Below are 72,089 nucleotides of genomic sequence, written 5' to 3' on the forward strand. Positions count from 1 at the left end.
TTTGACCTCCTCGTGTGCCTGCTGCCCATTATTGAGCATTTACAAGACCTTATGGATGAAACCCTAGACCTAATGAGACCTAAAACCCTAAAAATGACTTTTGCAGATTTAAAGACAAAAAATGACTGCAAATGACCTAAATGTATGAAAATGGGCCAGCAGGTAAAGATCATGAGGGAAAATTTATAATATGCCACTACCATCAGATGATCCATGACCCTAATGGAATGCAACTGATCGGATGAGACACCTAACATGCAATGCAACAAGAGAATTTGATCACTGATGGAGGGATGAAGATACCGACACTAACACTTAGCATGAAAATCGAACCCTTACAAATGAGTTCCTCTTCACTTTTATAGGGAGAGTCATAAAAAAAAAATAGTTACAAAATATCTCCTAATGTGACAGTTGTCTAAAATAATCAACTGTGTGAGCGTGCCAAAGGCATAGCTGTTCTAATCATTACATAACAACTTGATTCTTTCTTGAAAAAAAATATTTACAAAATTCCAAAATGGAAGAGATATATCATGATTCTGAATTAGAAAATATCTTCAATGTTGGCTCGCTTGATCCTTCGAATTGAAACCATGATTCACTACTTGGACTCATGACGGGTTAACCAGTTGGTTACATCATTTCCATAGAACTGGTTTTGGTAAGAGAGTGTGAATAAGGCTACTAAAGGCCATCCTTAAATTTGTGAGCTCAGTGTAATTTCACCTTGCCACGAACAAGGTCTTCACAAACCACAATATCTGGAAGTATCTCTGCATATAGTTCACTATGGTGCCACCCTTGAGGGTGGAAGTCTTCTCCTATGATGAGTCCACCTTGATCTTGGCCTTAAATAACATTTGCTCATACTACTCCCATAGTAGTAGTTGTCCTTGCAAATCCCAAAAGCTAGGTAACCCTGCTTGCGTCCTCTATTCAAAATTGGAGTTGAATGTAGCAACTAACTTTTCCAGCTCATTTACACACATTTCATCCATATCCCTCACTTCCTTCTTGTTATATGGAATCTATGACTGTGCATAAAAGTATATTCCCTAGACCTAATGGCCCGATCTAGAACAACAGAAAGAAAATAATATAATGTCACCATTAGAGAAATTGGAGAATGGAAATATGCTTACTTGTGATCAGTCACAAGCCATTCTATCCTCCTTGCTTTTAAGCTCCAACCGTAGCTCTAATCGCTATAATTAGAACCTGCACAAATAATCACACAACCCAAGATCTATGACATCTATGTACCATTATCCAATAACTCTATTCAATGGATCAACATAGCATTGAAATATATGAATGTAAACATAACATAACACATATGGGAAAACAATATACTCTTTGTATTAATATGAAAGGGAGAGAGTTTACAACCAAAAGTGGAAACTGATCTTTAACAGATCTCCCTAAGATGTCTTGTCCTTCCTTATCACAAGGCACACCGCAATGTCACCCTAATGCATAGAAATGATAACTCTCTTATAATCAAAGCAACAACATAAGGGTATGATTAGTCTCCAAAAGCCAACCTCTATCTTGTGGGTGATATAAAATATATAGGAGAGGATGGTAATTTAGGAATTATTATCCATTTACCAATCTAGGCTTGAGATCCACTCGTGATGGGAAGATGAGCTCAAGGGATAAGAGGTGAAATATCCAAGGTAGGATCAGATAGGATTTGAAGTTCTTATCCAAGATAAATGGTTGTAACAACTCCTGTAATCTTATGGAAGAGGAAGATTCAAGATTCTTTTTATTTTTCTTGAATTTCTAGAATCAGCACATCCCCAACAAGGGATAACCTACTGTTGATTAGAGCTGGTGTAGAACTGAGCAACCTATTGTTGAATGCAAATCCCTAAAGGTTCAGGGTGCATTGGGCCTTAAAAACACTAAAATGAAGCAATCAAGGTAAAAAACTCAAGGATTTGAGAGAGTCATGCTTAGGGCTTTGTGTAAGGATGATGACAAGGTGTTCATGGATGTTTATTGATCCAGTTTGTAGGACTACTGACCAAATGCGACAAAATGGCCTATAACATATTACCCCCTAAATTGCAAATTCAGAAATGGTAATTGATGACTGAAGTGCTTTACCTTGTGACAAGTTTGGGTCAAGAACAACTGGATGGATCATCTTCTATTATAATACATTTTCATAATGATATCTTTGTTGAGGGAGGCATACCCATACTCAACACATAAGCTAACATTACCTGTACAATGATCAAGAAGTCGTGTCCACTAATGACAAAGTGTGCATCCATAATTGGATGATTGTCTGTGTGATCATAGCCATCATGCTTTGTAATCTTGCATTAATCCTGAAATCGCAACTCATATGGATGGAACTAGATCTGGGGTCTTCTATCTCATTCACTTGATCATCCAATGTACGAGTCTAACCATGCGAATAAAGGAGTTGAAGTCAAACATGATAGACATTGTTTGATTATTGGCCAATCATGTAAGTCGTTAACAAATGTGAGGGAAACCACGCGATGTTAGGCCCCTATACTACTAGTGTAGGGGCCTAACACGCGATGATGTTAATGGCTCTCAGGGTACAATAGTACAATATGTATGGTGTGAATGAATGAGTTGAAGTCAAACACCACACAAAATCTGTCGGTTGAAGGCCAATGATGAAAACTAATCACTGAGCGAGGAAACTTGCCATTGATGCATGCAAGTCCCAAGGTATTGAAGGAAGAGTTTCTAAGTCAAATTCCTAGATAATGAGCTAATGTCGACAGGGATTGACTCGTCGGAGGAGGGCCTTGATGTATCCCCCATCAACGACATGAAACATGTATCATGATTTGAGACAGAATGACATCAATGTGGAACTGGTTTGTGAACAACAGACATGGAATGAAGTCTTAAGAGTATCATAGCAGATATCAATTGAATCACTTCTCTTGAACACATTGACGACACTGAATGGAGTTGGAAGCATTGACCCAAAACAAAAAGTGGAGGCTCTAAAATGGTGTGATGAACCTGTTATGTTGCTATACCAATAGGTGTCATATATCATGATTGACTTGGTTTAACTCTGAAATATGTTCATACCTTTGCTTGTTGCAAATGTTTTCCATATTTGTGAAAAACAAAAAATTAAAAAATGTAAAGAGGGTATGTCCTAGGAAAAGAATAAAAGGGCAAAAAGAATAAAGAAAAGGTCAAAAAATGAAAGAAAATGAACCCCAACAAAAAGAAAAGACCATGAAAGTGTGCAAGTCCAAATGCCACTGCTTTACTTTTGTGTAATAAAGGTTGTGTGCAGCTTGTCACCTATGCCACAATCCATGGTAGCCAAATAGTTTAAACTTGGTTATTCCATGTTTTCAATTTCATGTTTATAGAGATAGAGAATAAAATCTGACCAAACTGTTTAATCTTGGCAGATAAGTAGATAGGTAGAGTGAATAAAAGGAGCTCAACAGTTTAATCTGAGCCCTTGGATGTAATAAGGCTAGACTTAGATAGATATCTATATGTAAAAGAAAAGAAAGTGTGATAAGGGTTTGCCAGTTTAAGTGCACCCTAATAAAGAAGTAAAAATGCTAGGTTAAGTAGGTAGGGTAAGTAGATGATTGGTTGCAGAACAAAGGTGTGATGAATGGTTAAGTTTAATGCTTTAATCTTTTTGCTTTCATCACTTAGACAAAGCATGGAGCACAGTAAAGACAACATATCAAGAATTCAAAGTCAAATTAATTAACTTCCTCACTCATTTTCCCCTAATTTTTACTAATTTCCCCTAAGTACTAAAGGCACCTACAACAAGTTAGAGGGGCTCAGAGCATTTCTCTGACTTTTGGAGGGACCAGACCCTTAGCCCAATAATTTGAAATGCCTAAAGTACTTAAGCCCCCTTCATCAATATTTCCCCTTCATAAATTCATTCATCCCCTTTATAATGTTTTTCCTAAGTAAAATCCCTATTTTACTTAGGAAAATTAAAACATTCTATATATAAAATAAAAAACCCTCATATTCATTTAGCCTAAGTCATAAATTTTATATGATGAAAATGCTTTCGGAAACATTTAACTTAGCGCATTTCATATCCTACAAGGTCATATTAACTTTGACTTGTATTATTATTTAACTCCCAATAAAAAAAATCACCCCTTTCCCATATTACTATTAAAAATCCCAAAAAATATGTATCCTGCCCCATTGGTTTGCCAAATAACCATAATAAAGTTTGATAAATGGGATTAATTAATCGATCTGCGATTAATTAGGAGCCAAACCCCCCACCATCCTAATAAAGGATTAATTAATCATTCGGATTAATTAATAACTTATCGTCCAATCACATCACCCCCGATATGATTAAGGCATTTAATTATGGTCGAACCCCTCCATTTAACTCCCCACCACTTTCCAACGCCAACTACCGTCCGATCAAATCTCCCAGATCCGACGGCTATCGCTCATATCGCACGGGCCCTTTGATCGAACGTTAAGCGCACGATATGGGCGGTTTTCCAAAACTCACCGATGCAACGTGTCAATCGATCAATGGAATCACGTGACCCTCCTCCAAAACCCCTCACCTCCCAGAAGCGGTCCGATGAAATCCGCTTACTACCTCCCATGCACGCACAGAGTACGTCCCAGTACAGAAACTGACTTTCAACCGTCAACAGTTGTTGAACTCCAAAACTGCTCTAGTCTACTGTGCACACCCGCAGAGCCGTCACCATAGCCAATTGTCCCTTCAACCATCTGGAAACAAGTACTTGCAAAGTCTTCCCAAAGGCCATCACCTAAACATAGTGCTCCCACAACAGAGCCTTCACAGAGACAAACTTAGGAAACAAGTGCCCCTACATCAGAACAACTAGAAACAACAAAACAGCTAGAGGAATCAGGGCAACCTGAGATCTTGGAAGAATTGGCTCCACCACATCCATTACCAGGTCAAACAAACATGGATAATCCTCCAGTGCTACAGTCTCCTCTAAATGAGGAAAGAAACTTGAAAAGAGAAAGGGAAGTAGCCACCCCTTTTAGTAGACCCACAGATCAACCCTTTGCTAAGAGGCAGAGGTTGAATCCTTATTCGGAGGAAGAATTCATTGGAGAGACTACAAAGAGCATAAGGAGGGAAGCAACAGACAACTTATAGACTTTCCCAACATGTGGGACACCCTCTAGTTCACATAGGTAGGTACTAGAAAGGCAACCCAACACAGAAGTATCATCTTTCAGGTCTTCTTCAGAAAAGATCATAGATGTAAAGGGGAAATACAAGGAGATCAAAACAAAGAATGAGAAATTGGAGGCCCAAGCCTATGCTCAATACTTAAAAATGCCCCCACAAACCAGACCAGACCGATGTCAGCCTTTGACATCAAAGAGGGTAAAATGCAGATGAGTTTCTTGAAGCCCACAGTGCAGCAGCCAAAATCCTTGGTTGATTATCTTAAAAATGATTTTGAAGTTTTAGATAAAGACATCCACCCAATTGACCAGATTGAGCTTCATAAGCAAACGGGCGAGATGGTCTACTCAACACTGACCAACAAAGCAATGATGGCTCATAGGTTGCAAAATTCATTGAGCAACACTACAGCTCAATTGCAGCTGGAAAAAGCCTCATCACAAGCTAAAGATAATAGAATAAAATCATTGGAAGAATTAGTAATTGAGTTGGGTCATGACCCAAAGGATGTTAAGGCAACAAAAAGCTTAATCAAGAAGAAAAATGAAGATATAGCTGCACTTAGAAAACAACTAAAATTGCCACCCCTCATACACCCTCAAACTGCTGAGGTTATTGAGAAAAAGAATGATGAGGAACTTATGGACTTGGTCCTTAAGTTGAATGAGCAATTAAAGGAAACTGAGCAAGAATTAGAGAAAGCGTTGCAGTCAGGGAAAAGTGAATCAACCTCCCAGCCTCAAACTGTAGTGCCAATAGTTTCCACAGCAGTCCCTTCCACTATGGCAACTATTTTAGCACCGAGCATTCCTTTGGCAACAACCACACCAGTGGAAGCAACAGGTACAACACAGGCAGGTACATCAACACAGAGCACAGAGGACTTAATTAAGTCAATGGAAGAAATGAAGCTCCAAGTAACAGAGCTACAGAAGGTAAAAGAGAAATTTACTACCTTGGAGCAAAAGTATGATCTTTCAAAGATCAATTATGCAGAGGAGAAAAGAAAAAACAAAGGCATGGCTGAACAAATCAAGACATTAGAGAAGGACCTGACATTTGACAGGCCTTTAGCAGAGATCAGGAAAATACTGTGGACCAATATCATTGATTCCATCAATGATATTTGGTCATCCATTCAAATTATTTTTGAACAAATTGATTTGGTTAAGCTTGCTCTTGAGACAATTCAGAAGACCAGAGAAGAACTGGGTGGAAAGCCTGAAGAGGCAGTCCAGTTAAGAAATTTTCTAATCAGTAAAAGCAGGCAATAGTTGGAGCAAATAGACATTGAGGATAACACTACTACTATCCTTGAACTGAAGAAAGTTTTGACAAAAAGGAACTTAATGCAAGGCCTGGAGCGAATATGTCAAAGTATGCAGGAAGAGATAGATGAGTTCATGAGAAAATTTGACATCTTAAGGAGTAAAGGACTCCCAAGCCCTTTAGTCATCAATGATAGGCTAATGGTTCAGATAGACTACATCAACAAACTACATCAGCAAGCTGAAAGTCAAGCTAGTTCATCCTCAGCAAAGGCACTACCCACAGGAAAAGTGCTTTACGATGGTTTAGAGAACCTCTTCTTCATTGAACATGAAGTAAAGCACTTATTCACAGTCCAGCCTAATTTTGTGAAATATACTGAGGCTGATGAAATTTACAGGAAGTTGATAAGGACGAAAATACCAAAGGAAGAATGGTGGACTAACATGACAGACATCCTTTAAATTACTATGGTAACAACAAGGTAAATAGAAATATTTACCACAGTAAAGTTTGGTAAAAAGGATGAAAGCTGGTGGACAAGTAAAGTGTATCAGAAACAGGTGAAAGAGTATCAGTAGAGAAAAAGTAAATCAAAGTCTAGCACAGAATTACTGAAGCAACAACAAGAAACAAATCCGTATAAAAGCCTCCAGCTCCTTCAACAAAAAGGGGGACAGCAACAATCAGTTTACTATCTGTTTCTATATTTGAGACCATCTGTCTCTATATTTTTGTAAAAGATATTTTGTACTCCTAGAATAAATCTCATATAGTTATTAGATATTTTTTATGTAATTTTTTGTATAAATACTTCTCCATTCGAAATATTAGGGGTGGATTCTATAACATTTCTGTAACTCTATACTATCAAGCGGAGAAAGATTTTGTACTCAAGTCTGGATTTTTGCTGGAAAAGGAATAAAATTTGAGGACATTACATTAGATTCATGTGCAGTATAATTGCAAATAAGTATTCTATCCTTGTGATTTATGTGTTTTCTACATGTTTCAATGTTTCATGCATCTTAAAACTAAATGGTAAAATAGTCAAAGTATATCAGAATTAGCTTTATTGCTCTCTTCTATCAACAATCTACCATTTATATGTTTTCTTCTAAGCTATTTCGGTAAAGGAATTCTTAATTTCTCCTCTATCCCTGTAGTTTTCTCTAATAAGTCCCTGGTATAGGATTCTTAATTGCCTTATGCTGGTTGACCTATCTTCCTTTCTTCTTTCTAATCCTAACTTGAGGATTCTTAATTACCCTCTTATTTCAAACAGAAATATCATCCATTCAATCCCTAAATTTGTTTTTACTCTGTTATCCTACCTGTTAGACTCATACCTCAACAATTTGACTTAATCCAGTGAATTATCCCTGATTGACTCCATAGCCCAATGGCTTGAAGCCTAGTTTTCCCATTTGTTTCAGAATTCCACCACACTCAAACAAAATAACCCTGAACATTTATAACTAGCCTAAAATCTTTTCAAATATCGCTAAATCATAAAGAGAGCCCTCTCTGAGTACAGATTGGCTAGATTCTGTACTTAAAATAGTGGTTTGTGGTTACCTCAGACCCCTTTCCTTCTTGCCATTACTTCTAAGGGAAATTTGAGTGATAACAGAACCAAAATACAAGAAGATTTCCCAATCCAAAAACCATGGAGATGAAGTGGAAGAGTGTCATGTTCAAGAGTGACTCACTACCATAATAGGTAGAGTATCCCATTTTCCAAATTTCCCCAACTATTGATTATCAGTACCTCTTTATTTTTAACAAGCTTGAGGAGGATAACATATGGTTGATCTGTAAGTTCAACCTTAGGATGAATCCCTCTAAGTATGTTTAACGAACCTTGAGAAGGAATGGTTCGGTCCCATCATGTTCAATGAGTCCATCATTGTTTGATGTTTTTACAAGTCCAGCGAAGGTCTAACCAAACTCCTTTTTCATGTTTAGAGAGTTCGAAAAATAGGCAAAAAAGAAAACTCTTCCTTTTTGTAGATATTCGCTTGAGTCCGAAAAGGTAGAAAACAATACTAAGGAGAACCTCTTAGCCATGTTCGACTAAGGTGTTCCTTTTTTGTATATAGTCTAGCTCAGTCCGGAAAAGGGTTAAACTTATACTGAGTAGACGTATTTTCATTTACTTTAACAAGTTCGAAAATACAAGTGCTCGACAATATTTTCATATTTAGGGAGTCTGAAAAGAGTTGAAAGAGGACTCCTCCTAGAGGAACGAGTGGTATAAAGGGTAGCAACTAGTTCTGGTCACAATGGAACTACTCAAAACTCATAGAGGTCAAGAGGTTGGCTAATAAGGCCACTCATCAAAACAGTTCCTAAGGAAATGGTAAGAAAACCAAGTGAAAGTGTATGATTGGCCAAGTAGATGGTGACGATGGAATGAGAAAACCAAGGCTCATCTGGCAGAAACAGGCTAATAAAAATGACAATCACGAGAGGTAGGATGAGAATGGTTTCATTTTTACACAAGATTGAAAAAAAGAAAAACTATGCTTGAAATAAGTTTGCATGCACCTAGTATAATGACTCAATTCTAGGCACATTCCCCCCAAGCTTCATTTCATTCACCTAAGTAGAGTACTGGTAACTAATAGGTGGATGGAATGAAGGTTCATTTATGAGATCAAGTGAAAGAACCGAATGGGAATTTACGAGGTCTAATCAAAGAATTGAATTGAAGGGGAATCTGTTTCATTTTTTAATGAGCTTGACATAGGAAAAGAACTATTCTCCAAGGACCTTGTTTCATTTTTTAACGAGCTTGACATAAGACAAGGAATTATGCTCCAGGAACCCTGTTTCATTTTTTAAGGAGCTTGACACAAGACAAGGAACTCTGTCCGGGATCTTGATCATGACTTATGGAAGGCCACGGCTTGTAAGAGGTTCTCATTAGATGGGAGAACAATTCTATATAAGGGATGCATATAAAGGGATCCAAATGAAAGATTAGGCTCTAATGCTCCCAATAAATGATGCGCTACATCACCTACTATATCATCAGTAGATGTGGGCATGGAACATGTTTCCACATAATTAATCTGTGTGGGGGAGATACCACTTGGATATAATTACCATTTAAGGAATCTAGTTGATTGGGAGTCAAATTAGGATCAACGAACAAAAGTTGGTCAATGGTCATGATTTTTCCTTCATGTGGAAAACACATCACTTGAAATAGTGAAGAGACAAGAGGTCCCATGTCGTAAACATAGTCATGCCCAAGGAGTAAATTAAAATCAAAAGGGCCTTGGAGTACCATCACATCTTTATAGATAAACTTTCCTCCCAAAGTAATAGGAAACTGAGGAAGGATCCCTAATGGTTGACTGGTTCCTTTGTTAAAAGCCAACAAATTTGGGTAACATCCTCAAGTTGTAGAGAACCTAAATCTTGCCAAACAGTTGAGGATGAAATACTATCCGACGTGCCTTCATTTATGACTGTGCCATGTACGAGCATATTATAAGCCTGTACTATGATTTGGAAGGGCACATAAGGAAGAAGACAATATCCTTCCAGTCAACTCCAATCAAAGGAAGTGACCATACTACTTGGAGGGGGTGTCGTGGGAATGAGAGAACTACCCCCTTATGCTATGGGAATGGGAGAATTTATTCCCTGTGCTGTGGTAACGGGAGAATTGTCCCCCTATTCCATTGGAACAGGAGGATTTCCCCCCAATCCAATGGAGTTTGAAGAAACAAGAAGAACTTGAGTGGTATGGAGTTTACTCTCTATAGAAAAGGTACGATCAAATGAAGGTGGAATCGAATCAACCATTTTCTGAACCGATTGTTGGTCAGGAACAGACTCATGGGATTCACATTTAGAGAGAGTAGGACTGATTGGAGATGTATTTTGATTAATCTCTTCATCAACTAGTGGGGAATTGGGAGAATTTTGTCGATAACCAGCCAAAAGACGAGGCTAAGAAGTTGTAAGGTTGTCCAACACTTTTGAGGCTTCATCCATATAAGGAAAAAGGTGAATCGAATGATTCCGTTCACATAACATATAGGGAAACTTAACTTTACCCTTATATCCATGAACTTTATGATCGCTAGTCGATGGTTTGTCACTGACATGATCTCTGGAAGCTAACCACAAAGGTTGATGTGAACCTATGGACCACACTTCTAATACCTTGGTAATACCTATACAATCTAGGTGTTCACCCTTACATAACTTTCAAAGGAATTTAACTTTGTTGGGATGATTTGATGGTTCCTTTATACTAGTTGCATCCATAATGGTTTCTTGGTTCCCCCCTATTGTGCTAGGAAACAACCCCCCCATTTAGTTATATATAAATCTCTTAGGAAATTATTATATAACTAAATGGGGACCCTTTAAAATTTAAAAAAGATAGGAATATAGTATAGTTTAGGGTTTTAAAGGACAAATTTGAATATTTGAATAAACAAATCCAAAATCATTAGGCCTAAAAACCTTGAATAAGCCTACCTTAAAGAAATCCTGAACATATCGCATTTCACAAGTCTTAATGAACAATTCCTTGTTTTATCCTTTTGAAACTTGTGATGCGATAAAGAATAGCCCCCAAAAACCGAACATTTTCAAAACTCTAAAGGATTAAGTATTGACGAAAACTACTTTACATCGAAACTTGTTCGAATCACAATTTTAGATGAAAACAATATAAGAAAAATCCCGAGAACCATTCTGATTGAGAAATGTAATAAAATATCCGGAACCGATAAAAGAATGAACACAGTCTATAAACATCTCACGTCTGGTTAAATCACAAACTAGCAAAAGGCTCACCGCTCCTTTCATCCTCGATCCTCCGATTGAGATAACGCTATTTATTAACAGACGCGCTTTAATAAAATCATAAGACTGAACAACTAAAAGGAAAATCCTCACTTGTTAATAATCAGTTGGGCCCTCTATAATTCCACGTCATTTCTCGCGATTTCGCAATCACACAAATCCTTTGGCCATATCCATTCTCCTCTACTCTCGACACCTCTAATTGTGATAATGCGATCATCGCATCGCACATCTCCCATGCTAAATGAACAAATATATCAATATCGCTATCACATATCAGCAAAGCACATGTAAATAGGTTTTATATGTCATTTGAAAGGTTTTTACGATGTGATATATTAATGGGATTATAAATAACCACGCGAAGCCATGATTTTAGTTATTTAAGGATTCTAATGGTATTGATGATTTAAAATCCCAAGGTGATTTGATGGCTTGTATAGATTGTTTCACATCTATACTGTGCTTCCCGTCATTTCAAAGCCTTGTATGTTCAAATTATTTCGCATTTCACACCTATTACTCTTCATTCCTCTCTTTTTCCAATTTACAGGTTTATCCTGAGAAAGAATAATGTAACAAGATGACTAAGTCGAAAAAAGGAAAGAAAACCATGGAGACTTCACAATCTTCTACTCCTGATGTAATAGAAATGCCTCCACTTTTCTCAGATACTGCCTGCACAATCAACAACAGAATCTCCTCTTGGGAATCCATGTACCAATTTCTAGAAAGTGAGGGTCCTAAGATAATCCAAAGAGTGGCAATAATAAACGCTCCTTCCTCTTCTGAAGCCTCCCACTATGAATCTGCAAGATCTTTTCTTCATAGAATTGTTTCTAGACCCAAGATTATGCCTTATACCGATATGGTAAAATGGATAATTGAGAATATTATCATTGCTTATTGGACATTCCAGACTTCAAGAAAAATAGTTATCGGATCCTTTACAGCTGAAGACTTGAAGAAAATGCATCATATACCTAACCGACAGAAGGTGTATGACAAAGCCTTCCTCGAGCAATTTTCAAGCGAGAATGATGTGCCATCAGACCCAATCAAACAATGGAGGTCCTACCTGAACAAACACAAGCTTGAGAAATCGGGTATGTATTCTATATCCTCTCTCGCCGCTCCCTATTCTTATATCGCAACTATGATGTGTAGGTTGTTTGGACATGCTAATACATCTAAGTTCTCAGTTGAATGGGTTCCCCTAATTTAAGCATTAGTTAATTATTTTATAATGGATTGTGGCACTATCCTGTCTAATAATATTGCCTTCCAAATCTGAGATTTTAGACAACACCGGTATGTCTCTACTAGAGTAGTTCCGCCATTTTCATGAGTGCATACATTACGGATGCAGTGTATTTCACTACCAGTTTCCCAACCATAGGGTGGAAATGGACCCTTCAATATCCCACTCCCATCCATATATACCATAAAATCCTGTGGGAATCCAATTTCCACACCCATTTCTATAAAATTTTCCAAGGAGTTATGCTACCCATCCACCATGCCATCTTTGACAAAGGGGCCCCAAGATTGTCTGATGAGGCCAAAATTGATTTCATACCAATAGGTAGGTGGTTTGGAGAAGAGCTTTTTACTTATGTTGGAGTATATGGAAGCCTATCACCTCCCCATGTTCTCCCATTGTATGTCTTGGATAAACTACTTGCTAGGGACATTACCTATCAAACTGTAGGGGATGGGCTAACCAAGACCCTAAAGGAGTCCAAAAAGTTTGTTGGGACTTCATTCCCCCTCCAATACGATGCTTATGCACTACACAATTTCAAGCATGCCATGCTTGAAATCAATCATATTTCATGCTTGAAACTTGCCACCATTCCTGGCATACATTTCGACCCTAACAAAGTTACACAAAACGTCACTGCCCAAATGAAAATTAGACAGTTCAGTCATGAGGATGATGATAATGACAACCAATTTGAGTCTGTTGAATTATTTTCACAAGTACAACAATTGGCCACATTAAGACTGGATCCATAAAGGCTATCCCAATTCCAATAATACAGAAGAAAAATACTGCAAAATGTCCCTTTGGATCTGTTGAGGATCCCTCAACCGATTATCCAAGAGGAGCAGGGCTCAGAGTAAGAGTTAGAAAAGGGTTCAGAATAAGGTTCCGAGAATAATTCAGAGTAGAATTCAGAATAGGGCTTCAGAATAGACTTCAGAGCGCAAATCAAAACAAGGTTCAGAGCATAATTCAGAATAGGGCTTGGAGCACAAATCAGAGCAAAACTCAGAGCACAATTCAGGGAAGAGTGCAGAAAAGAATTTTGAAAAGAAATTAGAAATTTTTTCCAAGGAGATTGAAGTGGAATATATATCCACATAAGCACAGACAGATGAATCTCCCTTCAAGAATCAGTTGGATGAATCATGGAAACAATTTGATCAGAAGCTTAGAGGACAACAGGGGGCAGAAGATGTTGAAATGGAGAAAACATTCATCACACCCCAGTACAATATACAAAGCTCGTTCATTGATAGGGCTATTGAAATAATGTTTGACAAGGAGATGACCACCGTAGTACTAAATGCACTACCATAGGAGTGGGGTAACTTTACTTCAAGAATTTATGGGAAGAAAGAAGCTACTCCTTTCTAGGATCCATGGTTACTATGCAAGATTGAAGAAACCAGGTTGAAGGCAAAAATTGATGTAGGATTAAGTGAGCAAAATCAAGCATATGCTACTATGGTAAAGAGAAAAAGAAACTTTGGGAAATTTGATCCTCAGATAAAGAAGAAGAACATGGCTAAGATTCAATGCTATGGATGTCAAGAATATAGTAATTACAAGAGCGATTGTCCTAAGCTCAAGAAGGACAATAACAAAATAGGTAGAGAAGAAGCCCATATCACCGAAAAAGTGGAGGAAGCTGAAAAGGAGTCCAAGAAAGAGGAAGTAAAAGATATCTACTATGATTGAGATAGTTTTCCTCACCTAGTTCTTTTCAAATTTCTATTTTTCAAGTTTTATGTTATAAGATATGGCCATCATGAGTCTCTAAGGAGAATGATAGGATGCATCATGGAAACATAGAAGCCTTGAAAGAAAGAACTCATGAAATCATCATGAAAGATAGAAGTCTGTGGAAATCGCCTTTGGAAGGATATAACTCTTGGTAACCTCATTAGAAGCATAAATATTACTTATGAGAAAAGGAAAAAAGTCATATAGTACAAAGGACATCATACATCAATCAAAATGAAAACATTTGCTAAATGAGGATACTCAAGAACCTCTTTGGAATCTTCATTGGGAGGTTCACCGACTAAAAAGAAACACATGTTTCATCAAGAATTCCATTTTATGGGAATTCATGGGATGGTGGAATGATGTCAAAAGAAGTGAAGAAGATCAAGGAATTGAAGGTCTTTCAACCAAGGAAGTTGTTGAAGGGAGTCTAGATGACTTAAAAGAAAAATGAGGTATGTATGCTTGTATTTGAAATAGAGACATGTTTATGGCTGTAGGTAAAATGAATGAATGCTCTACCTCGAGATCATGATAAAAAATGAAGGGTCTCTTCCTTTGAAAGGATGCAGGAAGGAACGAGTCACACATTGACTAGATGAAATCAACATAATATGTCCTCATATGTAATATGAGGTGGTTGATGAAAACTGGAGGAATAAGGGAATAATGTAATAAGCCCATTGTATTAGATATATGGTATTGAGAAACCCATGGTAATGACCCGGGGTATTGTATGTATGAAGCCTATATAGAGGCTATAGACTCCCCATTGAGAGATGTCAAGGATTATTGTATTAGCAAGCATATGGATTGTGGACCGTTCTCCTTCCTTGAGGAGTGATTGTATGGTGTTACCCTACCTCAAGGGTTTGATATTAATAACGATATGAAGTTTATCTATTTCTCTTTGGTTATTTCTGGGCATATTTCTATTTTCATATATTTGTAGGTAAGATCTATTACAAGTGGTATCAAAGTACTTTCTTGGGCAAAGTGGAGAGATTTTATTTTTATTTTCTGTAGGAATTTTTGAGGCGACGAGTTTTTAGATCAGATATGAAACTTATGGTGCAACATTTGCAGAAAAAAATTGTAGATCTAGATTTTTCTAGAAAATACTCAAATTCCAAAAATAAATCTTCTAAATCGGAGTCCGAATGAGGGAGATATTGCTGATTTAAAATTTAGCTGTGTTGTAGAATTTTTTTTGACAAAAATTCGTGGACGGTGGATCTCCATTCAATTTTTGCAGTTTTTGTGGGGAATTTTCGAAAACTAATTGCAAATTTGAGATCCTCTTGAAAAATTACCCAATTTGAAAAACAATCAGTCGAATCGGAGTCTGGATGAGGGAGATATCGCTGATTTAAAATTAGCTCTTTTTTAATTTTTTAATTTTTATTTATTTATTTATTTTTATTTTTTTACGGCAGGACAGCTGCATAGCGAATCTAAATTTCCAAAGCGTTTAGATAAAGATTTCTATCACATGGGAAAATGTGGAATGGTTGTTCCATCTCCAAAATGAGGTTATAATAAGGATTTTGAGTCATATTGTTTGAGTTGTGTCCATTTTAAATTTTCACCAAAGTAAGTGATTTTTTCAAAACCCTCTCCATGGCTTCTAGCAAGGACTTTTTACAAGGAAGGATATGGTCCTACTGTTGAAGAATTCATAAAAAGAAAAAATTCATTATGGCCAACATTTTGGAAATATTTAACATGGCTTCTTTTTAAAGATGAGGTTGCCATATGGTGGAGCTCACTTGACAGTAAGAAGTTGTTAAGCCTTCCTGATGAAGAATTTGAAAAATTCCTTTTAGACAAATGGTCTCATGCTAGAAAACAAGATAATGAGAAACATGTGGGGCTATTTTCTATTGGTATCTCCTTATTATAGGTTCATGGATTTATTCAGAAGGAGAATATCGTTATATCTATAAATCCTAGTTGCAAGCAAAATTTTATAAAGGTTAATTTGGCAAAAAAATTTCAAATTCCAGCAAAACACATTGAAAACGCACATATTGATAATGAGGATGTTCAATTTTATAAATATTTGAATATTGTTATGGACAAGTATGTATTGCATTCGGATTTTTATGCTTCAGATATGGCTAATGTGGATTTTGTTTTGGGATACCATTGGATGGAATTTGCTGGTACTATCAATATTAATGTGCAGAAGAAATTCCTGAAGCTCTAGTATAAAAAGATGAAAATTACATTACAGGACATTTCCATCAATAAACAGGTAGAGTCCAAGGAGGTTGAAGCAGAAAATGTTACAGGTACTGATACATCGGATGAGGAGTCTGTGGTTGAAGTAATATTGGAAGATAAGAAACAATTTCAGGCGCCACAACATGTACTCGATACCCATTAGGCTCCATTAGGTGGTGAAATAAAGAAAGATACATCATTGGTTAAAAATTAAACATATCACCACCCACATCACCCATCAAGAAAACAACCAACAGGATGGCAACGAATTAGCAACAAGGACAACAACCCTTGCATGACAGATAGAGAGGTGCGAAAACCAACCACAACACATCAACACAGAGGAACCGCCAGGATCAACTCCCATCTCAAGCAAGCAAGGCACCAACTAGATCGAGTAATCACCTATCTCTGGGATGGCTAGATGCACATGCATGGTACCAGTGGGCTACTCTTTTGAGTAGATCTTATTATTTGTGTTCTTTTTATGTTTCGGGGATGAAACATGTTTAAGGGGGGTGGAATGTAGTATACCTAGGGGGCATATTATGGGGTATGGGGTACAAAGGGAGGTACCCAAGGGAATAAGGGAATAATGTAATAAGCCCACTGTATTAGATATATGGTATTGAGAGAACCATGGTAATGATCGAGGGTATTGTATGTATGAAGCCTATATAGAGGCTAGAGACTCCTCATTGAGAGATGTCAAGGATTATTGTATTGGCCTCACATGTGTGAAGTAAATAGAGTACATCTACTGCAAAGGAGGGTTGAGGCTAGCTATGTCATCCTAGAAGTTGAATCAAGGGAGAATACACAGTATTTATCAAGCCGAGTTAGAGAAGGAGGTCTCTTCATCCAAGCGAAGGGAAAACGAGGAACAAAAATTGGGAAACATCCATTACAAGTGCTGCAATTAGGGTTTCTGAAGAGGCCGAGGGTTGTAGGAAGTCAAAATATAAAGGATAGCTAAGAAGGAGGGAGAAGCAAGTAGTTTGACCATCATTGACTCAAGGAAGAAGAGGTCAAACTAAGAATCCTTGTAACTTGGTCTTGGAGAGGTTAAATACATTAAGGGTTTTGGTCTTGGTATTCATCAATTGAAGTCTCTAGAAGAAAAATATTTTTTTTGGGTTTTCCTCTCAAGTTGGAAAAAAATCTGTCCCCAAGCCTGCAAATAAGTCTTCCAAAACCTGAAAGTGAACTTGGCATCTCTATCTGATATAATCTTCTTGGGAACTCCATGCAGCCTCACTATCTCCCTGATGAAGATTTGAGCTGCTTCACTAGCTGAATTAATAGACTCTATTGAAATGAAGTGAGCTACTGTCCTAGGCAAACTTCTAATGAATTCCATAGAAATGACCTCCCATTTCCATTCCGCAATCAGAATAGGTTACAATAAACTAGTTGGATGCTTTCATTCAACTTTCACCTGTTGATAGTCCAAGCACTCAACAAAAAAAAGCAACCACCTATTTCTTTAGATTCGGCCAATAGTAGAACTTCTTAACAACTATCAAATTCTTCTGGTATCCTAGGTGGCCTGAATATCGCTTGACATGAAACTCTCTCTAGATAAGCTTCTTCAACTCGCTGTTATTTGGCACATAGATTCTGCTCCTGAATCTAACAAGCCATACGTTGTGAGGCGATACCTGTTGAGCTTTGAAATTACAACTCTCCTACACATTTCCTAGACTTTTTCCCCTCACCAGTACTCCATAAGCTATCAAAGATCATTGCATATTGATTCTAAAAGAGCATGTAAGTGGTTTTCTAACTATGTTTTTGTGTTTGCTGTTTGACTTAGATTTTGCTCATTAGTTGCGGAATGTAGCCACTTTTCGCAGCTGTTTTTGTTAAACTCTAGGTTGCAGGTGTCATCAGGCAGAACAAGGCATGTGGGCAAGATAGAAATGACTTGGACATGGATCAAGTCCTATTGGTTTAGCTGGATTCATTAAGGAAATCCGTGGTCAATGGTGGTCAAATGGTGGTCCAATGTAGGAGTCCTACGACAACCAGACTCTGTTTTCAAACACGTGAAGGATTCGTGGCCGTTCCTAGATCTCTGGGGTCATGTTGACACCTGTAGACTACCCCACGATGTGAATCCAACGACCACTCTTGATAGATTGAATAATCTCGGCAACCAGTATGCTAAGCTTACGAACGTTGTCCTTTTACGTGTCTTCAGTTAAAGATATTTCATAGGAAAACAATTATGAATTTTTTGTTATAAATAATGCGTTTCCAAACGCATAGAGTTAGTATTTGTTAATGTAATTCTACTGTTAAATATTACTGTGCCGTGACACTAGTTCCACTGTGGTAACGAGAGGATTCTTCCTCTGTTTTGAAATATAAAGAAGACTTTGTTTTATATGACTGCGTGAGCATAATTCTGGACTGATAGTCTGTTGACCAGGGCTGTGCAGAGGGCCCCTGCACGCTGAGGTTTCGTTTTCTTTATTGCTATAAAGTTTTTATGCATTGTTTCTCTATTTCCATTGCACATATTTCATAGTTATCCACCTGTGTATATTTCATCTGCTATGGTATTAAAATTTCATTCATGTACATGATTTTTCAAGCTTTGTATATTGTTGTTAACACTGATCTGTGTGTGTGTGTGTGTGTGTCAGGATAGGGCAGGCCCGGGCATTTTCATACAATTTTTGCAATAACTAGTGACATGAGATTAGCCTCTCTGCTGACCTTTTTTTTTTCTCCGGTTGTGCTTTGATTTCAAGTCTTATTCACTTGCTTTGTTAATTAGATTAGATATCAATTTCCTCATATCATTGAAGTTATCTCCTAAAGCCATAGCTTAGACTACATGGCGAGCTATCGGACTATGAATGATGTGATTTGATTTTAGCTTTATTTTTCTGCAATTAGATATCAATTTCCTCATAACATTGACGTTATCTCCTAAAGCCATAGCTTAGACTACATGGCGAGCTATCGGACTATGAATGATGTGATTTGATTTTAGCTTTATTTTTTTGCAATTAGATATCAATTTTCTCATATCAGTGACATTATCTCCTAAAGCCATAGCTTAGACTACATGGCGAGCTATCGGACTATGAATGATGTGATTTGATTTTAGCTTTATTTTTCTGCAATTAGATGTCAATTTCCTCATATCATTGACGTTATCTCCTAAAGCCATAGCTTAGACTACATGGCAAGCTATTGGACTATGAATGAAGTGAATTGATTTTACTTTTATTAATTTGCAGTTTTTGACTTGTTTGAGTGCATTAACTTAGCTTCTTCTTCTTCTTCTTCTTTTTTTTTTTTTTTTTTTTTTTTTTTTTTTTTTTTCTGTATTTAGATGAGCAGCAAAAGTAGTGATTTCATGATCAGTAGTTCATCATTTATTTGATTTTACTAGCAGTACATTTCCATTCTTGTTTAAATGACAGTTTCATTACTAGTACGTTTTGAGATCCTCTGAAGTGTTAAGCTTTGGAAATCAGCATAAAGGACATAATTGCCTTAAAATCTATATCCATACTTACCTTCTGAAGTATTCTTAAAATTTAGGAATAAGATTTCCATTCACATTAGGAGATAAACAAAGATAAAACCCCCAAAACAAAACAAAAATTGAAAACAATAAAAATTAAGAAAGAGGTTGTCTTGCACATATAGTGTGCCACACTTCGTCAGTTTACGACTCCCGGTCGATAATTAATGTAGCAATTTAGGACATACTAAATTGACTAAACATTTTGGCGCCAGTTCCGGGGAAGTGTAACTAGGTAGCCGATCTCTTACATTAAAAAAGAAGAAGAAGGGAAAATTGATAATTTTTTGAAGTATGCTCTCCTCTTGCACCTAGTGTGATCTGGAGGATCAGAAAAAAGAGTTATTAGTTCAATAATTTCTTGATTATGCTCTCTTCTTGCACCTAGTGTGACCTGGAAGATCAGAAAGAGAATTATTAGCCCGACTTGAAAAAATAAAAATAAAAAATGACATGCATAGAGCAAAAGATTCTAGGGGAAGGTTTATAGCTAGGGCCAAGAGTTTGATTTTCACAACTCCAGCTACTTCAAGGCATAGACAAGATACACCTCCATCATCTCCGACTCATACTCCCCGCCTTAGGATTCCTGGAATTTAAGGAGCAGCTGAATTAGGAGATTCTTCCACACTATCTACTAAATCTAATCTAGGAGAAAAACCTTTCTTCACTTCTACAGGAAAACATATTGTAATTACAGAAGTAGATTCACCTAAAGAAGAGGAGGGAGAAACTCTTCCTCGTTCACCATTAATAGAAGAACCAGAAGACTCTGAGGAAACTATCATGACAGAAGAAGTAGTAGATGGATTTGGAGGAGGGGGTAGAGGTAGAGGTAGAGGAAGAGGAAATAATGGAGGAGGTAGAGGTAACAATGGGGGAAATAGGGATGGAGATAACTCATTTGGATTCCCTATAGCCGATGAGGAAACCCATACAACAATGAAAAACATTTCACCATCTGTCCTCCCAAACTTTTATGGGTTGCAAAGTGAGGATTCTGAAACATTTCTATTTGAGTTTGAAGTCTTGTGCCGAACCTATGACTATATGGAAGACTCTTAAAAACTCAAACTGTTTCCTTCAACGTTGAAATGAGCTGCTTTGAAATGGTTCATGGGATTAGTCACTTAGTCTATTAGGACTTGGAATGATATGAAACAAATTTTTTTGGATAGATACCTGGATTATTGCATGCCCACCAATCATAAGGATGAGGTATTCAAGATGATGCAAAAAGAAGATGAAAACTTGGAGGATTTACTCGAAAGATTTCAATACAACTTAAAGAGAGAAAAATGAGTAATTTAGATGAGGAAACCTTGAAAGCCCTTCTATTGAAAGCCATTAGAGATGAATGGATAGATATTTTAAACATGATGGGGAAGGGAGATATTTCTCAACTTCCACTCCATGACATAGCAGAACTATGTGTCCATCTCTCAAGGGGAAAATATAAAACTGGAAAAGGGCCGAGAGATCCTTCTCTTATTAGAGCAAACAAGTCTGCAACTGGATCAGTAAGTAGGGTAGAGATTGGAAATATGCTTGATGAGTTCAAAACTGATATTCTAGGGAGCCTTAGTGAACAACTAGACACCCTTAAAATACAAAACAAGCAGAAAGCAGAAGCCGAAGCCTTAGCCATCTTTTGTCCAAAATGTAGAAAGAAACATGCTTTAAGAGAATGCCCCTTGGATGCAAAATTTGTAGAAACATGTGTGATTTTCTCAGAAAGCCATGAGACCAAGGATTGTCCTTCAATTCCTGGGCTCAAAGCTGTCTTTCAAGAAGATCCAAATTCAGTAGAGTCCCTTTGTTTTGTTTCAAGAAGACCATGGCAGGGGCCACAAAATCAAGGATTTAACAATCCTATGAACTTTCAGCTCCCGCCAAATTGGAATTCTTGGCAACAACCTTGGCCCCAACCTCAAAATCCATACCGATCATGGGCACAAGGGATGCAAAATCCTTATGGGAGATTTGTTCAATTTTATCAATATCCTCCATCCTTTCAAAATCAACAAAATCCACAACTTCCAAATCAAAATCCACAACTTTCATTACCATTTCCTCAACAACAACCTTCTGAACAAAATCCAAATCCTCAACTCTTGCTTCCATTTCAACAAAAGACAAATCAACTAACAACCCTGCTATTGCCAAATCCCAACAATAAAAATCCTCAGAATGCTTACATGGTAGAAGGACAACAATTTCCTGCCTATATTATTGTTCATCTTAATGATGTACAACTCAGGTCTGGTAGAGTTTTAGAAAAACCTTCTATAGATGTTCAAGAGAAAGATACCTCTGAGGAGGATTCTCTTAAAGTTAATAAAGGTTCTGAGGAAGCATCTCTTCAAAACCCAAACATTCAAAAAGAAAAAGAAAAAGAGTCAACCCCCACAACTTCCATAGTTGAGAAACCTGCATCTTCATCCACACCTCCTTTCCCTGAAAGATTACAAATTGACAAAGGGGTAGAAAAACAAATCTTGTTGCCTGACTATGATTTTCTAGATGAATTAAAGAATGTCTGTATCAAGATTCCCTTGCTACAAGCCATTAGATAGATTCCTATTTTAGAAAAAACAATAAAGGAGTTGAGTCTTAAGAGACCAGGAAGGAAACCAAGAGATACAAGAAGAATCCACTTGGTAGGAAAAATTGCAGATATCATGATGGAAAAAATTACCATGCAGAAATATGTAGATCCAGGTAGTCCAATTGTCAAGACACATATAAATGGGATAGTAATTCCAAATACTTTGATTGACTTAGGGGCTGCTATCAACATTATGAGTAGACAGACTATGGAACAACTTAAACTTCCTAATCTTCTTTTTACACCCACCTTACTGCAACTTGCAGATAGATCAATAATCAAACCAGATGGTGTATTAGAAGATATTTCAGCCTCCTTAGATTCTTGGGAATATCCAGTAGATTTCATGATTTTGACTCCCAAGAGTAATTTAGGAGGGCACCCACTCATCTTAGGAAGACCTTGGCTAGCCACAACTGATGCTTTCATTAGTTGTAGATCCGGGGATATGTACATTTCTGATGGTAGTTTGACAAAGAAATTCAATTTGTATCCTCTAGCAAAAGCAATTATAGAAGTAGGAGACAATGAATGGGTCGATGATGAGGACAATATACAACCTGTCTTTACCATTTCTGAAATTAGTGAAGATAGTCAAATTCTGAACACATTAGAAAATTTTGGAACATCTTCAGAATATGACCACACACAATTTCAGTTAGATTCTGACATTGAGTATTTATCATCAAGACAAATGTCTCTTTACTCTATGGAAGAGTTCGGTAGTTCTACCATTGAGATTTTTCCAGGTAAAACATTGAATATCAAAAAAAAATTGGAAAAATCACAACAGGAAGAGATAACCAAAATCTTGCAAAAACATTCTACTGCATTTGCATGGGAGTATACTGATATGAAAGGTATTGACCCTAAGACTTGCATCCATCTTATCTATATCGAGGAAAACAATAGACCAATCAGACAACCTCAGAGAAGGATGAATCCAAATCTTAGGGAGATAGTGAAAGAAGAGCTCCAAAAACTACTCAATGTAAATTTCATTTACCCAATTTCAGATAGCCGATGGGTTTCTCCTTTGGTTATAGTACCAAAAAAGAATGGTAAATGGAGGGTATGCATTGATTACAGGGAATTGAATAAAGTAACTTTGAAGGATCACTTTCCCTTGCCCTTTATCGATCAAGTATTAGATACATTAGCAGGCAAAAAGTATTTTTCATTTCTGGATGGTTTTAGTGGTTATAATCAAATTCAGGTAGCACCTGAAGATCACGATAAGACCACATTTACCTGTCCATGGGGAAATTTTGCTTATCGAATGCTTCCTTTTGGATTATGTAATGCACCCGCAACATTCCAAAGAGCAGTACTAGGAATATTTTCTGATCTAATCCATGATTGTGTGAGGTTTATATGGATGATTTTACAGTTTATGGTGATTCGTTTGAAGAGGCATTAGAAAATTTGGAAAAAGTCCTTATAAGATGTAAAGAAACAAACCTCTCACTAAGCCATGAAAAATGCTTTATGATGTTTACTGAAGGTATTGTTTTGGGACATCATATCTCAGGGGATGGGATTAAAGTTGATAGATCAAAAGTTGAAGTTATCTCCAAGTTACCTATTCCAAATTGTCAAAAAGATGTTAGAAGTTTTTTGGGAGTCACTGGATATTATAGAAGATCTATAGAAAACTTCACCAAAATAGCATCTCCACTCTTCAAACTGTTTACAAAAGACTGTGAATTTAAATTGGGTCCTGATAGCCAAACAACAGTTGAAACTTTGAAAACAAGAATATCTGAAGCACCTATCTTGAGAGGACCAAATTGGAAACTTCCTTTCCATATTTCTACAGATGCTTCAGATACAACTTTAGGAGTTGTGTTGGGTCAAAAATATTTAGTTCCTTATGCCATTTACTATACCAGTAAAAATTTAACTCCCACTGAGTTGAACTATACTGTGACTGAAAAAGAGTTCTTAGTTGTTGTTCATGCAATCAATAAGTTCAGACATTATATAACAGGCTATGAAACTTTTATTCATACTGATCATTATGCAATTAGATATCTAATGAACAAACCTATTACTAATGGCAGAGTTACAAGGTGGCTCCTACTTTTACAGGAATTCAATATTCCTGTGTTGGATATACCAGGGAAACAAAATACAGTAGCTGATTTCTTGTCTAGGATTCTGAATACTAAAGAAGATTCTCCCGTAGAGGACAAATTTCCTGATGAATATTTATTTATAGTAACTACTAAGACCCCTTGGTATGCAGATATAGCTAACCATTTGGTTATAGGGAAACTACCTCCACATTTATTTCCTGGTGAAAGAAGAAAGATTATTCAGGAGAATTCAAAATATTCATGGATTTCTAATGAATTGTTTAAAACAGGGCCAGATCTTGTGATCAGAAGATGTGTTAGGGAAGATGAAATGCCTGATATCCTTAAAGCATGTCATGATGAACCATGTGGTAGACACTTTGCTGACAAAAGGACAACCTATAAAATCCTCTCTTTAGGATATTATTGGCCATCCCTCTTCAAAGATGCAAAACAATATGTCAAAAGGTGTGACAGCTGCCAAAGAGTAGGGAAACCTACCCTTTCAAATGAAATGCCATTGCAATCACAGGTACTCATCGAAACCTTTGAAAAATGGGATTTAGATATCATTGGACCTATTAACCCACCATCTAAACAAAGAAAGTATATATTGGTATGTACTGATTATGTCACTAAATGGGTAGAAGCCAAAGCATTATTTTTTGTTACTAAGCATTTAGTTGTTAGTTTTCTTTATAAGGATATTTTTACTCGCTTTGGTGTTCCAAAAGAAATTGTGACAGATCAGGGAGGTCAATTCACATCCAACTTAGTGTAGAAGATGATGGAAGAATACAAAGTCAAGCACAGAAAATCTACTCCTTACCATCCGCAAGCAAATGGTCAAGTGGAGTCTACAAACAAAGTTATTGAAGGCATCATTACCAAGACTGTTCATCTACACAGAAGAGATTGGGCAGAAAGGCTTCTTGAACCCTTGTGGGCCTACAGAACTACATGGAGGAATACAATAGGACATTCTCCCTATGAACTTGTTTATGGGAAAGAAGTCCTGCTCCCCATTGAGTTCCAAGTCAAAACTTTCAAGATGCAGTTCAGTTGGGAATGGATCTATCAGAAGCCCAAAAGCATAGAATGGAACAGTTGGATGAGCTAGATGAGATCAGAAAAGAAGCAATCCTAAGAAATGATCTAGTTCAATATCAAAGAGCTAAGGGGCATGACAAATACATTAAGGAGAAAAAGTTTCAAGAAGGAGATTGGGCATTGCTATTTGATTCCAAGTTTAAAGATTTTAAAGGAAAATTTCAGACTCATTGGCTTGGGCCATATGATATTGACAAAATCTTTAGCAATGGAGCGGTAAGAATCAAAACCATTGATGAACATCAAACTCCTCTTATTGTGAATGGCCACAGATTAAATATCTATCATAAGCCACTCTCAAAAGAGGAATTTGTCAAAATATTTCAAGATAGTTCTGCAATAAGGTTGGTGAACAAGAATCCTTCTTCTCCACCAGCCTAGTCTTTGTTCTTTTCTGTTAAAAAAAAAAAGAAAAAAAAAGAAAAAAAGAAAAAAAAAGAAAAAAAGAAAGTGTATAAGCCTGAAAACCAATCACTGATTGGCAGTCTTATACAGAAAATACAGGGCGAAAATCAGAACCTTCTTACGCCCTATATTTTCCAAAAAAAAACTTTTTTCTCATTTCATAGTTTCATGTCACTTCACTTCATTTCACTCCACTACATTTCACTCCATTTCATTTCACTTCACTTCATTTCATTTCATTCCGCCAATAAAAGACCTCTCATGACCAGTTTTCATTCACTCAGTCATCATTTATCCATCTCCATTCAGTAATATGATGACTATGTCAGTTTCCGCAGCTGAACCTAGTTTCTGTAGCTAAAAGCTGACTTCGCAGCCATCACTCTGTTATTCAACACTGACAGTCAGATGTTAGTTAAATGATAATGAAAACCAAATGCAGGTATGGCAAAGGAAGATATTCTGAATATATAAAGCACCTAGAAGCATCACCAGGAAGCAACCAATCGAAGGTCAGTGGACAAAAGTGGTAAGTTCCAAGGTATGAGCAAAGTTCATTTCAAATAGCATTTTAAAACACTTTTTACATAGTTATGAAACCATCGGCTCCATTATATGTAATGATTCGCCTTGATAGCTTCCATAACCGCTCCATGGCATTTACATAATTCCACCACGAACCTTGCATTAATTTTTAACGGCCTCATGATCCATCTCCGAAATTAACTCGTGTTTAATTGTACTTTGACACTCCATCTGTTAAACCAGGTAATTATGAGGATGTGATCGATTTGGTCATGGCTCTTTCCTACCGCACAAATTCCGCAACCATTTTGTGAGCATGCTAACGTCTATTCCACAGCCGTCTAGTTCAAAACTTTGCCGGGTTCACTCTATTTTCATACTACCCCATCGAAGTTGCATTTGTATTTCTGGTCTGCTCACATAAGCCTTCGTTCTGTGAACTTATTCTCGCTACCTATTCTTTGTTCCTCCATTTACGACTATTGGTTTTTCTCCATAGTCCTTCTACATCCCCTGCAAACACAATTGTCTCACCCCCGTCAGTCTATCATTCATGCAGACGTATTTTAAAGCAGGGGAAGGAATGGGTCCTCTGTTGAGAGCAGAACCGGAAGGGCCCAAATTCATGGAGGGGTATCTGCAATTGAAAAGTATGCTAAGGAAGGCACGGTGGCTACAATTCATTCAGAAATTCAGAGGCTACAACAAAGAAGTTATGAAGACTTTTGCGAGGTCCTTTGATGGCGTGGAAGTTGAGGTTAGAGACCTTAAATTCTCAGTCACAGAGGCATCTATAGCAGCCCCAACAAAACTCCCACAGGAGGGAGAACGGTGGTTCAAAAATAAAAGCTTTGATGAGAGAGCATGGAGGGTTATTCTATGCAATCCAGGTATGAATATAACCATTTTCAAACGTGGAATCCCTGTCTCTACTTTAGGAGAAAAGTGGACCAGTCTATTATTGATAATCCAGAAGTTTATTACATGTGAGGGACGGTTCGGGTCCATGTATAAGTACCACACCCGGTTGCTGATGAATTTTCTACAACATCAAACTATTAATTTGCATTACTTTTTGTTAAATAGACTGAAAAAGAAAATTGAGGAAAGCACAAACGAAAGGGCCCCACTTCATTGATTTAGGAGGGGAAACACCAGAACAACCTTCAGCAATCCCTCCTGGCCATGGCCCACACCATACTCCTATTCCTCAGCCAAATTTTGAAAATAGTCCTTCTCGGTCAGATTTTGAGATTAGTCCTTCTCAACCAGATTTTGGGGACAGCCCAAGGAAGACTACACCTGAGATAGATCCAATCCAGCAAGAAATGTATGATTATATTGAGATGTTGGAGAAAACTGCCACAAACCAAGGCACTTCATCTGCCCAACCTAATACAGCCCAAGAAGCTCAAATCCAATCACTAAAATAGGAAGTTTTTGAGTTGGAGGTCCTAAATAGACACATCAAAAGAGAAAATGAAACATTGAAAGAACAGGGCAGGTTAGATAAGATTATTCACGACAACACCATGTTGCATCTTGGGCTATGTCAGAAGAAAAATAAAAAATTGAAGAAAAAGAACAGGAGGTTGAGTAGGGCTCTCATCAACCTCAAATTCAAATGCCTAATGAGGAAGCCGAGGATGACAGTGGTCCCAAGAAAGAAGAAAAGAAGGCTGGATGTATTGGTAGAGGTCTCAGAACACATGAACTGAAAGGGGGATGGTCAACGTTTTGGTTTCATGGGGACATGCAACACCTTCACAGTGGGGATATGTTGAGCTTTGAAATTACATCTCTCCTACACATTTTCCTAGACTTTTTCCCCTCACCAGTACTCCATAAGCTATCAAAGATCATTGCATATTGATTCTAAAAGAGCATTTAAGTGGTTTCTAACTATGTTTTTGTGTTTGCTGTTTGACTTAGATTTTGCTCATTAGCTGCGGAAAGTAGCCACTTTCCGCAGCTGATTCAACTTTCCGTAGCTGTTTTTGTTAAACTCTAGGTTGCAGGTGTCATTAGGAAAAATAAGGCACGTGGGCAAGATAGAAATGACCTAGACATGGATCAGGTCCTATTAGTTTAGCTGGATTCATTAAGGAAAGGCGTGGTCAACGGTGGTCAAATGGTGGTCCAACGTAGGAGTCCTACGACAACCGGACTCTGTTTTCAAACACGTGAAAGATTCGTGGCGGTTCCTAGATCTCTGGGGTCATGTTGACACCTGTAGACTACCCCACGATGTGAATCCAACGACCACTCTTGATAGATTGAATAATCTCGGCAACCAGTATGCTAAGCTTACGAACACTGTCCTTTTACGTGTCTTCAGTTAAAGATATTTCATAGGAAAACAATTATGAATTTTTTGTTATAAATAATGCGTTTCCAAACGCATAGAGTTAATCTTTGTTAATGTAATTCTGCTGTTAAAGATTACTGTGTCGTGACACTAGTTCCACTGTGGTAACGAGAGGATTCTTCCTCTGTTTTGAAATATAAAGAAGACTCTGTTTTATATGACTGCGTGAGCATAATTCTGGACTGATAGTCTGTTGACCAAGGCTGTGCAAAGGGCCCCTGCACGCTGAGGTTTCGTTTTCCTTATTGCTGTAAAGTTTTTATGCACTGTTTCTCTATTTCCATTGCACATATTTCATAGTTATCCACCTGTGTATATTTCATCTGCTATGGTATTAAAATTTCATTCCTGTACATGATTTTTCAAGCTTTGTATATTGTTGTTAACACTGATTAGTGTGTGTGTGTCTCAGGATAAGGTAGGCCAAGGCATTTTCATACAATTTTTGCAATAACTAGTGACATGAGATTAGCCTCTCTGCTGACTTTTTTTTTTTCCCGGTTGTGCTTTGATTTCAAGTCTTATTCACTTGCTTTTTTAGTTAGATTAGATATCAATTTCCTCATATCATTGACGTTATCTCCTAAAGCCATAGCTTAGACTACATGGCGAGCTATCGGACTATGAATGATGTGATATGATTTTAGCTTTATTTTTCTGCAATTAGATATCAATTTCCTCATATCATTGACGTTATCTCCTAAAGCCATATCTTAGACTACATGGCAAGCTATCGGACTATGAAAGATGTGATTTGATTTTAGCTTTATTTTTCTGCAATTAGATATCAATTTCCTCATATCATTGACGTTATCTCTTAAAGCCATAGCTTAGACTACATGGCGAGCTATCGAACTATGAATGATGTGATTTGATTTTAGCTTTACTTTTCTGCAATTAGATGTCAATTTCCTCATATCATTGACGTTATCTCCTAAAGCCATAGCTTAGACTACATGGCGAGCTATCGGACTATGAATGAAGTGAATTGATTTTACTTTTATTAGTTTGCAGTTTTTGACTTGTTTGAGTGCAGTAGCTTAATTATTATTATTATTATTATTATTTTTATTTTTTATTTTTATTTTTATTTTTTTTTTTTATTTTTATTTTTATTATTTTTTTTTTTTTTTTTTTTTTTTTTCTGTATTTAGATGAGCAGCAGAAGTAGTGATTTCATGATCAGTAGTTCATCATTTATTTGATTTTACTAGCAGTACATTTCCATTCTTGTTTAAATGACAGTTTCATTACTAGTACGTTTTGAGATCCTCTAAAGTGTTAAGCTCTGGAAATCAGCATAAAGGACATAATTGCCTTAAAATCTATATCCATACTTACCTTCTGAAGTATTTTTAAAATTTAGGAATAGGATTTCCATTCACATTAGGAGATAAACAAAGATAAAACCCCCAAAACAAAACAAAAATTGAAAACAATAAAAAGTAAGAAAGAGGTTGTCTTGCACATATAGTGCGCCACACTTCGTTAGTTTACGACTCGCGGTCGCTAATTAATGTAGCAATTTAGGACATACTAAATTGACTAAACAATACTCCTCATCCTGATCACTCTCACCTTGCTATTGTAATCTCTACTTCCACTATTGGTACTTCTCATCGTGTTGCCTTGCCTGTAAGATATGCTCCTGTAAATCTGTCCCATAAGAGCTCACAGTTAAAATATGATTCACCAACACTCTCCTACTGAGAGCATCTGCAACTCGATTATCCTTGCCCTTGATATACCTAATCTCAAAATCAAACTCACAAAGAGTAGCCAACCATATAGCTTGTCTTACATTCAGATTGGGCTGGTTAAACAAATACCTTAGTCCACTATGATCACTCATCGAGATGAAACTCGTACCAAGGAGATAATGCCTCCACATTTTTAATACATGAATGATATCTGCCAACTCAAGATCATGAGTCACATAGTTTTTATTGTGCTCAATCAACTTCCTTGATTCATAGTAAACTACTTATCCTTCTTGCATCAGGTATCCACCAAGTCCTTCTTTACAAGAATTTGTGCAAACCACAAACTCCTTATCAAGATTTGAAATCTTCAAAACCAGAGCATTGGTAAGAAAATGCTTCAACTTATCAAATCTGGTTGCACACTTAGCAGTCAATTCAAACTCCCTCCCTTTTCCATACAAAGATGTGATAAGATATCCAATCTTGGAGAAGTTCCCGATGAGCATGTTGTAATAATTTTCTAGTCCCATGAATGATCTGACCTCATCCACATTCTTCAGAGTTGTCCACTCCATGATAGCCTTAATATTTTCCGAATGCATTACTATCCCTTCCTTGGAAACAATATGTCCCTAGTAATGAATTAGAGACTAAAAGAAATTGCAGTTGTTGAGCTTGGCATACAATTGATTCTCTCTCAACAATCTAAACAATGCTCCCAAGTGTTCTACATGCTCCTCCTCATTCTTGAAATATACCAATATATCATCAATAAAGGCTATCACAAACCTATCTAGATAAGGGCACAACACATTGCTCATCAAACACATGAAGTTGGCTGGAACAAGACCAAAAGGAGCCACCACAAACTCATAGTGCCCATACCTTGTATGGAATGTAGTCTTGTATATGTCGTCTTCTTTGATGCACACCTGATGATATCTTGATCTTAGATTAACCTTTGAAAATATTGTTGCTTCCTTCAGCTGGTCAAATAAATCATCAGTTTGCAGTGATGGGTATCTATTCTTGATAGTCACCTTGTTCAGTTTCCTATAATCAATGCACAATTTGATATTACCATCCTTCTTATTTACAAACAACATTGGTTCAACCCATGAAGACACACTAATCCTTATGTATCCCTTATCAAACATCTCTTTAAACTATAACTTCAATTACACCAACTCTAGAGTGCTCATCCTATATGGTGCATTAGATGCTCGTGCTTCGCCTAGTACCAACTCAATAGAGAAATCCACCTGTTTTTGAGGAGGAAAATCTGGAATCTCTGTAGGAAACATATCTTAAAACTACTGTAAGACAAGATACTTTCTCAAGAATTCATCTTCCTTCCATTTTGTCACTGGAAACATGAACTGCAAACAATACACACCCTTTCCTGCAATTGCACCTAGCTTGCATAGATTTATCCATTCTTACTGATGTATGATTCTTATTTCCCCACAATATTCTCTTTTCATCATCATCATTTGGTCACTCAATGGCATTCTCATAACAATCCACCTTGGTCTTGTGAGTAAATAACCAATCCAGTCCCAAAATCATGCGACATGCACCCAAAGGAAACACATTTAGGTGTGTTGTAGGCATAACATTAAGCTCAAGTGCAAAAAATCTCACCCAATGGTGAACTATTATCTTGGTCCCTGTATCTAATTGCACCAGCCAAGATTATGCATGCACTTATTTATTCAAATGACTTTGATCCACCAGGTCCATACTAACATAAATATAATTAGATCCAAGATCAATAAAAATGGAAACAACTTGATCATGAAGCTTACCTTCCATCTGAATAATAGATGCTTGATGGTCTGCATGCCTATTATCAAGTGTTGCATAGATCCGGGAAATACTTTGACCAACATCCCCATAGCTTCCTCTAAGGCCAGAGGCTCATCAAACTCAATCTAATCTTTAAATGACAATGGAAATCCACTGATGGATCTTTGGATATTTTCTTTCTCATCCTTGAGATAGGGCACATACCTAAACAAATCTGGAAATTTGGTTGTATACACTTCATTTGTCATAAAACCCATCCCGAGCTCATAGAATTCCCTGGCCTTTCCATCATAATACCTCTCAGACATGTACTTCTTCATGAAGATTCTTTCAAACTCATCCCAAGTCAGCATCTCTTCTATGATGCCTTTGAAATTCATGATATCCTCCCACTAGATACTTGCTTTTCCTTTGAGGCTGAAGGTGGCTATCTTAGCTTTCATGTTCTTTGAGTAATTATGCAATATAAATAATTTCCTCATCCCAAGAAATCGTGCTTCTACCTCTTTTGATTTCTTCATTTCCCTGTCAAAAGTAGGAGGCTTGGATTTCTCGAAATCCTTTGGCAAATACTCGCTCTTCCTATGATGGTGGTGGTGATGGTGATGATGACTCCTAGAAGAAGAGTTAGAATAAAACCCATGCGTACGAGTCCTCTTCTCAGGTGTATCCTGTTAGTGTCGGTCTTGAAAGCCCTCCATCAGTGATCAAATCTCTTTGCATTTGCATTAGTAGGTGTCTCATCAGTGTCAAATTTTGCATCCCGTTAGGCATGCCATAACCCTGATGGAGGAGCTGGTCTATTTTTACCCCTCTTGGCTTTGCTGGATCAGGTCATATCAGTCATTAAGTTTTTCAAGCTTGTCTTGATTTGTCTTGAGGTCAAAGTCCTAGGTCTAGGGTTTTGGTCATTTATCTCTGCAAGGTCATGTCTAAGAAAATCCATGAGTACTCAGCAAGCCAGAGGGAGGTTTGTAAACATGTTTCTTCGATATTTTTATCTTGTACAGTGAACTTTCATCTTGGATTTAAAAACTTTGTTTTTAAAGCCAAGGTCATTTTCTTAGTTTTTGTAAATAAGTGATGAAATTTCAAAAGTCTTCAGCAGACAAAATGCAACCCTGGTCCCCTTGCCAAGGTCCCTCAGATGATCTACCTGCAAAAAGAATAAAGTCAAAGAACTCAATGAGTCAAATTCAGGATAAAAGAAACCAAAAATCAGTGTTATAAAGTGTCAAAAGGAAAACATTAGAAAGTGGGTTTATGAATGAAATTTTTTCAAATGAAACTTATAAAAGCCTAAATTCCCTCCTTTCACTCTCATTGTGCATCCTAATGCTTGTAAGAGAGGTTTGAGAGAGCGATTGTGAGAAAGGAGCAAAGGCAGAGCAGTTTCGGGCAACAGAGAGGTGCGCGACCCGTTGAGCCAGGTGCGCGACTTTTTGGGTGCGCGCGACCCGTCAGAGGGTCTCCCACCGTTCAGAAAAACAACGGGCGCGACCCGTCAGAGGGGCGCGACCCGTTGGGCGTGGTGCGCGACCCGTTGGACTGTTTTGCTGCAAACTTCAAACGAATTCCCTCAAACGCCCTCCAAGCTATCAAATTGTTCGAGGTAGGTGCTCTAAACATGGATTGGTTGCTGGTTATGAATGGTGGGTGTCATGAACATGTTAGAATGATTAAAATTTTGCAAGTGGAACTCCTTTATATGGCTGCAATGTTAATGAGCAAATTGTGCTAGGGTTTGTGTTGTTTCAAGCTATTGTTCCCTTTGGTTTGTTTCCCCCCTTTCCCTTTCACTCACACTTATATGTTCATCTCTTTTCCCATAGTATTTTACAAATAAAATGCAAATATTTCCCCATCCCTAATCACTAAAAATGAAAACCCTACCCCTCTCCCAAAGCATCAAAAAAAAAAAAAAACAAAATTCAAACCCTAGTTCTCCTCCACCATATGCATGTGTAAATAAAGCAAAAATGTTGGTAAATATGTCAGCATGTTTTGTTCATGGTTTCCCTATTTCCCCTATTAATACATGTATGCATATTCCCATGTTCACTTTCATATAAGTTTTTTCCCATATGCAATGATCTTTGCAAATGATTTCCCAATTATAAATATATATTCCTATATGCATAATGATTTGCAACATTTCCCTTAAAAATTCCCTGTTATATTTATATATTCCCATTCCTTGTTAAAAGATCCCTCCCCTGACATTTCCCTCATGTCTTTTTCCCCTTGAAACAGCATAGAGTTCAGCACTTTTTGCAGGCAGAGACAACAGTTCATTTTGTCCACTTTGCTCCTAAACCATGTCAGAAACCGAAACTTATGAGCAAAGTGATGACCATTCATCATCTACAAAGGTTGAGGTACAAAGGAGGCCTCGTAGGGGAGGTAAGGGTGGACATCATAAGCGAGAGGAGCCCACCTCTTTGGCAGAATTACAGGCTTGTCCCATGGCAGTGACTTGTTTTCAGTACATGTCTTGTTATCAGTTTTGTGAGAGGATCTCCCGGATTCAACATCACAGAGAGTTGGCCCGCCTCTTTGTTTTACATTTGCATGATGGACATGTCAATCTAGCAGGGGTAGATTTTACATTGACACCCGAGGTGATCTCACATGCTACAGGGATACCGAATGTTGGTGAGGCGTGGCCTAAGCGCAAGTTGCTAGATATTGTTCACTTTGAGCCTTATGTTCGGCCATCATTCTTGAGACATTTAGCAGGTGTTTTTCCATTCAGATTTCTCCGGAGCGAGTATGCTCCCATCATGAGGCTTATTATGCACTATTTTACCTGTGAGGGCAGATTTTCATAGGTGTACTCATATCACATTCGCCTCTTGATGCACTTCACCCGAGTGAGGATGATGAACATCCCGGTTTTCTTCTTTCAGAACATTCAGAAGATGGTGCCCATGTTGCAGAGGAAGACCCCGGCCCAGCAGTACAGGAGCTTATGTCATTATGGTTTGATTCAGCTCATAGTCTTGCATCAGTTGACACAGCAGGGTATCTCATGGGAGGAGTTTATCTCTCGTGAGTTTTTCACAGTGCCACCCCAGCCACATCATGAGGTCATTCATGAGGAGGGAGGACCATCTCAGCAGCCTGATATTCCGGTCACCCGACATGCCAGCTCTACACCTTTGGTCACCTATCAGAAAGGCCCAAGGGCCTTATTTGCCGCAGCCAGGCGAGTACTATCTCCACAGCAGGTGGAAGGGGTCTCACCTTCATCATCAGCACAGCGAGTGTTATCTCCACATCAGGTGGAAGGGGCCTCGCTTTCTTCACCAGCACAGGTACCACAGAGGGGCAAACAGCTCATGATTCATGAGGGTCCATCAGGAGTCCCCGACACCGAGGTCATTGATCTTGAGGCCAGTTCTCCTAGCCGAGAGGCAAAGGAGATCATTCAGCATCTGAGAGCTGAAAATGATGTTTTGCAGAAGAAACTTGAGGGTGCCCAATGGACTATCACTTACCTGGAGCAGCAGAACAAACAGTTGGAGGAGGAGAAAGCACTGAATGAGTTATGGAGGATTCGTAGTGACCGAGTCTTGAACCGAAGAAGACCCGCTGATCCATTGCCTGCTGACCGAGAGTCAATGCTCATCCAGGTGAATGCATACTTAGAGAGGCTGTTGGCTAAGTCCAACCAAGAGAAAAAGCTGCTGAGGAATATGAAGAATCATTATTGGGCAAGGATGGATGTATGCAAAGCCAAAATGAAAGTTTTTCAAAGGAGGTTGACCGAGGCTCAAAAACAGAAAAAGAAGCCAAATCCCCTCCGTATCTTGGCTGAGGCTTCTCTCAAAGATCATGGCACTCATTAGCCTAGCCACAGCTCAAATCCCAAATTTTTTTGAGAATTTTGGGTAATTTTGGCATTTTTTGGAAATTTACAGGTTTTGGCTCCTCAACGGGTCTCACCCCCGGTGAGACCCTTTGTCATGGCAGCTGCTTTTTGCAAAAACTCAGCATTTCTAGATTTTTTATGCAAATTTACATATGCCTATGGATGGAATTGAGTTTTTATGGAGTTTTGGGCCTCCAGAAGGTCAAAATACATGCAAAATTTGACTTTCTGCCCCTTTTTTGAGTTGCAGAAACCAATCTTGGGAGAATTAAGTTTTGATAGGGAAAATTACCTCCAAATTCAAAAATTCTAGTTGGGTTGGAAAGTAGACTCACAGACCTTTCCAACGAGCTATCCTGCACCCAATTCTAACACCTGCAAGTGCCTCAAACAGAGCTCCCAATGTGCGCGACCCGTCAGGCAGATGTGCGCGACCTGTCAGGCAAACTTTGCCAGATTTCACTGTAACAGCTCGGAAAAGCACAATTTGACTTGGTTTGACTTTTTGAGGTTAATGATGGTCCTCTTTGATGTAATTGTTTAGACACTTTTACCCTTTTGTAACTCTTCTAGAAGATTTATTCATGTAAAGGGTAAAAATTGAATGTATGAACTGGTTTCCAAGTTTATAGAGGCAAGTTGTTTTGACTGCCTATTTTGTAGTGCTTAGTTTAGAGGTGGTTGAAACAGCTCCTAGGATAGTGAGCTCAACCCATGGAGGCAGGGAAAGAGGTTAGATCATCTATATTATGTACTTTCTTGCTCATTTTCATGGTTGGACTCTTGAGGGAGAAGATTTCATTGTATTATTCACTGTATCTCTACAATTTTTGGCTAAGGAAGACTAGGGTTTTGCAGTCCTCTTTGGGATTCTTGTGGACTCATGTGTTGATGGTGTGTTTCTCAATGTTCTTGTAAGATTTTTATGTGATTCATTTCCTTTCTTTCCTTCTGCACATTAAACAAATGAAGTGTTAAAGTAAGAATTCATGCTTGCCATGCTCTGCTTTTAAATTTGTTTAATTTTTATGTTTTCTAGTGTTTAAGGAGAATTTAAAGTATTATTTGCTCTCCTTAGCTCCTCACCGGTCTTTTCCATCCACTCACTGTTGGAAATAATACTGAGAGGGGGGGTGAATCAGTATTATATAATTCTTTTAATAAATCTTCTTTATTTGTTCTTTGAATTATCTTTGCATGTCAGTACCATAAAATAATGAGCATGAACAAAAGAAAACAGATAGTCACACCAAAGAACACAAGATGTAAGGTGGAAACCCAATGTGGCTGAAAACCACCTGCTGCAATATGTCTCTATCTTCTTTCAAATTAGAAACTCCTTTTACAATGGTTTTGTACTGGTGCAGTCCTTTACCAGTACGCAGGCTGCAACCTGCAGAGAGCTACAACTCTCTCTCGTTTTCCAGTCTCTCCTGGAAGGGAGCTACAACCCCCTATTTCTTTTCATAAAGCATCAAATGATCATCAAGAATATAACAGTTACAGTCCACTACAATTATCAGATCAACAATAATAGAACTAACCCAGAACACCTTATCAACAGAGAAATTCAATCAACAGAACATCTTAAGACAGAGACGCAGTTTTCCCTTCTGTGGCCTGCGTCGCGACGCAATTCACCTTCTGCTTTCCTGCGTACACCCGCAGGTATCCTTCTGCTGCACTGCATGCCCACGCACTGTTCCTTGAACTGTACTGCGTCCTGTTGCTGCAGGGACGCACCCAGAAACACTATCGCGCCGCGTACTTTGCTGCAGGGACGCACCTAGAAATGCTATCGCGCCGCGTCCTTTTGCTCCAGGGACGCACCTGAACCCTAGTCGCTCTGCGTCCCGGCGCACCTGAACCCTTCTGCGCCTGCGTACCGACGCACCTGAACCCTTCTGCGCCTGCGTCCCGGCGCACCTGAACCCTTACTGCACCTGCGTACCTCCGGGCATAGATGATTTCAAGACTTCAGAAGTAACCCAGACAGTCAGATCTACAGATCTGAACATGCGCCGAAGAGATCTCGGTCCATCAGTAGATTCGCCTTGTTTAGATCTAGACCAGATCTAACCCTCATAAGATATTCAACCAAAACCATACACAAGCCAAATGATCTCCTTTGCTTTATATAGGCAAGCTCCTCCTAAAATCATGGAACAATACCACGAGCCGACACCATAATAACCCAATACCGTCGGCTAAATACCAAGAGTAAAACATAAGAAACCCCATGTGTGCTTTTCTCTGCCTTGAAATGTGTGCACTGGGGGGACGCACCTCCTGAACGGCTGCCCTGCGTACCTGGACGCAGTCCCTGCATGGTGTACCTGCGGGTACGCACCTTCTGAACTGCTTTCCTGCGTCCTTCTTAATTTTCAACAAATTGAGAGCCTTGCCACGGGAGTTGCCATCAAGTACAACATCTGTAACATATAGCCATACCAGAAACATAATGCCAACAATCTCCCCCTTTGGACTTGATGGCAACCTCACAAACTTCAGCTTCATTCTCCCCCTTTGACATCAAGGGCAAAGGGGTATGCTCCCCCTAAGATCATGCTCCTCCTGAAAATGAACCAGATCTGCAACAAAGAACCATAATCCACCATGAAAGAGATAGAGACATATTGCAGCTATTTCCAAGATCTCCTTCTGACCATCCTCCATAATGCCAACAATGCATTATATGCTCCCCCTGAACCTGTGCCATCAATCAGAAAAGGTTCAACAATAAGATGATGCATCAACAACCCCCAGCTTTTGCCTGAGGTATTCAAAAGTGTCCCTGGGCAATGGTTTGGTGAAAATATCAGCAACTTGTTCCTTAGAAGGAACATACTCCAACTTGACCTTCTGTTCAAGTACTTGTTCCCGGAGAAAATGGTACTTGATTGGTATGTGCTTGGTTTTTGAATGCATAACAGGATTCTTTGAGATGCTGATTGCACTTGTGTTGTCACATAAGATGGGGATTGGTGGTGTACAAGTGATTTGAAAATCCTGCAAAGTCTGCATCATCCAAAGGAGTTGGGTGCAACAAGATGCAGCAACAACATATTCCGCTTCAGCTGTAGACAAGGCAATTGAACTCTGTTTCTTGCTGAACCAAGATACCAGTCTGGAACCCATAAAGAATGCACCACCACTTGTGCTTTTCCTGTCATCCACGCTTCTGGCCCAATCTGCATCTGTATAAGCATGAAGTGTAAGATCTGTATCTCTAGGATACCATAAGCCATAATTTTGAGTCCCTTGAAGATATTTGAAAATTCTCTTCACTGCCTGAAGATGAGTCTCCTTCGGATTTGCCTGAAATCTTCCAACTATTCCAACTGCATGCATGATGTCTGGTCGGGTACCTGTCAAATAAAGTAAACTTCCAATCATAGATCTGTAGGTTGGTTGATGTACTGCTGCAGATTCATCATTTGCACTGAGGCTACATCCTGTGACCATGGGTGTACATACTGGTTTTGCATCTTCCATACCATATTTCTTCAAAATCTGTTTGAGATACTTGGTTTGAGATAAAAAGATTCCTCCTTCTTTTTGTTGGATTTGCAAACCAAGGAAATATGTCAGTTCTCCTAGCAGGGACATTTCAAATTCTTTCTGCATGACCGAGGCAAAGTTTTGACTCATAGCTTCTTCATTGCTCCCAAAAATAATGTCATCTACATATACAACAAGTATTAGCAATTTGTCATTTTCAACTTTTATATAAAGATTGCTATCTGCTGATCCTTTTGAAAAGCCTTGTTGATGAAGATATTTGTCCAAACGGTAGTACCAAGCCCTTGGAGCTTGTTTGAGACCATAGAGAGCCTTTTTCAATCTGCATACAAGATTTGGATCATTTCCAAGAATGAACCCATCTGGCTGTTCAATGTACACTTCTTCTTTCAAGTCTCCATTCAGAAAGGCTGATTTCACGTCCATTTGAAATACTTTGAAGTTTTGAAAACTTGAGAGAGCAAGGAACATTCGGATGGCCTCAAGTCTTGCAACAGGAGCAAAGGTTTCTTCAAAGTCTATTCCTTCTTGCTGCGCATACCCTTTACAAACAAGTCTGGCTTTGTTTCTAATTACTTCTCCATTTTCATTCAATTTATTTTTGAAGACCCATTTTGTTCCGATAACATTCTTATCTTTTGGTCTAGCAACCAGCTCCCAAGTGTTGTTCTTTTCGATCTGCTCAAGTTCTTCATCCATTGCTTTCACCCAACATTCATCTTTGCATGCCTCTTTCACATTTTGTGGTTCAGTAGAGGAGAGTAATGCCAAATAGCTTGAAGCTTCTGCAACTGTTCTTCTTGTTTGTACACCTGCTTCTTTCTGCCCCATAATCTGAGATTCTGGATGATTCTTCTGAACATATCTGGATGGAGTCTTTTCTTCTATTCTTGTTTGCTCCTCTGGTTCTTCTTCTTGAGGTTCTTCTTCTTCATCATTCTGTCGTTGGGGGTAGCCTTCATCTTCTTCGATTTCTTCATGATGTACTTGCCTAGGAATGTATCCCTTTTCATCAACCACTACATCAATGCTGTCAACAATTCTACCAAGTCTTTTATTGTAGCATTTGTATGCTTTGCTATGTGGAGAGTAACCAAGAAGAATGCCTTCATCTGCTCTAGGTTCAAGTTTGCCAAGCTGCTCATCTGTATTCTTGATATAGCATTTGCTCCCAAATATTTTGAAGTGCTTTACCGAAGGAGTCCTACCACTCCAGAGCTCATGAGGAGTTTGAGTGCTGTTCACCCGGACATTTGTTTTGTTGAGAATCACAACCGCAGCATGTGTAGCTTCACCCCAGAAGGTTGCGGGAGTTCCTGACTCATCAAGCATAGCACGAGCCATTTGTTGGATTGTTCTGTTCATCCTTTCCACAACTCCATTTTTCTGAGGAGTTCTTGCTGTAGAGAATTCTCTTCCTATCCCATGTTCTTCACAGAAATCGAAAAATTCATTTGAAGTAAATTACCCACCTCTATCAGATCTGAGGCACTTAATTTTGTGACCTGATTGATTTTCAACCAAGGCTTTGAAGGATTTGAATTTTTCGAATGCTTCATCTTTGTGCTTCATAAGTCCTAACCAGACAAACCTGGAGAAATCGTCAATGAATAATATCAAGTATTCTTCTCCTCGAGGTGTTCTTTTCCTGAAAGGACCGCATGTATCTGTATGTACTAGCTCAAGAGGCATGCTAGCTGATCCTTCTTTCTCTGGAAAGTTAGTTCTGGTTTGTTTTCCAAACTGACATGATTTGCATATGGTGTTGTCAGGAATTTTGATATCTGGAAGATCACGAACTGCCTGATATTTGCATGCTTTCCTTATTTGTGAAAAGCTTAGATGTCCCAACCTCCGATGCCATAACCAGTGCTCATCATCCTTGCTCAGATAGCATTGTTGTTGTCCTTCTTCAAATATGTACAGATTATTTGGAGTTCTTTTACCTTTGATCACTGTTTTACCTGTATCAAGATCACGAACAAGACATCCATTTGATCTGAATATAACCTCGGTTCTTTGATCACACATCTGGCTGACACTTAGAAGATTATGCTTCAATCCATCAACATACAAAACATTTCCAGCCTTGACCTTTTCTTTTAACTGAGCAATGCCCTTTCCTTTTATAGTTGCAGGAGTATCATTTCCAAAAGAGACTTTCTTTCCCTTTTCTAGAGCAGAATAAGACTCGAGTTTTTCTTTATCACCTGTCATATGCTTCGAACATCCACTGTCAATGTACCATAGATTTTCCTGTCCCTCTGCATAAAATGCTATCCCACATCTTTCTGTTTGAGGTTCCTTTATTCTCCATGTTTTGGTGCTTGAGGCTTGTTCCTTTTTCTGCTGAAACCTGCTCCTGCATTCAGAGTCTTCATGACCAAAGTTATTGCAAATAGAACATTCAACTTCATTTTCAAGAACCGAAAAGTTGTTATAGGTCCTCTTTGTAATCCCTGTCATACTTCTTTGCTTTTGAGCTTCTCTAGTCATGATTGTTTTATATGCAACACATTGAGCTGCTTTGTGACCAAAGTTATGGCAAGAAAAACATTGTCCATTGAAGAAACTTCTGCGGTTATTGAATCTACCAGCCAACTGATTGTAGTTTCTATTTTCATCTATTCTTGAACCAAATTGAGAAGATTTTACCTGTGGCTGGTTGTAGCTTTTGTTCACCCTTAAGATGGATTGCCCTTGATAGTTTCTGTTTGTAATTCGTTCCTGCTTTACCTGTTGATCTTCATTGTTCTTTTGCTCATTTCTTCTTGCTGCATCAAGATAACTTTTTGAGGTGGATGCTTGAGAAGTTTCTCCATTATAGCCCAGACCTGTCTTGTTTAGAGGAGACCGCTGCACATTGATAATCTCATCCAAAGTTTCATATCCTTTGACAAACTTGAGATTAATAGTTTTTGTTTTCTCAATCTCTTTTCTAAGACCAACAATTTCACCTTCTAATTTTTCAAGATGTTTTTCCTTTTCATCAATTTGAAATTGTAGAGTATCAATGATCATGTTCTTTTCTTCTATACATCTCTTGAGTCTAGTAATTTCATCATAAAGGTTATCCACATCTACAACATCCATATAATCATCATCTTCAAATGCCATTAACAACTTATATTCATTACCTTGTTCATCTTCATCACTGTTTGATAGACCATCACTATCTTCATGAGTGTAGTAGCTTTTCTTATTTGCGTTCTGTTTCTTGTTCCATCTAGCAGGTTCCTTTCCTTTATCCTTATAAGGACATTTTGCAGCATAATGACCTACTCTTCCACAAGCAAAGCATTTAAAAGGTAACTTACCTCTGAACCTTCCAGAACCCCTTTGAAGATTTCTGACAAAATTTGATTCTTCTTCCTCTTCTTCTGGGACGTGGCTTGCTTCATAATAATCTCCTTTGCCTGATGCCTTGAAAGCAGCTTCTCTTCTGTCTGATGGACCTCCCTTTCTCATTTCATAAGCAGTTAGAATTCCATGTAGCTGAGACATAGTAAGAATTCGTAGATTTTCTTTTTCTTCTATTGCAGATACTTTAGATTCAAACTTGGGGGACAATGATCTTAGAACCTTTTCAACCACAATAGCCTCTTTTATTTCTTCACCCAAATTTTTCATACAATTAACAACCTCATCTACCCGAAGAAAATAGTTAGCCACACTTTCATCATTATACATTTTGAGAGTCTCATACTGAATTCTGAGAGTTTGAAGTTTAGCACGCTTTACCTGTTCATCTCCCTCATAGCTTGTGACAATTTTGTCCCATATCTCTTTTGCAGATTTATAGTGCATTACCTTCATGAATTCTGATTGAGATATACATCCTAATAGAGTACTGACTGCTTTCGCATTTGTTTCATACTTCTTTTTCTCGGCTGCATCTGTAGGAGTAGCTGAAGGAAAAGCGTAGCCTGTCTCCACGATGTCCCAAACTTCTGTACCAAGAGATTGAAGATAGGCAGTAACTCTTACCTTCCAATAATTGAAGTTTGTCCCATCAAAAACCGGTGGCCTGATTGATGCTTCTCTCTCGTAGTTGCTCATGATGAACGATATACCTTCAAGCGATCAAGCTTCTCTGAAGAACCTGGCTTTGATACCAATTGTTGGAAATAATACTGAGAGGGGGGGTGAATCAGTATTATATAATTCTTTTAATAAATCTTCTTTATTTGTTCTTTGAATTATCTTTGCATGTCAGTACCATAAAATAATGAGCATGAACAAAAGAAAACAGATAGTCACACCAAAGAACACAAGATGTAAGGTGGAAACCCAATGTGGGTGAAAACCACCTGCTGCAATATGTCTCTATCTTCTTTCAAATTAGAAACTCCTTTTACAATGGTTTTGTACTGGTGCAGTCCTTTACCAGTACGCAGGCTGCAACCTGCAGAGAGCTACAACTCTCTCTCGTTTTCCAGTCTCTCCTGGAAGGGAGCTACAACCCCCTATTTCTTTTCATAAAGCATCAAATGATCATCAAGAATATAACAGTTACAGTCCACTACAGTTATCAGATCAGCAATAACAGAACTAACCCAGAACACCTTATCAACAGAGAAATTCAATCAACAGAACATCTTAAGACAGAGACGCAGTTTTCCCTTCTGTGGCCTGCGTCGCGACGCAATTCACCTTCTGCTTTCCTGCGTACACCCGCAGGTATCCTTCTGCTGCACTGCGTGCCCACGCACTGTTCCTTGAACTTTACTGCGTCCTGTTGCTGCAGGGACGCACCCAGAAACACTATCACGCCGCGTACTTTGCTGCAGGGACGCACCTAGAAATGCTATCGCGCCGCGTCCTTTTGCTCCAGGGACGCACCTGAACCCTAGTTGCTCTGTGTCCCGGCGCACCTGAACCCTTCTGCGCCTGCGTACCGACGCACCTGAACCCTTCTGCGCCTGCGTCCCGGCGCACCTGAACCCTTACTGCACCTGTGTACCTCCGGGCATAGATGATTTCAAGACTTCAGAAGTAACCCAGACAGTCAGATCTACAGATCTGAACATGCGCCGAAGAGATCTCGGTCCATCAGTAGATTCGCCTTGTTTAGATCTAGACCAGATCTAGCCCTCATAAGATATTCAACCAAAACCATACACAAGCCAAATGATCTCCTTTGCTTTATATAGGCAAGCTCCTCCTAAAATCATGGAACAATACCACGAGCCGACACCATAATAACCCAATACCGTCGGCTAAATACCAAGAGTAAAACATAAGAAACCCCATGTGTGCTTTTCTCTGCCTTGAAATGTGTGCACTGGGGGGACGCACCTCCTGAACGGCTGCCCTGCGTACCTAGACGCAGTCCCTGCATGGTGTACCTGCGGGTACGCACCTTCTGAACTGCTTTCCTGCGTCCTTCTTAATTTTCAACAAATTGAGAGCCTTGCCACGGGAGTTGCCATCAAGTACAACATCTGTAACATATAGCCATACCAGAAACATAATGCCAACACTCACCTCAATCAAAGGCATCAATACGGTCTCCTACCTCGCCCCAAAGAACCCCCTGCAGAAACTGTGTCAAATCCCCGCACCCAAAATTGGAATTCCTCAATTTGCCACCAAAAACCCAAAAAACCCCAAATCAACCTTTTTAATCAGTTTACTAGCCTAATATCAGTGTTACCTTGTTGGTCATCTCATCCCATTGAAGATCTGCCGAGATTGACCGGAGAGAGCCTTCTCCTGCCCCGTAGGGCTAGCTACGAGGCTAAATGGTTTGATGTAGCCTTGAGGTTTACCTTTCTCAGCCTGAGGTGAAATTTCAAGCGCTAACATATCCAAGAGTCTGTCACTCTTCACTATATCATATCTATCCATCCTGTACCTTCTCTGAGACCTACTTCCTTCCGCCTCATTAGTCTTCTCCTCCTACCTATCTCCATTAACGATTCTTGGTTGTCCTTGCTTTTGTAAGTCTAAAAGGATTTGAAGAATCATTTCATTGACTTCATCTTGCTTTTCTTGAGCCTTTGCAAGTATTTCTCATGCCTTAATCAACCTATTTTTATCTGCTTTTAAACTTCTAATCTCTACCCTCAGACTCCTCAGTGTATCTGCTAGATCAGGAGAATATTCATCTCTTTGCTGCTCAAATGACTTCTCCCATCCACTGATTTCACTTCAGTTTTGTATGGGGAGTCATGTGAAATGTAATCCACCATGCTGTTCTTCATATTTTGGCCTTCTATTTCTTGTAAACATACAATGTTAGATAAACCATATAGAAGACATAATCAAAATCATACCTCAATGAATCTTTGTTCCATATTTTTAGGGCTAGCTCTAGGGCAACTTCCTAAAATCTTCTCGAACTCTGTATTTAGCCTATAGGAGTCTTCATTTACTATTATTAGCCTTATTCCTACTCAAATTTATTAAATACATGAAAATCATTTAGACAAGCACTTGGTAGACAAGAGACCTGTAGGTCATGAATGCATAAATTCATTAAGTTCATCAATGAATCATTAAAAAGGCTTGATTCCCTCTATTTCTAGCTTAAATAACACACATTAGCTCATGCATTCATACAATATAATTGAGAGTCCATCAAACCATGGAATGGATCCATAACAAGAGCACATCATATTATGATAAATATACAATACATGTAACCATAATAGAACCATGACAAACCAATCATAAAATCATACAAAAATCGGAACTTGTGCTCATTAATCTCAATAAGAATCAACACATAATAACATATGCAAATGTGAACCAAGTCAGGGACTTCCATGTACCACCCGACCATATATTGGGCTAAACCAAATCTCTCTTTCAACCAATCACCCCCATTCCATATTCCAAGCATGAATGTGGGATCTCATGGGATAAACCAAAACAAAACCAACTTGGTCATCTAGAGGCTAAACCACCTCAACCCCGAACCACTGTGATTTCACCTAAACCAGTCCATAAATCACCAAACCAACACAATCTTAGATGCCTTGGAATTTATTCACCATACCTAGAGGAATTTTCATGTCTCTACCCACCCATCGAGGGCTTCCTGGACAAACCATCTCCACCCCCAACCCTTGGGATTTCCGTAAGACCACCTCACTTAGATCCAAAATCTTATGGAGATTCAAAGATCAACCAATAATGAACCCCATAACACCATGGCTATCCAAGAAATGGCAAGGCAAGATTGTAACCATTATCAACCAAGGAAAATCCCATGCCATTGAAATCAAAGTAATCATGTAAACCAAATGCATGCACCATGCATTCAAATCCCGACAAGGAAATCACACATGCAAGTTGTTACCTGCAAAATCTTCCCACTATAGATTTTGTTCCAGTCTTCTCCTTATGATTCCTTGTTTTTCTTTGCTTGTCCTTTTATTGCTTGCTTCCCTACTTGTTCTTCCTTCTCTCTCTCTTTCTTGGAGTATGATTTCTAAAACTGATCAAAAGTTGTCAATTGTTTCTCAGATGCCTTTTTATCATTGATTTCTGATGTCTCTTCCTTTCCTTTTCCTCTTTTCTTTCCTTTTCCTTTATTTTCTCTCTAATTTCCCTTGCATTAATATTCTTGTCTCTTCATCTTCCTTTTCTCCTATTTTCCTTTATTCTTGAATTAATTACCATTCATTGTCTTTTTCCTTTTGCCTTTTCCAATGCCAATGCCAATTCACATAGCCAATAATTAACCACAAATGATACCCACTTTAATGCTTTTCTCTTCATTCAACTTAGAATATGTGTTCCATGGCCTTGGTTTTATTTTTTCCTTTATAATGTCCTTTCATTTACATGGAAAATCAACTCGGGGTCGTTACAAACCCCTCCCCCCTGGGGGTTTTGTTGTTCCTAAAGGAAATCCTTGGTTTGAGGAGAAGGGTCAGTGCCTAGGACATCTTAAAGTCTCTTGAAGATGAATAATTGTTACTCAAGAGTTAAATATAAAAAGATTTAAATATGGTTCAATAATCGTACTCAGAGTCCAACCACATTACATACAATGACAATATTTAATTCTAAAATATTAAAGTTCCATTATGGTGGCCTGCACACAAATAGTGAAGCTTCTTTGGTTGTTGTAGTATAGGTGAGGGAAGAGATAATAGAAGGAAATATGGTGTAGAGGGTAGAGATAGAATCTTGTGCACTAAACTCCAGCAGAACAATGCATATACAAAGGAAATGAAATTAGAAACCATAGAGTGCATTTTAAGGCTTTCAATCTTATACCTACATGTACCATTTTCCATAACATGACATAGATAAATTTGTCATACAATATTAAGTTCCAGCAACTACAATTGCATGGTTTCTAAGAGGAAAGAAACAAATATGAAATTTGTAAAGAGAGAAGCACATACTCCACATATCAGTGCTTGGAATCACAAAAATATTCTTCATTAATCTTTCAGAACAATGTACATATCATAACACCTCATAACATGAAAAACTTGTAGAATATTGCAGCCTCTTAGCATGAAAATTGAACCCTTACAAATGAGTTCCTCTTCCCTTTTATAGGGAGAGTCCTAAAAAAAAATAGTTATAAAATATCTCCTAATGTGACAATTGTCTAAACTAATCAATTGTGTGAGCGTGCCAAAGGCCTAGCTGTTCTAATCATTACATAACAACTTGATTCTTTCTTGAAAAAAAATATTTACAAAATTCCAAAATGGAAGAGATATATCATGATTCTGAATTATAAAATATCTTCAACATTAGCTCGCTTGATCCTTCAAAGTGGAACCATGATTCACTACTTGGACTCACGATGAGTTAACCAGTTGGTTAGATCATTTCCATATAACTGGGTCTGGTACGAGAGTGTGAATAAGGGTACTATAAGCCATCCTTAAATTTTTGAGCTCGGTGTAATTTCACCTTGCCACGAACAAGGTCTTCATAAACCACAACATCTGGAAGTATGTCTGCATATAGTTCACTATGGTGCCACCCTTGAGGGTGGAAGTCTTCTCCTATGATGAGTCCACCTTGATCTTGGCCTCAAATAACAATTTCTCATACTAATCGCATAGTAGCAGTTGTCCTTGGAAATCCCAACAGCTAGGTAACCCTGCTTTCGTCCACTGTTCAAAATTGGAGTTGAATGAAGCAACTAACTTTTCCATCTCACTCACACACATTTCATCCATATCCCTCACTTCCTTCTTGTTATATGGAATCTACGACTGCGCACAAAAGTATATTCGCTAGACCTAATGGCCCGATCTAGAACAATAGAAAGAAAGGACTATAAAGTTCTCCTTAGAGAAATTGGAGAATGGAAATATGCTTACCTGTGATTAGTCACAAGCCACTCTATCCTCTTGGCTTGTAATCTTCAACCGTAGCTCTAATCACTATAATTAGAACTTGCACAAATAATCAACACAACCCAAAGATCTAGGATATCTATGTAGCATTATCCAATAACTCTATTCAATGGATCAACATAGCACTAAAATATATGAATGTAAACATAACATAACACATATAGGAAAACGATATACTCTTTGTATTAATATGGAAGGGAGCGAGTTTACAACCAAAAGTGGAAACTGATCTTGTATAGATCTCCCCAAGATGTCTTGTCCTTCCTTGTCACTAGGCACACCTTAATGTCACCCTAATGCATAGAAATGATAGCTCTCTTATAATCAAAGCAACAACATAAGGGTATGATTAGTCTCCAAAATCCAACCTCTATCTTTTTGATGACATTAAATATATAGGAGAGGATGGTAATTTAGGAATTATTATCCATTTACCAATCTAGGCTTGAGATCCACTCTTGATGGGAAGATGAGCTCAAGGGATAAGAGGTGAAATATCCAAGTTAGGATTAGATAGGATTTGAAGTTCTTATCCAAGATAAATGGTTGTAACAACTCCTGTAAGCTTATGGAAGAGGAAAATTCAGGATTCTTTTTATTTTTCCCGAATTTCTAGAATCAGCACACCCCCAACAAGGGACAACCTGTTGCTGATTAGAGCAGGTGTAGAACTGAGAAACCTCTTGTTGAATGCAAATCCCTAAAGGGTCAGGGTGCGTTGGGCCTTAAAAACACTGAAATGAAGCAATCAAGGTAAAAAACTCAGGGATTTGAGAGAGTCATGCTTAGGGATTTGTGTAAGGATGATGACAAGGTGTTCATGGATGTTTATTGATCCAGTTTGTAGGCCTATTGACCAAATGCGACAAAATGGCATATAACATATTACCCCCTAAATTGCAAAGTCAGAAATGGAAACTGATGACTGAAGTGCTTTACCTTGTGACAAGTTTGGATCAAGAACAACTGGATGGATCATCTTCTGTTATAATACATTTTCATAATGATATCTTTTTTGATGGAGGCATACTCATACTCAACACATAAGCTAACATTACTGTACAATGATTAAGAAGTCGTGTCCACTAATGATGAAGTGTGCATCCATGATTGGATGATTGTCTGTGTGATCATAGCCATCATGCTTTGTAATCTTGCATTAATCTTGAAATCGCAATTCATATGGATGGAACTAGATCTGGGGTCTTCTATCTCATTCACTTGATCATCCAATGTACGAGTCTAACCATGCGAATAAAGGAGTTGAAGTCAAACATGACAGACATCGTCTGATTACTAGCCAATCATGTAAGTCGTTAACGGACATGAGAGAAACCACCGATGATGTTAATGGCTCTCAAGGTACAAAAATACAATATGTATGGTGTGAATGAATGAGTTGAAGTCAAACACCACACAAAATCTGTCAGTTGAAGGCCAATGATGAAAACCAGTCACTGAGCGAGGAAAATTGCCATAGATGCATGTAAGTCCCAAAGTATTGAAGGAAGAGTTTCTAAGTCAAATTCCTGGATAATGAGCTAATGTTATCAGGAAGCAACCCATCGAAGGAGGGCCTTGATGTCTCCCCCATCAACGACATGAAACATGTATCATGATTTGAGACAGAATGACATCGATGTGGATCTGGTTCGGAACAATAGACATGGAATGAAGTCTTAAGAGTATCGTAGCAGATATCAATTGAATCACTTCTCTTGAACACATCAACGACACTGAATGGAGTTGGAAGCATTGACCCAAAACAAAAAGTGGAGGCTCTAAAATGGTGTGATGAACCAAAACACAAGCAGCTTTCCCAATCCAAAAACCACGAAGAGGAAGTGGAAGAGTGTCGTGTTCAAGAGTGACTCACTACCATAATAGGTAGAGTATCCCATTTTCCAAATTTCCCCAACTATTGATTATCAGTACCTATTTATTTTTAACAAGCTTGAGGAGGATAACATATGGTTGATCTATAAGTTCACCCTTTGGATGAATCCCTCTAAGTATGTTTAACGAACCCTAAGAAGGAATGGTTCGGTCCCATCATGTTTGATGAGTCCATCGTTGTGTGATGTTTTTACAAGTCCAACTAAGGTCTAACTAAACTCCTTTTTCATGTTTAGAGAGTTTGAAAAATAGGCAAAAAAGAAAACTCTTCCTTTTCGTAGATAGTCTCTTGAATCAGAAAAGGTAGAAAACAATACTAACGAGAACCTCTTAGCCATGTTCGACTAAGGTGTTCCTTTTTCGTAGATAGTCTAGCTTAGTCAGGAAAATGGTTAAACTTATACTGAGTAGACATCTTTTCAATTACTTTAACGAGTTCAAAAATACAAGTGCTCGATAATATTTTCATATTTAGGGAGTCTGAAAAGAGCTGACAGAGCACACCTCCTAGAGGAACGGGTGGTATAAAGGGTAGCAACTGGTTCTGGTCATGATGGAACTACTCAAAACGCGTAGAGGTCAAGAGGTTGGATAATAAGGCCACTCATCAAAACAGTTCCTAAGGAAATGGTAAAAAAAACAAGTGAAAGTTTATGATTAGCCAAGTAGATGGTGACAATGGAATGAGAAAACCAAGGCTCATCTAGCAGAAACATGCTAATAAAAATGACAATCATGAGAGATAGGATGAGAATGGTTTCATTTTTACACAAGATTGAAACAAAGAAAAACTATGTTTGAAATAAGTTTGCATGCCCCCAGTATAATGACTCAATTCTAGGCACATTCCCCCAAGCTTCATTTAATTCACCTAAGTAGAGTACTAATTACTAATAGGTGGATGGAATGAAGGTTCATTTACAAGAACAAGTGAAAGAATCGATTGGGAATTTATGAGGTCTAATCAAAGACTTGAATTGAAGGGGAATCTGTTTCATTTTTTAATGAGCTTGACATAGGAAAATAACTATTCTCCAAGGACCTTGTTTCATTTTTTAACGAGCTTGACATAAGACAAGGAATTATGCTCCAGGAACCTTGTTTCATTTTTTAAGGAGCTTGACACAAGACAAGGAACTCTGCTCCAGGATCTTGATCATGACCTACGGAAGGCCATGGCTTCCAAGAGGTTCTCATTAGATGGGAGAATAATTCTATATAAGGGATACATATAAATGGATCCAAATGAAAGATTAGACTCCAATGCTCCCAATAAATGATGCACTACATCACCTACTATATCATCAGTAGATGTGGGCATGGAACATGTTTCCACATAATTAATCTGTGCGGGGGAGATACCACTTGGATATAATTATCATTTAAGGAATCTAGTTGATTGGGAGTCAAATTAGGATCAACGAACGAAAGTTGGTCAAGGGTCATGATTTTTCCTTCATGTGGAAAACACATCACTTGAAATAGTGAAGAGACAAGAGGTCCCATGTCGTAAATATAGTCATGCCCAAGGAGTAAATTAAAATCCAAAGGGCCTTGGAGTACCATCACATCTTTATAGACAAACTTTCCTCCCAAAGTAATAGGAAACTGAGGAAGGATCCCTAACGGTTGACTGGTTCCTTTGTTAAAAGCCAACAAAATTGGGTAACATGCCCAAGTTGTAGAGAACCTAAATCTTGCCAAACAGTTGAGGATGAAATACTAGCAGACGTGCCTTCGTTTATGACTGTGCCATGTACGAGCATATTATAAGCCTGTACTATGATTTGGAAGGGCACATAAGGAGGAAGACAATATCCTTCCAGTCAACTCCAATCAAAGGAAGTGACCATACTACTTGGAGGGGGTGTCGTGGGAACGAGAGAACTACCCCCTGATGCTATGGGAATGGGAGAATTTATCCCTTGTGCTGTGGGAATAGGAGAATTGTCCCCCTATTCCATTGGAACAGGAGGATTGCCCCCCAATCCAATGGAATTTGAAGAAACAAGAAGAACCTGAGTGGTATGGAGTTTACTCTCTATAGAAAAGGTACGATCAGATGAAGGTGGAATCGAGTCAACCATTTTCTCAACCGATTGTTGGTCAGGAACTCATGGGATTCACATTTAGAGAGAGTGGGATTGATTGGAGATGTATTTTGATTAATCTCTTCATCAACTAGTGGGGAATTGGGAGAAGTTTTTTGATAACTGGCCAGAAGACGAGGCTAAGAAGCTGTAAGGTTGTCCAACACTTTTGAGGCTTCATCCATATAAGGAAAATTGTGAATCGAATGATTCCCTTCACATAACATATAAGGAAACTTAACTTTACCCTTATATCTATGAACTTTATGACCGCTAGTCGATGGTTTATCACTGACATGATCTCTGGAAGCTAACCACAAAGGTTGATGTGAACCTATGGACCACACTTCTAATACCTCGGGAATACCTATACAATCTCTAAGAAGGTGTTCACCCTTACATAACTTGCAAAAGAATTTAACTTTGTTGGGATGATTGGAATGTTCCTCCATACTAGTTGCATCCATAATGGTTTCTTGGTTTCCCCCTATTGTGCTAGGCAACAACCCCCCCATTTAGTTATATATAAATCTCTTAGGAAACTATTATATAACTAAATGGGGACCCTTTAAAATTTAAAAAAGATAGGAATATAGTAAGGTTTAGGTTTTTAAAGGACAAATTTGAATTTTTGAATAAACAAATCCAAAATCATTAGGCCTAAAAACCTTGAATAAGCCTACCTTAAAGAAATCCCGACCATATCGCCTTTCACAAGTCTTAATGAAAAATGCCTTGTTTTATCCTTTTGAAACTTGTGACGTGATAAAGAATAGCCCCCGAAAACGAAACGTGTTCAAAACTCTAAAGGCTTAAGTATTAACGAAAACTACTTTACATTGGAACTTGTTCGCATTGCAATTTTATAATGAAAACAATATATGAAAAAGCCCGAGAACTATTCCGATTGAGAAATACAATAAACTATCCAGAACTGATTAGACGATGAATGCAGTCTATAAACATCTCACGTCTGGTTAAATCACAAACTAGCAAAAGGCTCGCCTCTCCTTTCATCCTCGATCCTCCTATTGTGATAACACTATTTCTTAACAAACACACTTTAATAGAATCATAAGACTGAACAAATAAAAGGAAAAGCCTCACTTGTTAATAATTAGTCGGGCCCTCTATAATGCCACGTCATTTCTTGTGATTTCACAATTGCACAAATCCTTTGGCCATATCCATTCTCCTCTACTCCCAAAACCTCCGATTACGATAATGTGATCGTCGCACCTGTTATAGACAGTTTTGGGCACTGCAACCCCAATCATATATGTCCATAAACCAAGGGCTTCTGAGTCCCTAAAAGTGTTGTTTCATGCCCTAAAGGAACAAGGTCAGCTGATTACATCATCTCCCAGAAGTTCTCCACAGAAAACTGCTCAGAACTGGTCAAAAATGGACCATACAGGTTGCTCAGTGCTAAGGGTGCGATGCATCTGACCTGCCCAGTGTAAAAGGTGTGATGCATACTAGAAAGCCCTTCTGTAGGGTGCGATGGGTGAGAATGGACAAATGGCAGAGACAGTTTGCGAGGTGGATGATCATGGAATCTTCCAAAAACTTCTCCCGTGACACTTGCCTCTCTGAATTCGCCGAGGGATGAGTAAGAGATCATTAATCTCCAAATGGAATCAAGAACTATCAGAGAGAAGACACTAATCAAAATCCCAGAAGTTGATTCACCTCCCTGTAATCATCTATATATGGATCCCTCATCCCAGAGATCCAGAGGTTGGGATTTTGTATCTTGTAAGGAAGTGCTGTTGGTTTCCTGGTGGAATATCATAGTGTTGGGTGATCTAAGCTTTTCATGAGGTGAAGAAGGGCTTTCATGCTGGGAGGATGACACTAGGTCAGATCAATGGTTTGTAATCCTCTCTTCTAATCTTTAAATCAGTAAAGCTATTCAAGTTTTCCTCCATATTCTTGTATGTATGATATTATATGCATTTGTGTGGTCAATATGTTAGAGTCAGTCTGGTCATCCCTCCGTCAGAGATCAAAACTCTTTTTTCTTTTCATGTTTAGGTGTCCCATCGCTTTCGATCACTTGCATTTCGCTAGGGGCATGCCATTGTCTGACGGAAGGGTTTGGTGTTCTTGTTTCCCTCATGCTTGTACCTTCCCAGGCTAGTTAAAATTTCTCTACATTCATCAAAGTTCATTTTAGTCATTCATAGTCATTATGCTATTTTGGTCAAAAAGAGTTATTTTAAGAGTCTAGGTCTAGTGGTTGGTCTTCAAACATGTCGAATAATGCCCGCAGGCCATGAGGATCATCAAACACATGTGAGGACATTTCTTGTTCAAAACTCTGCTTTGAGTAAGAAATTGTCGCATTCATTTTTTGTACTATTTTTCTGCCATGGAGTTTTCAAAGTAGGCTCTGGTTTTCCTTTTCCAAACATCAACGCCTATATCCCTGCAAAAAATCAACCAATTTCATCATTTTGAGTCCAGAAAATCAATGAGAAAGCCAAAGGATAGAGTTTCATTAAATGACAAAGTGCCATAGTCAAAAACATTATGAAGGGAGTTTTTTGAAGAAGTAAAACTTTAAATCATCTCTTGTCAAGATATTTCAAAACTATTTATCCCTTTGCAACAAGTGTCTTTCATAATCCAAGGGAGAAATTGTGTTTTGAAAGTGCAAGAGCAAAACAGTGAGTGGAAGAGGCCGATTGTGTGACTTGGAGGCAGCGCGACGCATATAGCAGGTGGCGCGACGCACATAGAGCGCGCGGCGCACTGGGAGTTTTCACCCAGTGTAATTTATAACGGGCACGACACATATAAAGAGCACGGTGCATTGGGTTTTGAGCGCGGTGCATATAGCCTCAAGCCCGAAACTTGCTTGGAATTTTACCAATTCGCCCATGCCTTGCATGAATTCGCCAGGTAGGCCGTCATTCTTGCTATTGCTTTGAATTTTGTGATAAGTGTGAGTGGTTTATGGGTGGTATCATTTGAAACAAAATCTAAATCCTCCCTTTAAAATACATTCAAAGGAAATTTGCTGTGGGGTCTTGACTTATTGATTGGTCACCAAGGACTCTCCCCTTTCCCCATTTCCCTTTTGTTTCCTCATTTCCTACCCCCCCCATCAAGCTCATCAATCCAACATTGCATTCAAATCCCAAAACTACTAAACCCCTATTCCCTATCCCTCCACTCATTGGTCAATGTAAACCCCAAAACCCTACCTTATAAAATCCCCAAACCCTCCTACATATCCTTGAACAAAATTTCCCCCCATAACCCCTATTCCCATCATATTATTCCCCTTCCTAACACTCCCTTTTTACATTGTTCCCCTTGGTGGCAGATATCATAACAGCACCTAGTTTCACTACCATCATCAAAGGATGACAAATTTTTGGGCACAACACAAGTTTTTTCTCCCTGTGCGGCGCGACGCTTAGGATTAGGAACTCCAAATCACAAATGGTTTGCATTTTTGGATTCAGCATGAAAAATCATGCCTGCTGGTGCATGAACAAAATGTTTGGATAAGTTTTGAGTCCCCAGGAGGTCAAAAACACCCTAAAAATGACCTCTCTGCCCCTAATTTCACACACAGAAAGTAGTCTTAGGAGATTGTTTTGGAGGGGCAAATGGGCACCAAATTCAGAAATTCCACTTGGGTTGGAAAGTATACATGCAGGGCTTTCCAACAAGCACACTTGGGCTCAATTTTGACTTTAGAAAGTGCCTCAAAATCAGCATCAAAGTAGCGCGGCACATATAGAAATTGGCGCGGCGCACAAAGGTTTTTGGCCCAATTTTTCACCTTCCAGCTCAGAAATTCAGCCAGTTTGACTAGTTTTGCTTTGTGATGTTATTTTTGACTTATCTTGATGTAATTGAGTAAACATGACGTAATTTTGGCACTTAGTTACTTGTTCTTGAAGACTCATTCACCAAAGAGTGAAAATTTAATGAATGAATCAGTTTCCTACCTTATAGAGGCAAGTTGCTTTGACTGCCTAGATTTTAGTGCTTTGTTTAGAATTGGTTGAAACAACTCCTAGAAGGATGAAATCGACCCCTAGAGGCAAGGGAAGAGGTTGGCTTGTCTATATCATGTAATTTCTAAGTCATTTTTAGGGTTGGACTCTTGGGAAAAACTTGGCACTCTATTGTACATTGTATCTCTGCATTTTTGGCAAAGGAAAGACCAGGGTTTTACAGCACTGTTTGGGATCCATGTGGCTTTATGTTTTGATGGTGTGCTTCTCTGAGTAATTGTAAGTTTATCTAGTGTTTTGTGTATCATCTTCAAGCTTCTTCTTCTGAATTTGAAACAAATGAGTGATTAAGGTGGAATCCATAACTGTTATGCTCTACCTTTGAATTTGTTTAAATTTTCATGTTTTCTTCAGTTTAAGGAGAATTCTTGAGTCTCTCTTGCTCTCCTTAGCTCCTCACCTGTCTGATCTACCCATCTCACCTGCTTTAAAGCATCAAAACGATCGCCTTCCTTGCCCCAATCAGACCTCTGCAGAAACTGTGCCTCATCCCTGAGCCCAAATTTGCCTTTCCCATTTTTTCAACAAAATCCTCAAAAAACCAAATCAAAATCCCTGCACTTAATACCTAGCCTAAGATCAGTTGCAAATTTAGTCATCTCGAGCCTCATCGATTACCTTTTGCTGAGATTGACCCGGAGAGAGCCCTCTCCTGTCCTCGTAGGGCTAGCTACGAGGCTGAGCATGGTTTGATGTGGACCTAGAACCTTGTCTTTTCAGCCTGAGACAAATCTAGGCTCTAACATAATATATATCTGGTCCTATATTGTTTATGATTGTATATCTCTGCACTTTGAAGGTATTATGCTTCTTTGACTTTACAGGTACTCTTTGAAGCGGAGTGGTCAAGGGAGAAGCGGCAAAGACCTGTCAGTGAGGAGAAGGAAGAAGCAAAGAACCGAGCGAAAGATCGATTTTGGTATTCTTTGATCCTCTCTGTTATAGACATTTTTGTGCCCTACAACCCCAAGCATGAAATGTCCATAAACCAAGGGCTCCTAAGTCCCTAAAAGTGTTTTTCTAACCCCTAAAGGAACAAGGTCAACATATTACAGCTTCTCCCAGAAGTTCTCCATGAGAAACTACTCAGAATTGGTCAAAACAGGATCATTGCAGCTGCTCCACTGGCTAAGTGCGTTGCATCTCACCTAAATACACTGTGAGGGTGTGTTGCATTTCAAAAGTCCCTTTTGTGGGGTGCGATGGGCGAGAAATGGCAAACGACAGTGTCATTCCGCAAGGTGGAGAGGAAATGGAAGCTTCCAGAATCTTCTCCTGTGACACTTGCCTCATTGAATTCGACCAAGGATGAGTAAGAGGCCCTCAGTCTCCAAGTGGAAGCAAGAACTATCAGAGAGAAGACACTAATCAAATCACAAGCTGACTCATCCCCCTTACAGATATCTATATATGGATCCCTCATCCCAGAGATCCAGAGGCTGGAATTTTTCATATTGTAAGGAATTGCTGTTGGTTTCTAGAGACAAACATCAGATTGTTGGGTGATCTAAGCTTTGTTTGAGGTGAATAGGGGCTTCTTTGCTGGGAGGTTGACGTTGGGTCGAAACAACTGGTTGTAACTCCTCCTGGATCTTTTCTTGTTTATCAATAAAAGCTATTTGAGTTTTCCTCCATGCTTTTGTATCATTGATGCTTGTTACATTTGTATGGTCAATCTACATCTGATCCTAGATTGTTTATGATTATAGATTCATGTCTTTGTATAGTGCTATACTTCTGTGATCTTACAGGTACTTTGTGAAGCTGGGCGTGCAAGGGAGCAGGTAGCTGAGGACTATCAAAGAAGAGAGGGATCGAATCGAAGGATTAGCGCAAGACAGAGGTTGGTCTTTCTGTTCCTCTCTATCTATAATTCATAAAGGAAAAACAAAAGTAGTTTCTCTCTGTTTGTTTCTAAGGCAGCTGTCACACCTTAGTGGGATAGAGCAGTTCTAAATAGACACTTTTCCCTGTAATAAAAAGGCGACTCCGTTGGGGAGATAATTAGTTTGTTTGTTTATCATTCCTTGTTGTCTATTTCATAAACTTACGAGTAGCATTCGAACTGCATTTGCCATAACAAATGCAAAGTAGATAACTGCTACTTCAGTCCATCCACTGGATCTGTTTATGATTTAAACAACTGATTCACAAACTATCTGATTGCCCTTGTGATAGCTCTTAGATCCTCCTTAGATCTACCCCTGATTGTTGCATTACTGATTGCTTTTTACTCGGCCAAAACCCAAGAACTGAACTGCAAACTGTGACCCGGAACTTGAACAAAGTCTCGTTTCTAGCCCAGCGCAGGTACTGTTCAGAGATTCTGAATTTCAGCACACTTCCCGAGTGGACAACCTGCGCTGCATTTCAAATTATCTGTGTTACAGGTGCGCTGATCAGACTAGCTCTGTGTAGCTGTGGCTTCTGTGATTCATTCTTTCCAATTCTATTCCTGAATCTTGCTGCCTGTGATCAGTATATGTCTGTTTGAAACCCCTTTTCCTTGCTGTTATTCTACCTCCTTTGTACAAAAAAATTGTAGATGTTTTTGTGTGTTTGTTGAGTCATTTACAGTTCTCCTTTGCAAAAGTAACATAGTCGTACTGTCGTCCTTTGATTTGAATCTGTCGCAAGTGTCGATTTCAATCGTAGAAAAAAGTTTGATTGCTGTTGATGGTCAATTATCCTGTTACTATTGCTTTTGGTCTGAATTTTTAATTTTCTAGTGTCAAGAACGAGTATTCATTTCAAAATCGTAAGGTGTTGTAATCGTCTCCATTTTTTGATTTCGAAAAGAAGCTTGTTGATATTTGTCGCTTGAAAAGAAATTCAGATTTGTGCATCAACTTTATTTTTAGCATCCATATACTAAGAAATTTGAAAACAAATACATGCATGTGCATTTGCATATAGACAGTCTGATTGGCTTGATTTAGGAAAGTGCATTTAGAGTGTGCTCTTTGCTCTTTGTGAAAAGATTCTGTCTTTCTTTTCCCTAGTAGCTAGGATTTTCATTGCATAAAAGAGATAAAAAGTTTGTTTATCATCTTAGATTGCATTTTAGGAATTACATCTACATCTCGTGGTGAACCCGAAAGGCAAACTTCATAAACAAGATCAACTTAAAATAAATTCAATGAATCTAACAACGCTTTGGAACTTAACGCACAACATTTAGAAGTCTAGGCTAGAGACGTATTCTGGCGTCGTAAAGCCTGGTAACTGTTGTTCTCACTGATGGTTGGGTGATTCCTCCACTTTGAGATGATAAGTGCCAGTACGGACTTGTGCTCCCACGTACCGTCGAGTATATTTTGGGAGACCCCAATAGGCTTAATCCTTTATCCATAGGAAACCGTGTCTGCTGCCCTATCGATCGCAATGCACTGAACACAACATTCGGGAAGATTGACTGCTGTACCGTAAAAAGTATTCTGTAGTTTTGTGATTGGTTTGGTACTCCCTCTACCTAGATTTCCAGAGCAGTCCCTTTCGTTCCTTTTCAGACTCCTTAACAGAAAAGGTCCATCTGAGCACTTGTCACTTCAGGCTCATTAAAAATCGAAGGAGACTAGAGTCATCTTTTGTTTTTTCTCGACTCTTAAAAACTGAAAAAACAAGTTGTGTCAAAGCCTCTAAAATTTATTTTAAACGGAATATTCATTACCCTTTTCCTACGTTGATCTTGGGTTGAGAAAATGGAGTCCACCAACCAAGGAGTTCCCCTTGGAGGAAATCCTAGTCCCTTCTCCTCTTGGGGAGATGTTGGTGCACCCCATATGGCCACATTGTCGCTTCCAGGACTGACAATTGGTTTGCCTGTATGGCTCTTCTCAACCTCTGTCGTTCAGAACACCGCAATTCCTGAACAATCAAATCAGCAAATAGACGAGTCCAGAGTTACCCACCAACCTTCTACTTCCTCTAATTCTTCCTCTCCTCCTTCCTCTTCGCTTGATGGGGCTGGTAAAGCCAAAAGTCAAGTTCCTAAGGAGAAGAAGGAAAAGAAGAAGAAAGAGAAGAAGAAGAAGGAGCCAAAAGCGAATGGGGGCAAACGAGTGTCGTCTAGCGAAAATCCACACACTGCACCAACCAGGCCTAAATCGCCATGTGTCATTTGCAAGGGAGACCACTATCACAGAGATTGTCCTTGCATCCCTCAGATCTTAAGGAACTGGTCTCCTCGTTTGCACAATCCGGTGTCGTCAACCTCTGATGATCATGTTGAAAACACACCGTCAACTAGTGAAAGTGAAGCCCCAGGACAAAAAGGAAAATATAGATTTCCTTGTAAACTGTGCGAAGGCGATCATGCCGTCCACCATTGTCCCTTCTTAGACGAAGCTAAAAGAGTTTTGGATGATCGTCCGGTTTCACCGTTACGACTTCCTCCTGGATATAAAAAACTCTTGCCGAGGCCGTCATTAGTTGAAAATCCAGCTGGCCCGCTCAGGTGGTCGGCCGAAGCATCTACCATTGAAGATAAACCATCTGAATCCATACCAGATGAAAGTCAAAAGGTCGAGACGGCAGTTGACCCGGTCTTGCCTTCAGAGGTTCCATCTTCAGATGATACAGTCACTGAAGAGAACAAGGATGACACCGTCCAAATTCTTTTCATAAGCACAGACTCCAACGAACATGGGGGCAATTTACCCATTCCTTTACCGCAGGAAGGAATTTCGTCAGAGTCGTACCCGGCCGTCTATTCGGTCCCACCTCCAAGCAACCTAGTTGTCTCCTTCGACTGGAATCAACTAGGCAGACCCCGTTTACCAGCTAGTATACCATTCCGAATTATTGTTCAAATATATAGAATGGTTATGGCTGGTACCATCATAGATGAGGGGGCTTCTGTGAGTATCCTTTCCTCAACTGCTTGGAAAGCGCTTGGTTCGCCATCGCTTTTGCCTGAGATGAGAAATCTGACAGGCTTTGATAAAGGAACTAGTCGACCGTTAGGGATCCTTCCCGATGTGCCCATAACATTGAGAGGGAAAACCGTTCACATGAACGTAATGGTAGTTCAAGGACCCCTGGATTACAATATACTCCTTGGACAAGACTATATTTATTGCATGGGAGCAATTGTCTCCTCACTCTGTAGAGTAATGTGTTTTCCGCACGAAGGAAGAGTGGTGAAGCTCGTGGACCAGCTTTCATTTCCCGAATCATACAGAGCAAATAGTCATATACCATCCCTAAATGGTCTTTTCACGCAAGAAATGTCTCAATCTCCAACCCGTCCTCCCGATGAGCGCGAGTGATTCGGGGGGACATGACTGAAACCCAGGGGGCATGCACCCTGGTCTGCTTCGGCAGGAAAACTTCGGGTATAGGGTAGGTTTCCGCGAGAGAATATGACTAGTCTGTACCCCCGTCCGTGATTGGAAGAGGGGGTTATTCTAGAACAAGATTCTCTTGTCAAAGTTATGTGAGTGGAGTAGCCTCCTTCACTCACCTTTGTCTATTTCGGTAGACATCGCCGAGGAAGTGTTTTGTTTGCGCTGTAAATAGAACAATCTTTGGTAACCTGTAAGAGGTAGGCCTCTCTCGGTAGAACAAATGTTTTAATGGACTAAAGAAGGGGTAACCTTGAAACTCTGTTTTATACCTGGGGGCATGCAAACCTTTTGGAGTGCAAGCAAAGAGCGATCATTTATCTATTTTTTGGATTGGTCGTTTCCTAACTTGCATAAAGAAAGGATGTGGGGCAAAACTCTAAAAGTTGCCGTTTTATATGAGACATTCTTATCACACGACTGGATTAATTGAGCAGTTTTAACACATAGTTCAAGCTCGTTAAAAAAAACATAAGACATGAGCAAATGTTTCCCCCCGCGTTTAAGCTCGTTAAAAAATGAACTATTCCCCGGTAAATAACCATCATGAATGTAGTACTTCAGCCGTTAAAGCCTTGGTCGTGTTTGCACCGTCACCTCCACTTTTTCATTGGCCGATCATTCACCTCCATTTGATTGTTTACCCATTTTGAGGAACAGCTGCGAAGAGTGATTTCACTAGCCATCCTTGTGACACTGCCGTGATTGGAAAATTCCAAACCTTACCTGGAATCAACTGCTACCCGTTTTATCACTCGTTCCTCAAAAGACGAGTCTCCTTTAAGCTCTTTTCAACTGACTCGTAAAATATGAAAAGATTGCCGAGCCATTGGCCTCTCCAGCTCGTTAATGGGATAAGAAGTGCTATCCCTCCTCTAGATTTTAATCTTTTTGGACCTGAGGGATTATTACACAAAAAGATCGAGCGCTTGTTTTGTTCGGCTCGTTAAAAGTATCGAAAATTCATCCCTTCTGTATTGTTTTATACTTTTTCGGACTTAAGGGATTAGATGACGAAAAAGGAATTTTGGAGTTACCTTTACGTTCCTTTTCAGACTCTCTAAAATTGAAAAGGACCGAGTTATCTTTGTCATTAAACTCGTTAAAAAGATTAATAGCGACAAACTTGTCTATAGACGAGAACGAGTTTCACTATTGCTAGGCTCGTTAAAACATAGCGATGGGTTTGCCCGAAGGGAAAATTGTAGAACAAGCATATGTTATCCTCCTCAAGCTTGACAAAAATAAAGAGGTACTGGTTAGCAATGACTGGGGAAAATTGGGAAGAAAACTCAAAGAAACTTTGTTGGTATCAAGTCGCTCTTGAACATGACACTTCCACTCTGTGTCTGAGTCGGGTTGGGTTGTTTCATTCACCGGTCACATCACCATGGTCACACCATACCATCCACATTTGGGGTTAATGCTACCGATCCATCACATCAGTGTCGCCGATATGTTCAAGAGAAGTCATTCAGAGAATTCACCTGTGTCTCACCCACTACCATACATTATACTCCATTCTTTCATGACCGCCACCCCGAACCTTATATCACCAGATCGTTTTCACCTCCATTAAAATCATTTGCTCCGTTCCGTGTCATTGATGTGGGATTCATTAAGGCCCTCTTGTGATGGATCACTTATTGTCGACATCAGCTCATTATCCAAGAAGTTGATCTAGGAACACCCCATTCAGTACTTTGAAGCTTGCATGCCTCAATGGCAAGTTTCTCACTTCCGGCGACAGGTTTACATCAATGGGCTTCAACCGAAAGATTTTGCGTGGTGTTCGACGCCAAGTCTTTTATTCACACCACGTGAATTGTACTGCAGTACCTTGAGGGTCATTATCATTATCGGTGATTCCTCTCGCGCTTGTTAACAGTTTACATCATTGACTGGTAATCAAGCGATGTCTTTCCATGTTCGACTTCAAAACATTTCTCACATGGATTGACTTGTACTTCGAGTGAAGATCGGACGAGATTGAAGACCCCGGATCTAGTTTCATCCATCCAGGCTGCGATATATATTCAGGGAAATAAAGACATTAAATGTACATCATTGCTGCACAGATAATCATCCACTCAAAAGGATGATGGCTCTATCAGAATCATCAGTCTACACTCAAACGATTGTCTGTCCTATGTACATGAAAATGAATTTATAAAGCTGAGCATGGGAATGTCCGCCCCAGCTAGATCATGAAAATAATATGAAGATAATGTATTGTATTGTATCTTATTACAGGTCTCCTCCCAGCAGCATTGAAAGAACTTCAGATCCTCATAATAAAGCATTTCACCCGACACCAAAAGGTTAACGGCCTCATACTTTAGGGGGAAACTGTTATAGAAATTTTTGTGCCCTACAACCCCAAGCATGAAATTTCCATAAACCAAGGGCTCCTAAGTCCCTAAAAGTGTTGTTCTAACCCCTAAAGGAACAAGGTCAACAGATTACAGCTTCTCCCAGAAGTTCTCCATGAGAAACTACTCAGAATTGGTCAAAACAGGATCATTGCAGCTGCTCCACTGGCTAAGTGCGTTGTATCTCACCTAAATACACTGTGAGGGTGTGTTGCATTTCAAAAGTCCCTTCTGTGGGGTGTGATGGGCGAGAAATGACAAATGGCAGTGTCATTCCACGAGGTGGAGAGGCAATGGAAGCTTCCAGAATCTTCTCCTGTGACACTTGCCTCACTGAATTCGACCAAGGATGAGTAAGAGGCCCTCAGTCTCCAAGTGGAAGCAAGAACTATCAGAGAGAAGACACTAATCAAATCACAAGCTGACTCATCCCCCTTACAGATATCTATATATGGATCCCTCATCCCAGAGATCCAAAGGCTGGAATTTTGCATATTGTAAGGAATTGCTGTTGGTTTCTAGAGACAAACATCAGATTGTTGGGTGATCTAAGCTTTGTTTGAGGTGAAGAGGGGCTTCTTTGCTGGGAGGTTGATGCTGGGTCGGAACAACTGGTTGTAACTCCTCCTGGATCTTTTCTTGTTTATCGATAAAAGCTATTTGAGTTTTCCTCCATGCTTTTGTATCATTGATGCTTGTTACATTTGTATGGTCAATCTACATCTGATCCTAGATTGTTTATGATTATAGATTCATGTCTTTGTATAGTGCTATACTTCTGTGATCTTACAGGTACTTTGTGAAGCTGGGCGTGCAAGGGAGCAGGTAGCTGAGGACTATCAACGAAGAGAGGGATCGAATCGAAGGATTAGCGCAAGACAGAGGTTGGTCTTTCTGTTCCTCTCTATCTATAATTCATAAAGGAAAAACAAAAGTAGTTTTTCTCTGTTTGTTTCTAAGGCAGCTGTCACACCTTAGTGGGATAGAGCAGTTCTAAATAGACACTTTTCCCTGTAACACTCTCCTATCTACTTCTCATAAAGGAAGACGAAAGTAACTTTAATCTGTTTGTTTCTAAGATAGCTACCCGTCTTAGTGGGACTAGCAACTCTGCATAGACACTAGATTTCCCGATAACAAAATGGTGACTCCACTGGGGAGCGAATAGCCTATTTGATTGTTTATACTTGTTTGCTTTATAAACTTATAGACGGAGCCTGAAGTCAAGCCAGCTAGCCTTCGAACTGCATTTTCTATGCAAGTGCAAAGTAGATCAATGCTACTTCAGTCTATCTCTAGGTTTTGTTTAAAAACTGAACAATCGATTTGCAAACATCCTAATTGCCCTGGTGGTGGCTCTAGTAACCTCATTAGATCATCCCCTATGATTTCTATTTACTGACTATCATTAGCTTGGCCTAAATCCCTGAACTAAGCTGCAAACTGTGACCAAAAACCAAGTTGAAGTCTCATCCCTGGACCATCGCACTTTCTCCTATTGGGAATCTGGATGCATCTCACCTCCCATGTGCAGTAGGTGCGCTCCATCGCACTTTCCCTATGTTGCAGGTGCGCTGATCAGATAAGACCTCTTCTGCTTCCAGATTTTGGTTTCTTTGTTCACTCTCTTCAGATTTATTAAGGAGTTTTTCTATCTGTGATCAGTATACCACTGTGGAAACTCCCTTCCTTTGCATGATTCTACCTCCATAGTACAAAGAATTGTGAATGTTTTTATGTATTGTGCGCCATTTACAGTTCTCTTTTACAAGAAGTAGCGTAATCAAACTGTCATCTTTTGATTTGGAAGTGTTTCTAGTTTTGTTTTCAGTCAAAGAAAAGAATCCTATTGCTCTTGATGGTCGATTATATAGTTACTCTTGTATTTGATTTGAATTAGTAGTTTTTCAAGTGTCGAAAGCAGTTTTCAATTCAAAGTCGCAAAGTGTCGTCATTATCTTCATTTCGTTTTTGAAGAGAAATTTGTTAGTATTGTCGCTTTGAAAAGATAATTCAGATTTGTACTCAACATTCTTTATGTCATTCACACATTAATAAAGCGGAAAACAAATACATGCATGTGCATTTGCATTTAGACTGCTTGTTGGTTTGATTTAGGACAGTGCATCTAGTGTGTGCTCTCTGCTCTATGTTGAAAGAATATCATCTCTCTTTCTTTAGTAGCTAGGAATTTCATTGCAAAAAGAAGATTAAACGATTGTTTATCATCTTAGATTGAATTTTAGGAATTATATATCTACATCACGCGGTGAACCTGAAAGAAAAATTTCTTAGGAAAGATCAACTGTAAAATAAATTCAATGAACATAAGAATGATTTGGAACCTAACGCACAACATCTAGAAGTCTAGGCTAGAGATGTATTCTGGCGTCGTAAATCCTGGTAACTATCGCTTCCATCGTAGGTTGGGTGATTCCTCCTCTTTGAGACGAAAAGTGCCAGTACGGACTTGTGCTCCCACGTACCGTCGAGTATATATTGGGAGACCACAATAGGCTATATCCTTTATCCTTAGGAAGCCGTGTCTGCCGCCCTATCGATCGCAATGCACTGAACACAACATTCGGGAAGATTGACTGCCGTACCGTAAAAAGTATTCTGCAGTTTTGTGATTGGTTTGGTAATCCCTCTGTCTAGATTTCCAGAGTAGTCTCTTTCATTCCTTTTCAGACTCCTTAAAGGAAAAGGTCCATCTGAGCACTTGTCACTTCAGGCTCATTAAAAATCGAAGGCGACTAGAGTCATATTTTTTTTTCTCAACTCTTAAAAATTGAAAAAGTAGGATGTGTCAAAGCGTCTAAAATTTACTTTAATCGGAATAACGTCACTGTTCCCTCGTTGGTCTTAGGTTGAGAAAATGGAGTCCACCAACCAAGGATTTCCCCTTGGAGGAAATCCTAGTCCTTTCTCCTCTTGGGGAGATGTTGGTGCACCTCATATGGCCACATTGTCACTTCCAGGATTGACGACTGGCTTGCCAATATGGCTCTTCTTGACCTCCATCGTTCAGAATACCGTGATTCCTAAACAATCAAGTCAACAACTAGATGATACTAGAGTTACCCCCCAACCTTCTACTTCGTCCGTTTCTCCCTCTCCTCCTTCCTCTTCGCTTGATGAAGCTGGTAAAGCAAAAAATCAAGTAACTAAGAAGGAGAAGAAGGGGAAGGAGAAGAAGGAAAAGAAGAAGAAGAAGCCAAAGGAAAAAAGGGGTAACCATGCATCATCTAGCGAAAATCCACACACGACACTGTCCAGACCTAAATCTCCATGTGTCATTTGCAAAGGGGACCACTATCATCGAGATTGTCCTTGTATCCCTCGGATCTTAAGGGACTGGTCTCCTCGTTTGCACAATCCGGTGTCATCAACCTTTGACGATCATGTTGAAAGCACACCATCAACTAGTGAAAACGAAGTCTCTGGATAGAAAGGAAGATGTAAATTTCCTTGCAAACTATGCAAAGGCAATCATGCCATCCACCGTTGTCCCTTCCTGGATGAAGCTAAAAGAGTCTTGGATAACCGTCCCGCTTCACCGCTGTGGCTTCCTCCTAGACATAAGAAACTCTTGCCGAGTCCATCGCTAGTTGAAAATCTGACCAACACAACTTTGTGGTCGATAAAAGCATATATCATTGAAGATAAACCTGTTGAATCCATACCAGATGAAAGTCAAAAGGTTGAGGCGGCAGTCGACCCTGTCTTATCTTCAGAAGGTCCATCTTCAGATGATATAATCACCGAAGAGAATGAGAACGACACCGTTCACATTCTTTTCGTAAACACAGACTCCGATGATGGGGGCAATCTACCTGTTCCTTTACCGTAGGAAGGAAGTTCGTCAGAGTCATACCCGACCGTTTATTCGGTCCCATCTCCGAGCAACCTAGTCATTTCCTTCGATTGGAATGTACTAGGCAGACCCAGTTTACGGGCTAGTGTACCATTCCGAATCATTGTTCAAACCTACAAAATGGTCATGGTCGGTGCCATCATAGATGAGGGGGCTTCTGTGAGTATCCTTTCCTCAACTGCTTGGAAAGTGCTTGGTTCGCCATCGCTTCTACCTGATGTGCGGAATCTAATAGGATTTGATAAAGGAACCAGTCGACCGTTAGGGATCCTTCCAAGTTTGCCTATAACCTTGAGAGGGAAAACCATGTATCTGAATGTAATGGTAGCCCAAGGACCTTTAGAATATAATCTGCTCCTTGGGCGCGACTATATTTATAGCATGGAAGCCATTGTCTCCTCACTCTTTCGAGTAATGTGTTTTCTGCACGAAGGCCGAGTGGTCCAGCTCGTAGACCAGCTTTCGTTCCCCGACTCACACATAGCTAATAGTCAAATACCATCCTGAAATGGTCTTTTCATGCAAGGAATGTCTCATCAATCTCCAGTCCATCCACCTAAAGAACGCAAGTAATTCGGTGGCCATGACTGAAACCTAGGGGGCATGCACCCTGGTCTGCTTCGATATAAAAATTCATGTATAGGGTAGGTTTCCGTGGAGGATATATGACTAGTCTAGCACATCCGTCCATATAGGAAAATGGGATTAGATCAAAATAAGGCACCTCTGTTAGAAGGTAGGCCTTTCCCAATAGAACGAATGTTTTGTCTGCAAATTGAAGGGCAACCTAGAAAAGGTAGGCCTTTCCCGATAGAACAATTGTTTTGTTTGCAAATTTAGGGGTAACCTGGGAATCTCTACTGCGCTATACCTGCAGGCATGCAAACCTTTTGTGTGCAAGTGAAAAGTGACCAACGTAACGCTAACTCCATAGTTTCACTAACTTCAACTGCTTAAGTTGGGTGAGTGGTCGAATCGACCGTTCGCCTTCGCAGGGGCCAAATGGCACCGACGAAATAAAGGAAAAATTTTCCTACCCGACCTTATTAGTTAACTAACCCCTAGGACAGTAGTTGGTCATTCTAGCTTGCATGTAAGAGGCAATGGAGCAAAGTTTCGAATCGTACAAGCTCCCTGAAAATTGAACCTATTGATGAGACATCCTTATTATACGACTAGCATGAGTAGTTTTTATGTGAAGTTCAAGCTCGTTAAAAATTAAACCTAAGCAATGAGCAAACGTTCCCCCCAGAGTTTAAGCTCATTAAAAAATGAACCAACCTCCAGTAAATAACCATAGCGAACACATTATCATCAGCTTTTGAGCCCTGGTTGTGTTCTTACCATCACCTCAACTCTGTTTTAGCCAATCATTCGCCTCCATTTGATTGTTTACCCCTTTTGAGGAACAACTACGAAGAGTGATTCTGTTAGCCATCCTTGTGACATTGCCATGATTGTAAAATTACAAACCTTACATGGAATCAGCTGCTACCTAGAAATATCACTCGTTCCTCAAGAGGCGAGTCTCCTTTAAGCTCTTTTCATCTGACTCGTAAATATGAAAAGATTGCCAAGCAGTTGGCCTCTCTAGCTCGTTAAAGCTACCAGGAGTGCTATCCCTCCTCTAGATTTTAATATTTTTGGACCTGAGGGATTATTACAAAAAAAGATCGAGTGTCGGCTCGTTAAAACTATCGAAAATTCATCACTTTCGTATTATTTTATACTTTTTCGGACTTAAGGGATTACATGACGAAAAAGGATCACTGGAGTTTCCTTTCCGTCCCTTTTTAGACTCTCTCAAATTGAAAAAGGACTGAGTTGTCTTTGTCATTAAACTCGTTAAAACCAATAGCGACAAACTTGTCCATGCAGATAAGAACGAGTTTCACTATCGCTAGGTTCATTAAAACATAGTGACGGGTTTGTCCGAAGGGCAAATTACAGAACAAGCATATATTATCCTCCTCACGCTTGATAAAATAAAGAGGTATTGGTCAGCAATGACTGGGGAAAAATTGGGAAGAAAACTTGAAGAAACTTTATTGGTAGCGAGTCGTTCTTGAACATGACACTTTCACTCCATCACCATGATTGAGTTAGGTTGGGTTATTCCGTTCACTGGTTATATTACCATTGGTCCACCGTACCATCCATCTTTGGGGTTAATGCTACCAATCCATTTCCGTGTCGCTGATATGTTCAAGATAAGTTGATCAGAGAATTCACCAACCCATCTTGTGTCTCATCCACTGCAATACCTTTACGCTTCATTCTTTCATGATCGCCACCTTGAACCCTGTATCATCAGATTGTTTTCACCTCCAAAAGTCATTTTCTTCGTTCCATGTCATAGATGTGGGATTCATTAAGGCCCTACTACGATGGGTCACTTCTTGTCGGCATCAGCTCATTATCCAAGAAGTTGACCTAGGAACAACCCTTTCAGTACTTTGAAGCTTGCATGCCTCAATGGCAAGTTTCTCACTTTCGGCGACAAGTTTACATCAATGGCCTTCGACCGAGAGATTTGCGTGGTGTTCGATGCCAAGTACCATTTTCACACCACACGAATTGTACTGTCGTACCTTGAGGGTCATCATCATTATCGGTGATTCCTCTCACACCTGTTAACAAGCTTACATCATTGGCTGGTAATCAGGCGATGTCTTTCCATGTTCGACTCCAGAACATTTTTCACATGGATCAACTTGTACTTCGGGTGAAGATTGGATGAGTTTGAAGACCCCAGATCTAGTTTCATCCATACGGGCTGTGATATATTCAGGAAAATAAAGACATCAAATGTACATCATTACTGCACAGATGATCATCCGAATCAAAGGATGATGGCTTTATCAGAATCATCAGTCTGCCACGTAGACGGTTGTCTGTCCTATGTACATGAAAATGAATTTATAGAGCTGAGCATGGGAATGCCTGCCTCAGCTAGATCATGAAAATGTTATGAAGATAATGTATTGTATTGTATCTTATTACAGGTCACCTTCCAGTTCGAAAAACCTCGGATCCTCATG

The sequence above is a fragment of the Pinus tabuliformis genome, chromosome 6, assembly GCF_031772625.1.
Source record: "Pinus tabuliformis cultivar Carrire ecotype Pingquan chromosome 6, CPIR1, whole genome shotgun sequence".
NCBI lineage: Eukaryota > Viridiplantae > Streptophyta > Pinopsida > Pinales > Pinaceae > Pinus > Pinus tabuliformis.